Below are 72,089 nucleotides of genomic sequence, written 5' to 3'. Positions count from 1 at the left end.
TCTGCCATGATCTTTATTTCTTTTCTTCTACTAATTTTGGTTTGATTTTCTCTTGCTTTTCTAGTACTTTAAGATGCATTGTTAGATTGTTCATTTGAAGTCTTTCCATTTTTGCTGTAGGTACTTTTAGCTATAAATTTCCCTCATAGTACTGCTTTTGATGTATCACACAGGTTTTAGTATACTGTCTTTCCATTATCCATTGTTTCAAGAAAATTTTAAATTACCTTATAAATTTCTACATTGACCAGCTAGCCTTTCAGGAGCATATTGCTTAATTTCATGTTTGCATAGTTTCCAAAATTCTTCTTGTTAATTTCTAGCTTAAGCCCATTGTGGTCAGAGATGATGCTTAATATTATTCCAATTTTGTGATGTTTTAAGACTTGTTTTGTGACCTAACATATGATCTGTCCTTGAGAAAGATCTATGTGCTAAGGAAAAGAATATGTGTTCTGCAGGTCTTGGGTGAAATGTTCTGTAAGTATCTATTAAATTTACTTGATCTACAGTAGAGATGAAGTTTAATTTTTCTTTACTTTCTCTCTTGAAGATCTGTCCAATGGTGAAAGTGGGGTGTTAAAGTCTCCAGGTATTATTGTAATGGGACCTATCTTTTTTTTCAGCTCTAATAATATTTACTTTATATATCTGGGTGCTCCAGTGTTGGATGAATATATATTTAACATTTTTCTATTCTCTTGCTGATTTTACCCTTTTATAATTTTACAGTGAACTTCTTTGTCTCTTATAGTTTTTGTCTTGAAATTTATTTTGTCTGATATAAGTACAGCAACTCCTGCTCTTTTATGGTTTCCATTGGCATGGAATATCCTTTTTCATCCTTTTATTTTCAGTCTATGTGTATCTTTATAGGTGAAGTGTGTTTCTTGTAGGCAAGAGATCAATGGTTCTTGTTTTTTTATCCATTCAGTCAGTCTCTGTCTTTTGATTGCAGAGCTCAGTCCATTTACACTCAACATTATTATTGATATGTAAGGACTTACTGCTGCCATTTTATTTTATTTTTGTTGTTTTGTGGTCTTCTCTTTCTTCTTTCTTTCCTTCCTGTCTTCCTCTAGTGAAGGTGCTTTTTTCTGATGATATGGTTTTTAGCTTCTTGCTTTGTGTATGTGTGTTCACTGTATGATTTTTGGTTTGAAGTTACCATGAGGATTGCAAATACTGTCTTGTAACTCATTATTTCAACCTGATAACAACTTAACACTATTTGCATAAACAAACAAACAGACAAAAAGAAAACTAATAACACTTTGACAACTTAACATCATTTCCCTGCTTTTTAAACTATCTGTTGCTCCTTCCATGAGGGGGCATCATCTGAGATTTGTCTGGTTTTCCTTTCTTGTTTTACAGGACAGCACGGACTTCCATGCCTCACAATTTCTGTGTTCTCCCACTTCCAGCACCCAGAGATGCTCTCCACACCATTCTGCTGCTTCCTGGGTTGGTGGTGGCATGGTATATGTAATTCAGAACTATTTTTTCTATTTCTTCAGTACCTCTTTCAGTGACATGAAATTAAAACTAGGTAGTATGCTCACCTGATTTTTGGTTCTTAGGAAGGTGTTTTTTTTTTTTTTTCATGTGTAGATAGTTGTTAACTTGGTGTCCTTGTTGTGGGCATGGAATGTGAAGCTTTCTAATTCACCATCTTGCTCCACCTCTCTAAATTATTTTAAAATGTATAATTAAATCATGTTTATACTATAGCCACCCTGTTATTTTAGCAAATACTGGGTCTTATTTATTCTTTTTAACTTTTTTTGGTACCCATTAATCATCTCTTCCCCAACCCTAAGTACTCTGGCCAGCTTCTGGTAAACCGTTCTTATACTCTATATCCATGAATTCAATTGTTCTATTTTGTAGCACCCACAGATAAGTGAGAAAAGTGATGTTTGTCTTTCTGTGCCTGCCTTGTTTCACTTAACATAATCCCTTACAGTTCCATCCAAATTGTTGCAAATGACAGTATCTCATTATCTGTTGTGGCTGAATAGTACTCCATTTTGTATATGTACCTTATTGTCTTTAAGAATTTATCTTTGTGAATAATGCTGCAAAAAACATGGGACTGCAGATAAGTCTTCAGTATGCTGATTTCCTTTCTTTAGGGTATTTATCTAGGCACTGGATTGCTGGATCATATGGTAACTCTATTTTAATTTTTTATGGGACCTCCAAACTGTTATCCATACCAGTTTTACTAATGTACATGCCCACCAACAGTTTATGAGGGTTTCCTTTGCTTCACATTCTTGACAGCATATGCTATTGCTTGTCTTTTGGATAAAAGAATTTTTTTTTTTTTTTGAGACGGAGTTTTGCTCTTGTCACCCAGTCTGAGTGCAATGGTGTGTTCTCAGCTCACTGCAACCTCTGCCTCCCGGGTTCAAGCAATTCTCCTGCCTCGGTCTCCTGAGTAGCTGGGATTATAGGCGCCCACAACCATGTCCAGTTAATTTTTTGTATTTTTAGTAGAGACGGAGTTTCACCATGTTGTCCAGGCTGATCTCTAACTCCTGACCTCAGATGATCAACCCCCCTCAGCCTCCCAAAATGCTGGGATTACAGGTGTGAACCACCACATCTGGCATTTGGTGAAATGATATCTCATTTTACTTTTGATTTGAGTTTCCCTGATGATCAGTAATGTTGAGCACCTTTTCATATACCTCTTTGCCATTTGTATGTCTTTTTTGAGTAATGTCTATTCAGATCTTTTGCCCATTTTAAAATAATATTATTATATTTTTTTCTTATAGAACTGTTTAAGCTCCTTATATATTCTGGTTGTTGATCTCTTGTTAAATGGGTAGTTTGCAAATATTTTTCTCTCATTCTGTGGATTGTCTCTTCACTGTGTTGATTGTTGCCTTTGCTGTGCAGAAGCTTCTTATGTTGATATGATCTCATTTTTCTATTTTTCTTTTGTTGCCTGTGTCTGTGGGATATTGCTCAAAAGGTTTTTGTCCACTTCCATGTCCTGGAGAGTTTCCCAAAAGTTTTTTGTAGTAGGTTCATAGTTTGGGGTCTTAGCATTAAGTCTTTCATTCATTTTGATTTGTATATGTCTAGAGATAGGGGTCTAGTTTCATTCTTCTGCATATGGATATCCAGTTTTCCCAGCACCATTTGTTGAAGAGATTGTCCTTATTCTAATGTATGCTCTTAAAATCTTTCTTGAAAATGAGTTAATTGTAGGTGTATAGATTTATTTCTGGGTTTTCTATTCTGTTTCATTGGTCTATGTGTCTATTTTTATTCCAGTACCGTGCTTTTTTGGTTACTATTGCTCTGTGGTATAACTTAGTCAGTTAATTTGATTTCTCCAGCTTTTTTCTTTATGCTTGTGATAGATTTGGATATAGTGCATCTTTTATGGTTCCATATAAATTTCAGGATTATTTTCTCTATTTCTGTGAAGAATGTTCTTGATATTTTGATAGTGGTTGGGTTAAATCTGTAGATTGCCTTGGGTAGTATGGACATTTTAACAATATTGATTCTTCTAATTTATGAACATGGATATCTTTCTATTTTTTGGTCCTCTTCAATTTATTTTATCAGTGTTTTATAATTTTCATCGCTAATATATTTTACTACTTTGGTTAAGTTTTTTCCTAGGTACTTTTTATTCATAACTATTATAAATGAGATGACTTTTTAATTGCTTTTCTACAACGTTCACTGTTGGCATATAAACATGCTACTTATTTCTATACGTTGATTTTGTATCCTGTAACTTTGCTGAATTTGTTTATCAGTTCTAATAGTTTTCTTTTGGAGTCTGTACATTTTTTCCAAATATAATATCACATCATCTCCAAAAAAGGATAATTTGACTTATTACTTTTCAATTTGGATGCCGTTTATATCTTACTCTTGTTTGATAGCTCTAGCTAAGACTTCTAGTACTATGTTAAATAACAGTGGTTACAGTGGACATCCTTTTTGTGTTCTAGATCTTAGAGAAAAGGCTTTCATTTTTTTCCCATTCGGTATGATACTAGCTGTTGGTCTTTCCCATTTGTGTGTCATTATGCTTAGGTATATTACTTTGATCTCCAGTTTTTTGAGGGTTTTTATCAGGAAGTCATTTGAATTTTATCAAATGTTTTTTCACCATCAATTGGAAAGATAATGTTTTTTGCCTTTCATTCTGTTGATATAATATATTACATTGATTTGCATATGTTGAGCTATTATTGCATTCCAGGGATAAATCCTACTTGGTCATGCTGAATGAACTTTGTAATGTGCTATTGAATTCAGTTTGCTAATATTTGGTTGAGGGTTTTTCCATCAATATGCATCAGTGATAGTGGCCTGTGGTTTTCTTTTTTGATATGTCATTGTCTGTTTTTGGCATCAGGCTAATACTGGCCTCATAGAATAAATGTGGAAGCATTCTTACCTCTTCTAGTTTTCAGAATAAGTTCACTAGGTTTGGTATTATTTCCTTCCAAGAAGACTTTTTATTACATCTTCAATCTTGTTACTTATTGTTGGTCTATCCTGGTTTTGGATATCTTCATGGTTCAATCTTGATAGCTGGCATGTGTCTAAAAATTTGTCCAGATTTTCTAATTTATTGGCATACAGTTGCTCATAAAAGCCACTAATAATCCTTTGAATTTCTGTGGTGTCAGTTGTAATGTCTCCTTTTTCATCTCTAATTTTATTTAGCTGGAAATGCTCTCTCTCTTTCTTTTTATTTAGTCTGGCTAAAGTTTGTCAATTTTGTTTAATTTTTTTTTAGAAAAACCACTTCTTATTTCATTAATCTTTTTTATTGTCTTCTTGAGTCCAATTTCATTTATTAATTCTCTGATTTTTAGTACTTATTTTCTTCTACTAATTTTTGGCTTTATGTGCTTTTGCTATTTTAATTTTTTAAAGATGCATCTTTAAGTTTATTTATTTGAAGTTTTCTTTCTTTTTTAGTGCAGGCATTTATAATCATAAACTTCTATTTTATTACTCAGTTTGTTGTATTCCATAGGTATGTCATATTTCCATTATCATTTTTTTAAGAAATTATTCAAATTTCTTCTTAATTTCTTCATTGGCACATGGGTCATTCAGGAACTTGTTAATTCCCATTTATTCATATAATTTCCAAAATCTATCTTGTTACAAATCCTACATTTTTTCCATTATGGTCAGAGAATATGCTTAATATTTTTTCAATGTTTTTGTATATTTTAAGACTTGTTTTGTGGCCTAACAGATGGTCTATATTTGAGAATGATCCATGTGCTAAGGGAAAAAAAGTATATTCTGCAGGTGTTTGATAAAATGATCTGTAAATATCTCTTAGGTCCATTTGGTCAATGGTGCAGATTAAGTCCCATGTTTCTTTTTTGATATTCTGTCTGGAAGAACTGTCCAGTGCTGAAAGTGGAGTGTTGAAGTCTCAGCTTTCATTGCATTATGGTTATCTCTCTCTTTAGCTATAATAATATTTGGTTTATATATATGAGTGTTTGTCTGGCTTTGGAATGAGGTTGATGCCTACCTTGTAAAATGAGTTTGCTAGTCTCCCCTCCTATTTTATTTTTTGGAAGAATTTGAGAAGGATTGACCTTAATTCTTCTTTAAATGTTTGATGGAGTTAACCAGTGAAGCTATCAAGTTCTGAGCTTTTCATTCTTGGGAGGTTTTGGATTACTAATTCGATATTTTTATCCATTTTTGATTTGTTCAGATTTCATATTTCTCAATGGTTTAGTCTTGATAGGCTGTATGTTTGTAGGAATTTAACCATTTTTTTCAAGTTTATCCAGTTTCTTGGCATATAGTTTTTCATAGTAATCTTTTATGGCCATTTTTATGTCCATGGCGTTAGTTTTAATGTCGTGTCTTTAATTTGTAATTTTGCTTGTTTATTCTCTCTTATCTCAATCTAGCTAAAGGTTTGTCAATTTAGTTTATCTTTTTCAAAAAAGCAACTCTTAGTTACATTAATCTTTTCTATTGCTTTTCCTTGTATCTATCTTATTTATTTCTGCTGTGTTCTGTGTTATTTTCTTTATTCTGCTGAAGTTGAGCTTCATTTTTTCTTCTTTCTCTAGTTCCTTGAAGTCTCAGGTTAGGTTGATTATTTGAGATCTTTCTTATTCCCTATTGTTGGCTTACATTGCTATAAATGCCCTTCTTAAAATTACTTTTCTGCTGCATAAATGTTTTGTTATGTTTTGTTTCCATTTTCATTTTTCTTAAGACTTTTATTTTCCTTTTTTGGACCCACTAATTGTTCAGAAGTTAGTGGTTTAATTTCAACTTATTAGTGAATTTTCTCATTTTCATCTTGTTGATGTTTATTTAGTCTTATTCCATTGTGTTCAGAAAAAAAAATACTTGATGTGATTTAATCTTCTTAAATGTTTTATTAAGAATTGTTTGTGGCTGGACATATGGTCTATTCTGGAGAGTGTTCTGTGTGTGCTGAATAGAATGTGTATTCTGCTGCTGTTGGATGGAATGTTCTGTACATGTGTGTTGAGCCAGTTGTTCAAATCCACTGTTTTCTTATTGATTTTCTGTCCAGATGATCTATCCATTGTTGAACATGTGGTTTTGAAGTTCTCTACTGTATTTTGCATTTGCTACTATTTTTGCATTTGCATTTTTGCAGAAATGCAAAATAGTCTTCCTTCAGCTCTGTTAATATTTGCTTTATATATTTAGTTGCTGTCATGCTGGTTGCATATGTATTTACAATTAATTGCTATGCCTTCTTGATGAATTGTCCCCTTTATCATTATATAATGCTTTTTTGTCTTTTGTCACAGTTTGGACTTAAAATCTCTATTTTGTTTGATATTAGTAGACATATCCCTGCTCTTTGTGATTACCCATTGTATGAAGTATGTTTTTCCATACTGTCACTTTCAGCCTATCTGCATCCTTCAAGCTGAACTGTGACTCTTGTAGAAAACATAAGTTGGATCTTGTTTTTCTATTTAGTCACTTTATTCCTTTTTATTGGAAAATTGAATCTATTTTCATTTTAAGTAATTTTTGATACTAAGAACTTACCACTGCCATTGTGTTTTCTGTCTCTTTTGTAATTCTTTTGTTCATCTGTTCCTCTCTTGCTGTCTGTCTTTGTGATTTGATGACTTTTACCAGTATGTTTTGTTTTCTCTTTATCATCTGTGTATCTAATATTCGCTTTTTATGTAGTTACCATGAGACTTAGAATATACATCTTACATAAAATTGTGTACTATTTGCATATAACCTTCACATATCTATTCATGTATACTTTAAATCATCTCTAGATGTAAGCATAATATGTAATATTATGTAAATTCTATGTAAATACCTGTTATACTGTATTTTAAAATTTGTATTATTTTATTGTTATTGGGTTTTAAAACATATTTTTGATCTGTGGTTAGTTGATAATCTGGATGCTGAACTTGCATATATGGAGTGCTAACTGCATACTGGTTTCCTTGATGGTATCCCATAAGTCCCACATGCTTTCATCACCTTTTTCTTTTATTTTTGTTACTGTTGCTTTTGAGTGGGCAATTTCAAATAATCTGTCTTGTGGTCACTGCTTTATTTTTCTGTGTTATTGAGCCTGTTATTTCCAGCTTTCTCTAGAAATTTTTAGTTCAGTCATTGTGCTCCAGAATTTCTATTTGGTTCCCTTTTATGCTTTCTATCTCTTTGTCAAATGTTTCATTTTTTTGAAGTATTGTTTTCCTGTTATCATTTATCCACAGCAAAGGGCCTGGAGCCTGGGTTCACTGTAGCAGGCCTCTATCCTGGGTCTGCAGGTGGCATACTAGATTCTAAGTCTGCAGTTGGTGGCCTGGAAGCTAGGTCTATAGGGGTTGGCCTGGATGCTGGATCTGTGGGAGCAAGCCTAGTATGTGTCTGGGCCTGAAGGATGAGTCTGTGGGCTAAGCCTGGATCCTGGGGCTGTGGGGGGTAATTCTGCAGCCTAAGGCCATAGGCTGGCCTGGTGCTGGGGCCTACTGAAGCAGGTCTGGTCTCGGGGTCCACTGGAGTGTGGGGCCATGAATACTAGCATAGAGCCTTGGTGTGTGCATGCTGGCCTCATGCCTAGTGCCATGTAAGCCAAACTGGAGGTGGGGTCTGTCAGTTTTGTTCTGACACTCTAGCAGGCCTGGAGGCTGGGTCTGTGGATGCCAGCATGGAGTCTAATGCTGTGGGGACTAGCCTGGTGCTGGGGCTTCTCCAGAGTATGGGAGGGGCCTGGAACCTCAATATATAGGGACTGGCCTATAGCTGTGGTGAGCCTGGTAACTAGGCCAGATATATTAGTATGGATAATTTACCTATCATTTATGTGCCTCAATTTTCTCATGTATAAAATAGGAGCAATGTCATGGTTTTTGCCGAGACATGGGGGAGGGATAATATGGATAACATAAAACTTTCTTTCCTTCCCTCTTTGATGTGTCTTTTCTTATTTCTGTGCTATGTCCAGGTGCTATAATCTCTCGCCTGGATTCCTTTACTCTTGTGAACATATTTTTGTTCATGGATAGTTTTATTTTTTGTAATTGTCATTGTTTGTGTTGCTTGTTTGTTTTGGTTTTTAAGAGAGTTTTGCTCTGATCACCCAGGTTGGAATGCAGTGGCATCATCTATAGCTCACTGCAGCTTTAAACTCCTGGGCTCAAGCAATCCTCCCACCTCAGCCTTTCAAGTAGCTGATACCACAGGCTCATACCATGACAATAGGCTAATTACTTTTTTTTTTTTTTGTAGAGATTGGGGTCTCGCTTTGTTGCTCAGGCTATGGATTGTTTTTCAAACTGATGTTTCTACAAGAGGATGAGTGCTGAAAAGTTCTATCCAACAATGTTGCTGCTGTCACTCCCACTTAATGTTTTATATGTTTACTTGTTTCACTTTTAAAAATGGAGCTAATTATGGAGCTGCTCTGGAAGGGTTAGTGAAATAACTTACATAAATTACCTAGTATAGTGCCTGTATATAGTGCACATCCAACAGACAGCAATTCTGCCCTTTCCAATTAGTAAATTGCTACAATAAGAGTAATTCCACTTTCCTGTGATTATAAAGATTGAATGAGGTACATGTATACAGGACTTTAAAGGGTTATATCCCACATTACTTTAAAGTAATATTATTAACAAATACATGTGTAGAATAGTCATTATTGCAGAGCCTTCTGGTCAGTGTGTGCTGAGCTTCTGAGCATAGGCCTGCTAAGGTATAGAGTAGGCATAGAGGGTTTGGCTACTTGTCTGAGTCAGAACTACATTTGAAGTGATTTGAGTAAGGTGAGAGCAGACAATAAGGGGAAGTAATGATAAGGAAAGTACTCATGTAACCAAATACCACCTGTACCCCAATAACTTATGGAAAAATATTAATTTTAAAAATAAAAAAATAAATAAATGAAAAGAAAAAGAAAAATAGAAGGAAGCTAGGGGACAGGATTCTTTTTTCAACATTAGAAATAGTGTTTTCCAAGAAAAGAGTGACCACTACTGGAAAAAGCTGTGGATAAATCAAGTAAGAAGACGAGTGAAAAAAGCAAGTCGGGCAGTTCCAACATGGCCGAATAGGAACAGCTCCAGTCTACAGCTCCCGGCATGAGCGACAAAGAAGATGGATGATTTCTGCATTTCCAACTGAGATTCGAAGACACTAGTTGTTCTCCCAGAACGCAGCTTGAGATCTGAGAATGGACAGACTGCCTCCTGAAGTGGGTCCCTGACCCCCAATTAGCCTAACTGGGAGGCACCCCCCAGTAGGGGCAGACTGACACCCCACACGGACAGGTACCACTCTGAGACAAAACTTCCAGAGGAACGATCAGGCAGCAACATTTGCTGTTCACCAATATCTGCTGTTCCGCAGCCTCTGCTGCTGATTCCCAGGAAAACAGGGTCTGGAGTGGACCTCTGGCAAACTCCACAGACTTGCAGCTGAGGGTCCTGACTGTTTGTTAGAAGGAAAACTAACAAACAGAAAGGACATCCACACCAAAACCCCATCTGTGCGTTACCATCATCAAAGACCAAAGGTAGATAAAACCACAAAGATGGGGAAAAAACAGAGCAGAAAAGCTGAAAATTCTAAAAATCAGAGCCCCTCTCCTCCTACAAAGGAAAGCAGCTCCTCACCAGCAACGGAACAAAGCTGGATGGAGAATGACTTTGACAAGTTGAGAGAAGAAGGCTTCAGAGGATGAAACTTCTCCGAGCTAAAGGAGGAAGGTCAACCCCATCGCAAAGAAGTTAAAAACCTTGAAAAAAGATTAGGCAAATGGCTAACTACAATAACCAATGCAGAGAAGTCCTTAAAGGACCTGATGGAGCTTAAAACAATGGCACAAGAACTACATGATGAATGCACAAGCCTCAGTAGCCAATTCGATAAACTGGAAGAAAGGGTATCAGTGATGGAAGATCAAATGAATGAAATAAAGTGAGAAGAGAAGTTTAGAGAAAAAGGAAATGAACAAAGCCTCCAAGAAATATGGGACTATGTGAAAAGACCAAATCTACATCTGATTGGTGTACCTGAAAGTGATGGGGAGAATGGAACCAAGTTGGAAAACACTCTGCAGGATATTATCCAGGAGAACTTCCCCAATCTAGCAAGGCAGGCCAACATTCAAATTCAGGAAATACAGAGAATGCCACAAAGATACTCCTCGAGAAGAGCAACTCCAAGACACATAATTGTCAGATTCACCACAGTTGAAATGAAGGAAAAAATTTTAAGGGCAGCCAGAGAGAAAGGTTGGGTTACCCACAAGGGGAAGCCCATCAGGCTAACAGCTGATCTCTCAGCAGAAACTCTATAAGCCAGAAGAGAGTGGGGGCCAATATTCAACATTCTTAAAGAAAAAAATTTTCAATCCAGAATTTCATATCCAGCCAAACTATGCTTCATAAGTGAAGGAGAAATAAAATCCTTTACAGACAACCAAATGCTAAGAGATTTTGTCACCACCAGGCCTGCCCTAAAAGAGCTCCTGAAGGAAGCACTAAACATGGAAAGGAACAACTGGTACCAGCCACTGCAAAAACACGCCAAATTGTAAAGACCATTGAGGCAAGGAAGAAACTGCATCAACTAACGAGCAAAATAACCAGCTAACATCATAATGACAGGATCAAATTCACACATAACAATATAAACCTTAAATACAAATGGGCTAAATCCTCCAATTAAAAGACACAGACTGGCAAATTGGATAAAGAGTCAAGACCCCTCAGTGTGCTGTATTCAGGAAACCCATCTCACGTGCAGAGACACACATAGGCATAAAATAAAGGGATGGAGGAAGATCTACCAAGCAAATGGAAAACAAAAAAAAGGCAGGGGTTGTATTCCTAGTCTCTGATAAAACAGACTTTAAACCAACAAAGATCAGAAGAGACAAAGAAGGCCATTACACAATGGTAAAGGGATAAATTCAACAAGAAGAGCTAACTATCTTAAATATATATGCATCCAATACAGGAGCACCCAGATTCATAAAGCAAGCCCTTAGAGACCTACAAAGAGACTTAGACTCCTACACAATAATAATGGGAGACTTTAACACCCAAATTTAAACAAAAGACAGACCAACGAGACAGAAAGTTAACAAGGATATCCAGGAATTGAACTCAGCTCTGCACCAAGTGGACCTCATAGACATCTACAGAATTCTGCAACCCAAATCAACAGAATATACATTCTTCTCAGCACCACACCGCACTTATTCCAAAATTGACGGCATAGTTGGAAGTAAAGCACTCCTCAGCAAATGTAAAAGAACAGAAATTATAACCAACTGTCTCTCAGACCACAGTGCAATCAAACTAGAACTCAGGATTAAGAAACACACTCAAAGGCGCTCAACTACATGGAAACTGAACAACCTGCTCCTGAATGACTACTGGGTACATAACGAAATGAAGGCAGAAATAAAGATGTTCTTTGAAACCAACGAGAACAAAGACACAACGTACCAGAATCTCTGGGACACATTTAAAGCAGTTTGTAGAGGGAAATTTATACCACTAAATGCCCACAAGAGAAAGCAGAAAAGATCTAAAATTGACACCCTAACATCACAATTAAAAGAACTAGAGAAGCAAGAGGAAACACATTCAAAAGCTAGCAGAAGGCAAGAAATAACTAAGATCAGAGCAGAACTGAAGGAGATAGAGACACAAAAAAAGCTTCAAAGAAACCAATGAATCCAGGAGCTGGTTTTTTGAAAAGATCAACAAAATTAATAGACTGCTAGCAGGACTAAAAAAGAAGAAACGAGAAGAATCAAACAGATGTAATAAAAAGTGATAAAAGGGAGATCACCACCGATCCCACAGAAATACAAACTACCATCAGAGCATACTATAAATACCTGTACGCAAATAAACTATAAAATCTAGAAGAAATGCATAAATTCCTCAACACATACACCCTCCCAACACTAAACAAGGAAGAAGTTGAATCTCTGAATAGACCAATAACAGGTTCTTAATTGAGGCAATAATTGATAGCTTACCAACCAAAAAAAGTCCAGGACCAGATGGATTTACAGCCGAATTCTACCAGAGGTACAAAGAGGAGCTGGTACCATTCCTTCTGAAACTATTCCAATGAATAGAAAAAGAGGGAATCCTCCCTAACTCACTTTATGAGGCCAGCATCATCCTGATACCAAAGCCTGTCAGAGACAAAACCAAAAAAGAGAATTTTAGACCAATTTCCTTGATGAACATTGATGCAAAAATCCTCAATAAAATACTGGCAAACCAAATCCAACAACACATCAAAAAGCTTATCCACCATGGTCAAGTGGGCTTCATCCCTGGGATGCAAGGCTGGTTCAACATATGCAAATCAATAAACATAATCCAGCATATAAATAGAACCAACGACAAAAGCCACATGATTATCTCAATAGATGCAGAAAAGGCCTTTGACAAAATTCAACACCCCTTCATGCTAAAAACTCTCAATAAATTAGGTATTGATGGGATGTATCTCAAAATAATAAGAGCTATTTATGACAAACCCACAGCCAATATCATACTGAATAGGCAAAAACTGGAAGCATTCCCTTTGAAAATCAGCACAAGACAGGGATACCCTCTCTCACCACTCCTATTCAACATAGTGTTGGAAGTTCTGGCCAGGGCAATTAGGCAGGAGAAGGAAATAAAGGGTATTCAATTAGGAAAAGAGGAAGTCAAATTGTCCCTGTTTGCAGATGACATGATTGTATATCTAGAAAACCCCATTGTCTCAGCCCAAAATCTCCTTAAGCTGATAAGCAACTTCAGCAAAGTCTCAGGATACAAAATCAATGTGCAAAAATCACAAGCATTCTTATACACCAATAACAGACAAACAGAGAGCCAAATCATGAGTGAACTCCCATTCACAATTGCTTCAAAGAGAATAAAATACCTAGGAATCCAACTTACAAGGGATGTGAAGGACCTCTTCAAGGAGAACTACAAACCACTGCTCAACGAAATAAAAGAGGATACAAACACATGGAAGAACATTCCATGCTCATGGATAGAAAGAATCAATATCATGAAAATGGCCATACTGCCCAAGGTAATTCATAGATTCAATGCCATCCCCATCAAGCTACCAATGACTTTCTTCACAGAATTGGAAAAAACTACTTTAAAGTTCATATGGAACCAAAAAAGAGCCCACATTGCCAAGTCAATCCTAAGCCAAAGAAGAAAGCTGCAGGCATCATGCTACCTGACTTCAAACTGTACTACAAGGCTACAGTAACCAAAACAGCATGGTACTGGTACCAAAACAGAGATATAGACCAATGGAATAGAACAGAGCCCTCAGAAATAATACGACACATCTATAATTATCTGATCTTTGACAAACCTGATAAAAACAAGAAATGGGGAAAGGATTCCCTGTTTAATAAATGGTGCTGGGAAAACTGGCTAGCCATATGTGGAAAGCTGAAACTGGACCTCTTCCTTACACCTTATACAAAAATTAATTCAAGACGGATTAAAGACTTAAATGTTAAACCTAAAACCATAAAAACCCTAGAAGAAAACCTAGGCAATACCATTCAGGACATAGGCATGGACAAGGACTTCATGTCTAAAACACCAAAAGCAATGGCAACAAAAGCCAAATTTGACAAATGGGATATAATTAAACTAAAGAGCTTCTGCACAGCAAAAGCAACTTCCATCAGAGTGAACAGGCAACCTACAGAATGGGAGAAAATTTTTGCAATCTACTCATCTGACAAAGGCCTAATATCCAGAATCTACAATGAACTCAAACAAATTTACAAGAAAAATCAGACAACCCCATCAACAATGGGCGAAGGATATGAATAGACATTTCTGAAAAGAAGACATTTATGCAGCCAACAGAGGCATGAAAAAATGCTCATCATCACTGGCCATCAGAGAAATGCAAATCAAAACCACAATGAGATACCATCTCACACCAGTTAGAAGGGCGATCACTAAAAAGTTAGGAAACAACAGGTGCTGGAGAGGATGTGGAGAAATGGGGACACTTTTACACTGTTGGTGGGACTGTAAAGTAGTTCAACCATTGTGAAAGTCAGTGTGGCTATTCCTCCGGGATCTAGTACCAGAAATACCATTTGACCCAGCCATCCCATTACTGCATGTATACCCAAAGGTGCATAAATCATGCTGCTATAAAGACACATGCACACGTATGTTTATTGCAGCACTATTCACAGTAGCAAAGGCTTGGAACCAACCCAAATGTCCAACAATGATAGACTGGATTAAGAAAATGTGGCACATATACACCATGGAATACTATGCAGCCATAAAAAATGATGAGTTCATGTCCTTTGTAGGGACATGGATGAAGCTGGAAACCATCATTCTTAGCAAACTATCGCAAGGACAAAAAACCAAACACCACGTGTTCTCACTCATAGGTGGGAATTGAACAATGAGAACACTTGGACACGGGAAGGGGAACATCACACCCGGGGCCTGTTGTGGGGTGGGGGAAGGAGGGAGGGATAGCATTAGGAGATACACCTAATGTAAATGATGAGTTAATGGGTGCAGCACACCAACATGGCACATGTATACATATGTAACAAACCTGCATGTTGTGCACATGTACCCTGAAACTTAAAGTATAATAAAAAAAAGAAAAAAAAAGATGAGAGAAAATGTTTCCTAAAATTTGGCAGTTAAGTGGTCCCCTGTAGCTTTAGGGAGAACAAATGGGGCTAGAAGCCAGATTATAGTAGGTTGGGGAGCTAATGGAAATTAAAGTCATGGAAACAGTTATTAGAGAAAACTCTATCCAGAAATTTGGCTAAGAAAAAAAATGAGACGAGGCTGTTGTTTGAGAAAGAGGAAATGTGGTAGAAGGGTTGATTTTATTTTGTAGTGGGAGGAATTCAAATATGTTTACGAGTTAAAGGGGTAGGCACAGAAGACAGGTAAATAATGATGCCATAGAGAGTGGGGGTAATTGATGGAGAAAGATTCATAAATATCAGGGGAGGCATTCTCTCCTCTTCTTCAAGAGGAAAGGCCAAGATGAATGAAGACAGAGAGAACCTTATAGGAATTAGGGAAGAAGTTATAGGCACTAAATGCCTAATAGAATCTGTTTTATTGATGAAGAAGAAAAGAGTCAATGTTTCTGGGCTAAGAATTCAGTGCTAAAGTAGGAACTTAACCTTTACTTCTAAAGGTAGAGGTTTAGAATAGCTCTTCAGAGAGGATGGAAGGAGCCTCTGATTGGAAGGGAAAGCAAGGATTGTACATTTGAGTGTGACAGTGAATAATTAAGGCATCAGCTATTCTTGAGAATCCTGGGTCAATTGCCACTTATTGGTTGTGGCACTGATAGATGGCATAGATAAGTCACCTATCGTTTCTGTGCCTCAATTTTGTCATCTATAAAATAGGAGTGATGTCATGGTTTTTGCCTCATAGGATTATTGTGATGATTAAATGAGCTATTGCATACAGAACATTTGGCATAGGGCCTGACATATAGAGTTCATCAAGCATTGATCAAGTGTTGGCTATTATTATTATTTTGGGTGTGGGTTTCAATTCCTTTTTAGCCATCTTATTTTTATTGTGGCACACCTGAGGCCTGGGAGCTCATTATAGAAGGATACATTCAAATGTGAACATTTTTCTCCTTGGGCTTATTCAACAGATATATTGATATATATAATATGTAAAAATGTATTGAGCGCTTAAAATACTCTAGGTACAGTTTTGCATGTGGAAATTTGTGAAATGGTATATAAGGTCCCTGCCACATAGGTTCACACTCCAGTGAGAGAAGTTAGAATCAGGCCAGAGGGACAATGGAGGGTGGGAGGAACTCTGTAAAATCCCTGCACTTGAGGGGCAAGTGGAGAATGAGAATCCATAAAATGCTGTAGAGAAATAAGTGAAACTAGAAGACATTAGTTCCATGAAAGTCAAGGGAAGAGAGTCAGAAAGAAAAGAATCCAGACAATGTTGGATGTTTTAGATAATTCAAATAAGAAAACAGAAGAATCCATGGGTTTGATAGTATGAAAATCATGGGTGACCTTGAGAAGAGCAAAATGTAGTGAGTTTGGAAATGAAGAGGTGGAGGTGAGGATATGAAAAGAATTAATCTTAGTTCAGAATGGAAAGACAATTTAGGAGAAAGAGCCAGAGGAAGAAAGACCATGAAGATACAAATAAAGCAAAATGGAATAGACAGGAGTAAACACAGATGGAGACAGGAGGGACAGGAGGAAACTCTGAGGTAAGAAACAGGATGAACTTGAATGTGGAGATGTCAGAAGTTGTTTAGACTTCAAGTTTCGTGCCCTTTTACATTCTCGGTGAAACTGGAGGTGAAGTCATCTGCTAGGGGTTTGGGAGCTGTGTTGAGCACTTGACTTAAGAAGAGTGAGTTTTAAAAGCCATCTTGGGCAAGTGGAATAGAAGATTATTTAAAATGAGAGATAACACTATTGGACTGTGCTAGAATCTAGCTGAAGTTTGAAAATTCCCATGGCTAGAAGTAACTCTTATACCCCAGCTTTCTAATTCAGAAGACCTAAGCCTGTATACACCACTGCAGCAAACATTTATGGCCAAGTTTATCTACACACATCTCACAGGCTAAAGAGAACAAGAAGCTGATATTGTGTTCAGGGACATCCTTAGCAATGTTTGAGTTTACAGGGGTTGCCCCACAGGCCTCAGCATCCCCTTAGTCTTTCAGCTTCTTTTCCTGCCCCCTGGTCCCAGTCTTGAGAGGAGCTATAAGGGCCCCATTCTGCCTGGATAACCATGAAGCTCCTTCATGAAAGGTGGTCCTGCCATTGTTGGACACTAGAATTAGAGGCTACCCAGGATTCTCTGAGACACAGCCAAGGCCAGTATTCCCCTGAGTGACCCTAAGTAACCTCTGAGAGAGAGCTGAGGGGTGGCATCAGAGAGCCCTGAATCTCACTGAGCCCCAGAATCTGTCTGGTCCCAGAGATAAGCAGAGTGGAGGCTGGTCCTGCCTATCCTGCTGTCAGGTTAGGCTGGTTCCAGCAGTAGAATGTAGGTAGAGAAACTCTGTACTGATAGTTCTCAGTTTGGGTTCACAAAGTGACTCCTGTTTATCATAAAAGGAGGGGCTGTGGAAAGCCCCCAAGAAATTAGCTGATCCAAACTTAGTTCTGCTGCACAAGCACATGGAGCTAGAGTGGCTCCCCCACAGAGAGCAGAGTTGAGAGCCTTAACCCTACTCACCACCACACTGCACCGGGGGTCCTGGGGCTATGTTGAGAAAAAGCTCACCTACCCAGTGGATTTCAAAAGGCCTAGGCAATCCCATTAGCTTGTACTAGCTAGGGTATTCAAGAAAGTCCACTTTGATAAAGTGACATTTAAGCAGGGATATGGAGGAAGTGAGAAAAGGAGCCATGCTGATATCTGGGGGAAGAATTGGCTAGGCTGAAGGAGCAGCAAGTGCAAAGACCAGAGTCTTGAGCATGCTTTGAGTGTTGGAAAAAATATCAAGGCCGCCAGTTGGGGTTGGGTATGGTGGTCAAGGCGAGTGGTAAGAGGTGAGATCAGAGATAGAGGGGCAGGTTAGTGAGGATGGGATGGCGTGGGATAGATTGTAGACTATTATAGACCATAGTTAAGGATTTTGGGTTTTCTGCTGAATAAGAAGCCAACCAGTAGAATTGCTTGGACAGACTTAGACTGATGTACTTTTAAAAGGATCATTCTGGTTGCTCTGCTGAGAATTGACTGGAGTGGGGTAAGCATGAGAGCAAGGAGAGCTATTGGAGGATATGGCAATAATTCAGGTGAAAAGTAATCGTGGCTTGCACCAGAGTGGTTGCAGTGAAGGTGCTAAGAAGTTGGTGAAATTCAGAGTTTATCTCTGAGGCAGGAGGCAGAGCTGATAGGATGTGCTGATGGGTTGAATGTGAGGTGTGAGCAAAAGGAGAGGGGAGGATAATTCTAATGATTGTGGCTTCATAGATTATGAAGATAAAATGAATTAATTCATGAAAAAAATTTGAGCAGTGCCTGGCAAGTGCTTAGTGAGGGCCAGCTAACTGTTATAGTATTATTGGACAAGTTATGGTGGAGGACAGTGGTTTCATATTTGCTGCTTATAATCACTTTCCACAATAGCTTGTGGACTCTGACATATCCCTGGTACCTCTATCTCAAGTTTCCTCCTGTACTTCCAGGCAGAATCACAGAGTACAAGGAGCCTCTTCATCTACAAAATGAGGATGGTAACCTCAACCTCATAGAATGGTTGTAAGGTATAAAGGGACACATATGCATGATTTATAGGTGCTCAGTAAATGTTATTCTTGTCCACCTTCTAAACCTTTGCTACTAAAACTATGGTCTGTGGCCCAGCACCATCAATATCACCTGGAAGCAGTTAGAAAATCAGAGTCTTAGTCCCACACCACAGCTGCTAACTCAGAATCTGTGTTTTAACAAGATCCTTAGGTGATTTGTGTGCACATTAATATGAGAGAAGCACGGCTCTAGCGTTTCAAGGTCATCCAGTCCAACAGTCTCTTCAGGATACAGATGCAGAAAGGAAAACTAAGAGAGAGGAAGAGATTTACATGATGTTACACTTAGTTTTGTCAAGACATCTAAATTCCAAGCTAGGGTTCTTTACACTAAAGTTTCAAAACTGTCTGTAATTCAGCTTCTCTGGGTAGGAAAGGATGGAGAAAAAGAAGAGGTCCTGTTTTCTAGGAAAGGACAGAACAGAATTAGGAGGTACCCAGGGTAGCTATTTTCATTTGAATCTCACAGATGATTTCAGAGGTCCCTAAATTGCATTCATGTATTTATTTATATTTAATAAACACTTCTATACCACTACGTCCCAGAAATCATTCTAAGCTCCTTACGCATATGAACACTATTTTGTATATTAACTCATATAATACCTAAAACAATCCTATGAGTAAGGGATTGTTATTTTCCCCACTTTACAGAAGAGAATCCTGAGCCACAGAGTGGTTAAGTAACTTGCCTTAGGTCACAAAGCTAGTAAGGGGCAGACCTAGGATTCCAATTCTGGCAGTTTTCCCTTCTACTAGGCCTGAGCCCACAGTAGCCTATTCTGGTCTTAACTCTAGCTAGGGGACAGATATGAAGTTCATTTAGGACTTTTTCTACTTCAGCTTAGGGCCTATTCAGCCCTTTCCCACCAAAGGCTTTTCAGCTGCTTTACTGAGACTCCACCCTGAGCTGGCATATAGCCTCTGCCCAGTACAGGAGGGGTCCCTCAGAGACTGATAATGGCTCATTTCTTGGTCCTCTCCCCCATACCTTGGCTCAAGCTTTTCTTTTCCTCTACCCATTAGGCTATTTCCTCTTTGACCTCTTTTAAAAGCTCCTAATCTATTGAAAAGCATTTGCTTTCCTTGTCAGACTCTTTTTTACTCCTTCTTCCTACTGGCCCCCAAACCCTTCCAGTCTGCACCTCATAGTTTGGCCCTTAATTCTCTGTCTCTGTCCGGTCTACTTTATCTTCCCAGCTCTGCAAACTCTTCAAGGTCAGGGACTAGTAACGTTTCGGGATTTATCCACCGCTGCCTCTGAGATCATGGATTAATAAACTCCCAAAGTGTCATTGTTTGAAGTGCCCTTAGAGACTACGTAGCTCAACCCCCTCCTTGTACAGACACTCAGGGGCCCAGAGAAGATGGATGATCAAAGCTGAGTGCCGAATCCAATTTTCCTTTATTTTTAGTGGTCTTTTCCCTGCTTCATGTCTGCTCTCTTCCTCCTGTCACAATCCTATCTACCCTTCTGAATGGAGGAGTATTTTTTTGAGGCAGATGCAGAGCTGGAAAGCGGCTTCTCCATGTGTCTGAAAATTTTGGCTTTTCCAACAATAATTTTCCCTGTCAAACTCCAAGCCTGCTAAGTCATGAATAAACTTTGATGAGCTGAGCTGCATTCAGCTGTGAAAGAGACAACTTGATGCTTTCTCTGGACCCCACTCCCTGGCCCTCTACTCTCTGGCCCCCGCTTCAGTCCCAGGAGATTTGCAGCTCCTGCCATACCAGTGGCTGGGTCACTGTTCTTCAGCCTCACATTGTTCCTCTCAAAGGCAGTTTCTTTTCGTAGCCACGCCTAGGCACTCAAACAGTCCAATAGCTGCTCTAGGAACTTCACGGGGGCGGAAGAGGTAAGCTTACCGTGAAAGGAGGGTTTGGGCTGTTGTTGCTACACGTGGATGTGAAATGAGTCAAGCGGAACTTTGATTACAAGGAATTTCATATACTGTGAGTGTGTATGCAGGCTGGGGGCTGAGGGGCGGGGGCTGAGGGGCGGGGCTGATGGGCGGGTCTGAGGGGCGGGGGCTGAGGGGCGCGGGGTGAAGGGCGGGGGGTGACGGGAGGGGGCTGGGTGAGATGTGTGCTCTGCGCTGAGGTGGATTTGTACCGGAGTCCCATTTGGGAGCAAGAGCCATCTACTCGTCCGTTACCGGGTGAGTGTGGGAACACCCCCTGGTGTGGCAAGGCGGCTGGGACCTGCGGCATCTAGGTGCAGAAGTACAGAATCAGGTCAGGATGATCCTGCTAGGGTACCGCAAAATCAGAACAATTGGGAAGGCGCCCTGTGGCTGGCTGTCAGTCCATCCATTTGTGTCCGGAGAGCGCTTTCTGAGGTATCAGGGATCTGGGCTGACATCTCTAGGATCTTGGCGAGCCATTTCCTGTAGGCTCTTACTGGACCTGCATTGCCTCTGAGAACATGCCTGGACGTGTCCAACAACCTTGAGCATCTAGGGTTGGGAGATAAAGAAGAGAAGGAGGCTGGGTGTTAGTGAAGGCGGGGACAGTGGATCAGACTTGTGGAGCATCCTGAGGAAAGCAGAACTGCTAACCCGCGTGGCTTGAGGGCAAGTCAGGGCTTGTGTAAAGAGCATGCTGGCTCTGTTTGGGGGCTTTCAATCCACCCCCTCACCCGCCGAGCTTGGTTTCACTTGATCTCTCATTCCTGGAAGCTGAGCCCCGGGCAGTGTTATTTTGATCCTGCCTCACTCCAAACACTGGCCAAGACCCAGCAAGCTGCAAGAACTGGGGGACAAGAAGGGACCCGCCAGAGACCAGGCTAGGAAAACAGAGACTTCAGGGTCTGACTTAGACAGGTGTTGGCAGCGTTGGCCAATGTCATGCTGGGTGGCTGGGGCAGGAGAGTTTGGAACATCTTCCCTAGATAACTCCTCTGTTCTTTTCTTCACCCCAACATACCTTCAACTCCGCAGACTCACTGAGCTAGTCTGTGCCACCATGTGTGAGACAGTGAGATGTCTGTCTGAGACCTAGGCTGTGCCCACTGGGGCCTGACAGTCTCATCCTGGATATAAAAACACGGATAAATATTAATATAACACAAGAGAGGTTTTAAAAGTTAAATAAAAATGCTTAGAGGCTGCCAAGTAAGGATTGTATCAAGTTGAACCATACGAAATCAGAAAAAGGTTTTTTTTTATTCTTTTTTTGAAATTGTAACGCCTTTCAGGGCTCCAGAGCTAGACTATTTGAGTTCAGATCCCATGCTCACCATTTAACTTGTGTTACCATGGACAAATAAAATTACTTCTCCCTTTCTGAGTTTCTGTTAACTTCAGGCTAAAGTGGATAATAATAGCACCCACCTCATGGGGCTGTTGTGAGGATTAGATGAGATAATCCATATAAAATACTTGCACACACTTAGCACAGTGGCTGGCCCAAAATAAACACTCAATAAATATTAACTATTATTATTTAAGATAGACTGTGGCACACAGATAAGATTTCAACAGGTGGAGATAGAGAAGACAGTTTAAGCAGAGAAAATAGGAACAACTGCTTTAAGGCAGGGAAGCTCAGGGCATATGAAAAGAACACCAGCTGAGCTGGATTTTAGAGTACGATTAGCGGAAAATTGGAAGTTAAACTTGCCAAGGCAGATTGGTGGTAAACTGCAAAAGACAGTGGATGCTAGAGTTTTGATTTGATTTAGCAGACAATGGAAAGCCATTGAAAGTTTTTGAGCTTAAAAAAAACGTCAGATCCTCTGCTTTAGGAAGAGTAATCTGGTAAAAGGTTAGTCAGCTGGATTGGAATAGGAAAACACAAGAGGGGGATAAACTAGGGGCAGAGAGGGAACAAGGCCCTGGAACTGAGGTCGTGGCTGTGGGAATAGAAAGGAGGTGATGAATTTAACAAGCCATCACAAAAGTTGAATCTACAGAACTTTGTAGTTGATACATTATATGGAATTGAAAAAGGAAGAATGAGAAAATCAGAATCTTTTCGGGTTGGCTTAGACCTTACAAGGTTGTGCATTCCCATCTCACTTCTGTGGATAACGCAATAGAAAGAGTATGTACCTTCTGAGCTAGACACAGCTATTTTCAAGTCCTGGGTCTGCTATTTATCTGCTGTTTGTGATCCTAAGCATATTATGTACTTGACATTCCCAACTAGGATCGGTATTTCCACAAGACATTTAGAAGTATGTGGGGTGTGTGTGTGTGTGTGTGTGTGTGTGTTTTACACACAGTCTGAGGTACTACTGCATTTAATGCCAAACAGATGCAACAAATAATTGTTCCTCCCACCCACCATGCCAGTAGTAAGCCCAATGAGAAGTAGTCAAATTCTTTGAGCCTCAGCTTTCTAACCTGAAAAAGAGGGATAACAGTACTCACATCATGGTGTTATTGGGAGGATTAAAAGATATATTTCCTGCCAAGGGTCTAGCACAGTGCCTGACAAGTAGAATTTCATGAATTGTAATTTTCCTTTACCCTAATGGATTCCACATTAAAACATCCTTGCCAGTTTCTGCTTGAACACTTCTAGAGGGAGGTTCCTTACTGCTTCCTGAGAGAGCCCACTGTCTTCAGGGAAAGCCTTGGACTGTTAAAAGTTCTTCCTTTTGCTAAGCTGAACTTAGTTTTCCTAAAGCTTGTACCTGGATATCCTAGTCATTCTCCCTGAGGCCACCTAGAGCAGTCTGTTCTTTTTCTTCCATGACAGTTTTTCAGAGATCTGAAGACCAGAGATCAGATCCCCCTGCATCTTCTGCTCCCAGGTCAAACAGCTCAGATAATTGTATCATTTCTTATCTGGCATGGTATCAAGTCAAATATGACTCTGTGGTTTTGAAGTATATAAATTGGGGTATGAGTATGTCTTCATAGTGATGAGGAATACTGCAAAAGGAACAGGATGGGTAAATGTGACAAAATTCCTTGTAATTTATTATTTTTTAAATTATTTTTTTCTGGTCAGGAAGGGTGGCTCATTCCTGTAATCCCAGCACTTTAGGAGGCATAGGCGAGAGGAGGGCTTGAGCCCAGGAGTTCAAGATTAGCCTGGGAAACATGGAGAGACCCTGTCTATATAAATTTTTTTAAATAGCTGGGCACTGGGTGCTGGGCACTTGTAGTGCCCGCTACTTGGGAGGCTGAGGCAGGAGAATCTCCTGAGCCCAGGAGTTTGAGGCTGCAGTGAGCTATGATCATGCCACTACACTCCAGCCTGGGCAACAAAGTGAGACCCTATCTCAAAAAAAAATTAAAGAATATAAATCATTTTTTCCACTATGTGCTAAATACTTTCAAATCCATCATCCCACTGATTCCTTATCCCCAAATGAGGGAATTGCAGATTTATTTATATATATTATACAGGTGGCCAAACAGGCCTAGAGAAAATGAAACTTGCTAGAGATCATTTAGTTAGTAAGCATCTGTGCCAGAACTGCAAGACACATTTTTCTTACTCCAAGTTCAGTATGGCTTTTCATTTTCCACAGCTGTTAGGGTTTAAGGTGATAGATAGCTGGGCAATTACGCCAACTCTGGCACTAAAGAATGAGTCAAAAAAAAGAGGGATCCTCCAATTACCTTATACCAGTTATTCCCTCTTTGAGAGAATTCCTTTCTTTAGATGTCTTCTTGACCTTCTCCACTTGAATGCTTCCTGCAGAGAGTGAGTCATCTTTTGGAGCCATTCCTCAGTGCTGAAGCTTCATATTGAAGCAGAAGCTGCTTTTCACTGCTTTCTTTCTAGAAACTAGCTCCACCCGTGTATTCTCTTCTTGGGAGCTTAACAGGAAAGATATGGGTAAGTTTCACCATCAGTATGTAAAATACGACTACTATTATTTTGTGAACATAGATATGAGGATGGCTATACTTTGTCTTGGATTAGAGTTTACTGTATATATTTTCTATGTTCCCCACCAGACTGCAATCTCCTAAATTTGGAGAATATGGTTTATTCACCTCTGTTTTTTTCTCTTGCCACTAAGTTCTAATAGAATGCCTAGCATAGAAAGTACTCATCAAGTGGTTGCTGAGTGACCAGAAATTAATTCTCCCTATCTTGGGATGACAACAGTTATTATATCTTCCAAACACCACCAAAAGACATCATGCTATTCTCAAAAATAAAGGATTTTCCATGTAATATATGGTGGAATCAGACACTGAGATGTCCTACTTCCAGGAGATTGTTAGTCACCGTTGTGGTTAAGCCAAAAAGAGTGGGCATTACTTCTTCCCTTCTACGATCCACCTCTCCATGACCCAGCCCACCCTTTGGAATTGTTTCTGTTGAGGATAAAATGAGCCATTATTGGGCTGTGGGAGTTAGGAAAAAGAAGCTGGAGCCTTGGTAGTATAGTCACTGAGTAATTGGTCCTAAAGCTGGGCCAACTCCTTTCTTCGTATATGGGAAGTAGAGAAGCCACTGGGCCCTGAATATGCAGACTTGAATTCTACTTTTAGCTCTACCATTGACCACTGTGTGACTTTGGGAAAATTCTATCCCTTTTCTGAGCATTAGTTTCCTCATCTTAGATCATCAGGGAATGGGGTTAAGTTGTCCTGAATAATACTTTTAGGATCCCATGACTATATGTTTTCAATTATCTGATAGCTTGAAGTTTTAACTGGTTGCCAAAGAGGAGGAAAAAAAAAACAAATGATGGAATGTGCTGTCTTATGAGTACTGAGGTGCCTGTTACTAAAGGACTTCAAGTAGAGCTGGATGGTATTTCTTTACTGGGCAAAAGGCCACTGGGACTAAGATTAATTTTAAACCTCCCTTTGACTCTAAGATTGTCAGAGTCTAAAAATGGTCTCAAAGAATGTGCATTTACATATGAGGTCATAGGCTTCTTGTTATCAGTCTCACCTTCCCTCCACAACCTCACAAAGTACTATACCTTTCTCCCTTTTCTTGGACATCTAAAGAAAAAATGAAGAAATATTTTGGCAGCAGCATTTCATTTTGTACAGACATGCCTCATTCTATAGTTCTCATTGTATTCTTCCAGTCCTTTGTTAAGGATGTGGACCTGGGTTGGGCTTGTAAATGCCCACTGGTTTGTATCTCTGCTCCTTTAGGATATTTTATTCCCAGGCCTATGAGGATGGGATGGAGTACTTGATTGCCATGGGAAAAAAAAAGAGACTGTTCTTGTTGACATCTTCAGATACAGCTATTCCAGATTGCTTGGTAAATGGGACAGGGTGGAGGGAGTGTGGGGCAAGACCAACAAACTTAATAGAAATCAGAAATTGGAGTACTTGACTGAGTTTTATCCAGTCCCAATCCTGCAAATAAATCATACCATGAATTCAATACCCAACTGGGACAACTCAGCCAAAAGCCTTCTTGGGAAGTCAGCTTATCTCCCCTTCCAGTACTGCTGGTTGAGTAACTAATTTTTTTATTATACCGTAATTTTATGGAATCTTGTGGTGATTGGTACATGACCAGTGACTCACTTTGGCTAGGATAACAGCAGAGCAAAGCAAGAGGTTTCAGGTGTTAGCTGAGTGCCGGTCTGGCTTGGGGCTTGTCTCCAATACCCTTTGTTCCCCAGCTCTGGGTGGGATAGTAACAACAATCATAGCAACTCCTCACATACGTAGCACAATCTGGAGTTTCCACAGCACTCTCACATACATTATCTCATTTTACCCTTGAACATAATCCAGGGTAGTTTCTGTGCTTTTGCTCCCACTTGGGAAGAGTATTTTAGCAGTCAGTAGAAGAACGTTTTCCCTCAAAATCAGCCTAGAGTTTGCTGTTCTTAATTTCATCCTATTTCTTTTATAATGGTATCTTTGTATTCTTGGCTACACAGTCTCTTTTCCCCATTCGTTTAACAATTATTTTTCAGCAGTTGCCAAACACTAACCAAATATTTATATTTTTAATTTACAGTCTGCTAAGTTGTATTTGTCTTTTGAGGTTTGTGCTTTGTTTGTTGTCTTTGTGCACGTACGCATGTTTTGAAGGCAAAACAATTGACTCATATGGTTAGCATTTACTTTTGGCCAAGTGGAAGTAGCCCAGTTCAGTTGGTTATTAATTTTGTCTGTACAATGACAACAGCTTTTAGTAAGGATTTTTTTTTCTTTTTCTTCCCCAGCTGGGGCTTTACCTCTTGCTCTGTGCGCTAGAATAAAAGACAAAGGAGAATAGATGAGACTTCTTTAATTTTGCGCAGGTTCATTCTCCTCTGTTGATATACTATTCCTGACATTGCTGGGCCAGATGTTGCTATCACTAACAGTTAAAATTCTTCAGCCACTTTGGAAATGTTGAAAGTAGCCCATTAAAAACTGTAGTACCCACCTGTGGTCTCTACATTATGTCTATTCCAGGCACAGATTTTAGTATACTTAAACACAAAAAGATAATTTACTTTTATCACATGCCCATGAAATAAAATAAAAATGACACATCCTCAGTCCTGGCCTCCTCCACGTCCCAGTATCAATAGCTGACACATTACTCATCCCTTACTTCTTAAAGCTTTGTCCTATTCTACTCTATCAAGGTTCTTTTTTTTTTTTTTCTTCTCTGGCTTCCCCTTCTTCGTTGCTGTCATGTATTCCTCCTCTTCCAGCTTCAAGTATGAGTGACCCTCAATGTTTGGTTCTTCTTCCTCTTTCTTCTTCCTTCCTTCTTCCTTCTTTCTTCCTTCTTCCCTTCTCCTCCTCCTCACCCTCCTCCTCCTCCTCCTCCTGCTTCTTCTTCTTCTTCTTTGTTTGAGAATCTGTCACCCAGGCTGCAGTACAGTGGCACAATCTCGGCTCACTGCAACCTCTGCCTCCAGGGTTCAAGCGATTCTCCTGCCTCAGCCTCCCGAGTAGCTGGGACTACAGGCATGCACCACCACGCCTGGCTAATTTTTGTACTTTTAGTAGATACAGTTTTTCGCCATGTTGGCCAGACTGGTCTTGAAGTCCTGACCTCAAGTGATCCACCTGCCTCGACCTCCCAAAGTGCTGGGATTACCGGCAGGAGCCACTGCATCCAGCCATTCTTCTTTACCCATGATTTAACTTCTGCCATGATTTACTTCGGCCAGTGGTTATTCCAACCCCAGAGGTTTTTATTTAATTAATCTAGAGCGTAGGATTTTTTTTTCAGTGCTCCATATGATTCTGATGTGCAGCCATAAGCAAGAACTGTTATTCTGGTGTTTTTATGCATTTGACACATCTCCAACTTCAACTTATATTTTACATATTGTATATGCTTGTTGGGCATGACCACTGAAATGTTCCTCTGTCCCCTTCAACTTCTCTATACTGAAAATAATTGAAAAACAGTGCATTTTCTTTTCTTTTACCAAGCTGCGCTCCTTTCACGCTTCTCATGGCACTTAGATTCTTCTGGTTTCCCAGGCAGAAACTCCCAGAATCTCTAACTCTGGTCATTCTGTTTGTCTTCACTTTGTAAGGTTTGTATCTCCCACCATCATTCCTCTCTGTTCCTATTGTAACCACCTTTGACCTGGCCCTTGTCTCCTAAAGCTTGGGCAGTAACCCTATCAAACCATTATTTAAAATGCACTCAGGTTAACATTAATAAAATGCTTTTTTGCCCATCCTGAAATATCACTGAAGAAAAAATTTCAGTGAAGACTGGGAGGACCTCCATTCTCTATTTTAGAGTTCAATACTGCCTTGAAAAGTGTGCCAGACTCATAGCTTCTAAATGACCTTTGGGTTCTGCCTTGCTTTTTGCTAGCCAAATAAAGATAGTTGTATATTTTCCCTCTGAGCCTCAGTATTTTTTAATCTATTAATTAAAAAAAATTCCATAGGTTATTGGGATACAGGTGGTATTTGGTTGCATGGATATGTTATTTAGTGGTGTTTTGTGAGATTTTGGTGCATCCATCACCTGAGCAGTATACACTGCACACTATTTGTAGTATTTTATCCCTCGCCCCCCTTCACTGCCTTCCCTCCAAGTCCCCAAAGTCCATTGTGTCATTCTTATGCCTTTGCATCCTCATAGCTTAGCTCCCACATATCAGTGGGAACATACAGTGTTTGGTTTTCCATTCATGAGTTACTTCACTAAGAATAATAGTCTCGAATCTCATCAATATATATGTGTATATATACATATACACACATGTGTGTGTATATGTATATATACACACAAACGTGTGTTTTTATGTACATACACACATACGTGTATATATGTATGTATACACACATACGTGTATATATGTACGTATATACACACATGTACATGTGTGTGTATATATGTATATATGCATACACATACGTGTGTGTATATATATATACGTGTGTTTGTGTGTGTGTGTGTGTGTGTGTGTGTGTATATATATATATGATTCTTTTTAGTTCTTTAAGGAATATCCACACTGTTTTCCATAGCAGCTGTACTAGTTTACATTTCCACCAGCAGTGTAGAAGTGTTGCCTGTTCACGACATCCACACCAACATCTACTGTTTTTATTTATTTTTGGATTATGGCCATTTTTGCAAGAGTGAGGAGGTATTAAATTGTGGTTTTGATTTGCATTTCCCCAATCATTAGAGATGTTGAGCATTTTTTCATATGTTTGTTGGCCATTTGTATATCTTTTTTGAAAATTGTCTATTTATGTCCTTAGCCCACGTTTTGGTGGGATTGTTTGATTTTTCTACCTGATTTTTTTGAGTTCATTGTGGATTCTGGATATTAGTCCTTTGTCAGATGTATATATTGTGCAGATTTTCTCCCACCCTGTGGTTTGTCTGTTTACTCTGCTGACTGATTCTTTTGCCATGCAAAAGCTCTTTAGTTTAATTAGGTCCCGGCTATTTATCTTTGTTTTTATTGCATTTGCTTTTGGGTTCTTGGTCATGAAATCATTGCCTAAGCCAATGTCTCGAAGGGTTTTTTCAATGTTATCTTCTAGAACTTTTATAGATTCGGGTCTTAGATTTAAGTCCTTAATCTATCTTGAATTGATTTGTGTGTAATGTGAGAGATGACATTCCAGTTTCGTTCTCCTACATGTGGCTTGCTAATTATCCCAGCACCATTTGTTGAAAATGGTGTCCTTTTCCCACTTTATGTTTTTGTTTGCTTTGTCAAAGATCAGTTGGCTGCAAGTATTTGGGGTTATTTCTGGGTTTTTGATTTCGTTCCATTGGTCTATGTGCCTATTTATATACCAGTACCATGCTGTTTTGGTGACTATGGCCTTATAGTATAGTTTGAAATCAGGTAGTGTGATGCCTCCAGATTTGTTCTTTTTGCATAGTCTTGTTTTGGTTATGTGGGCTCTTTTTTGGTTCCACATGAATTTTAGATTTTTTTTTTGTAATTCTGTGAAGAATGATGGTGGTATTTTGATGTGAATTGTGTTGAATTTCTAGATTGCTTTTGGCAGTATGGTCATTTTCACAATATTGTTTCTACCCATCCATGAGCATGGGATGTTTCCATTTGTTTGTATCGTCTATGATTTCTTTCAGCACTGTTGTGTAGTTTTCCTTGTAGAGGTTTTTTGCGTCCATGGTTAGATATATTCCTAAGTATTTAATTATTTTTTGCAACTGTTGTAAAAGGGGTTGAGTTGTTGATTTGATTCTCCACTTTGTCACTGTTGGTGTATAGGAGAGCTACTGAATTCTGTACTTTAGTCTTGTATCTGGAAACTTCGTTGAGTTATTTTATCAGTTCTAGGAGCTTTCTGAGGGAGTCTTTAGGGTTTCCAAGGTAAATGATCATATGGTCAGCAAATAGTGACAGTTTGACTTCCTCTTTACCAGTTTGGATGCCCTTTATTTCTTTCTCTTGCCTGGTTGCTCTGGCGAGGACTTCCAGTACTATGTTGAAGAGGAGTGGTGAGAGTGGGCATGCTTGTCTTATTCCAGTCCTCAGAGGGAATGCTTTTAACTTTTCCCCATTCAGTATTATGTTGGCTATGGGTTTGTCATAGATGGCTTTCATTACATTGAGGTATGTCTGTTGTATGCTGGTTTTGTTGAGAGTTTTAATCATAAAGGGATGCTAGACTTTGTTGAATGCTTTTTCTTCATCTAATGAGATGATCATGTGATTTTTGTTTTAAATTCTGTTTATGGGGTATATCACATTTATTGCCTTGTGTATGTTAAACCATCCCTGCGTCCCTGGTATGAAACCCACTTGATCATGGTGGATTATCTTTTTGATATGTTGTTGAATTCAGTTAGCTAGTATTGTGTTAGGATTTTAGTATCTATGTTCATCAGGGATATTAGTCTGTAGTTTTCTGTTTTGGTTATGTCCTTTCCTGGTTTAGGTATTAGGGTGATGCTGGCTTCATAGAATGAATTAGGGTGGCTTCCCTCTTTCTCTATCTTGTGGAATAGTGCCAAAAGGATTGGTACCAATTGTTCTTTGAATGTCTTCTAGAAATCAGTTGTGAATCCATCTGATCCTGGATTTTTTTTTTTTTTTGGTAATGTTTTAATTACCATTTCAGTATCTCTGCCTGTTATTGGTCTGTTCAGGATATATAATTCTTCCTGATTTAAGCTGGGGGGGTGTATTTTTCCAGGAATTTATCCATCTCTTCTAGGTTTTCTACTTTATGTGTGTAATGATGTTCATAGTAGCCTGAAATGACCTTTTGTATTTCAGTGGTGTCAGTCCTAATGTCTCCCATTTTGTTTCTTAATGAGGTTATTTGGATTTTCTGACTTCTTTTCTTGGTTAATCTTGCTAATGGTCTATCAATTTTATTTGTCTTTTCAAAGAACCAGCTTTTTGTTTTATTTATCTTTCGTGTGTTTTTTTTTGTTGTTGTTTCAATTTCATTTAGTTCTGCTCTGATCTTGGTTATTTCCTTTCTTCTGCTGGGTTTGGGTTTGGTTTGTTCTTGTTTCTCTAGTTCCTTGAGGCACAACCTTAGAATGTCAGTTTGTGCTCTTTTAGTCATTTCCATATAGGTGTTTAAGGCTATGAACTTTCCTCTTAGCACCACCTTTGCTGTGTCCTTTTGATAGGTTGTGTTGTTATTGTCATTCAGTTCTAAGAATTTTTTTAATTTCCATCTTGATTTTGTATTTGACCCAGTGATCATTCAGGAGCAGGTTATATAATTTCCATGTATCTGCATGGTTTTGAAGGTTCCTTTTTGAGTTGATTTCCAGTTTTATTCCATTTTGGTCTGACAGAGTGCTTGATATAATTTCAGTTTTCTTAAATTTATGGAGGCTCATTTTGAGCCCTATCATACGGCCTATCTTGGAGAAAGTTCCATGCACTGTTGAATAGGATGTGTATTCTGCGGTTGTTGGTTGAAATGTTCTGTATATATCTGTTAATTCCATTTATTCCACGGTATAGGTTAGATCTATTGTTTCTTTGTTGACTTTGTCTCTTGATGACCTGTCTAGTGCTGTCAGTAGAGTATTGAACTCCACCACTATTATTGTGTTGCTGTCTATCTCTGCTGTCAGTAGAATATTGAAGTTCGCCACTATTATTGTGTTGCTGTCTGTCTCACTTCTTAGGTCTGTTAGTAATTGTTTTATAAATTTGGGAGCTCTGGTATTATTTGCATATATGTTTAGGATTGTGATATTTTCCTGTTGGACAAGGACTTGTATGATGATATAATGTCCCTCTTTGTCTCTTTTAAGTGTTGTTGCTTTAAAGTTTGTTTTGTCTGATATAAGAATAGTTACCTCTGCTCACTTTTGGTGTCCATTTGCATGAAATGCCTTTTTCCATCCCTTTTCTTTAAGGTTATGTGAGTCCTTATGTGTTGGGTGATTGTCCTGAAGGCAGCAGATAATTTGTTGGTGAGTTTTTATCCTTTCTGCAGTTCTGTATTTCTTAAGTGGAGCATTTAGGCCATTTACATTCAATGTTAGTATTGAGATGTGAGGTACCATTGCATTCATTGTGCTATTTGTTGCCTGTGTATCTTGCTTTTTTGTTATTTTTAAATTTTGTTTTTGTTTGATAGGTCCTGTGTGATTTATGCTTTAAAGAGGTTCTATTTTTATGTGTTTCCAGAATTTGTTTCAAGATTTAGAGCTCCTTTTAGCAGTTCTTGTAGTGGTGGTTTGGTAGTGGTGAATTCTCTCAGCATTTGTTTGTCTGAAGAAGACTGTATCTTTCCTTCATATATGATGCTTACTTTCAGTGGATACAAAATTCCTGGCTGATAGTTGTATATTTTTAGGAGGCTGAATATAGGGCCCAAATTTCTACCAGCTTGTAGGGTTTCTGCTGAGAAATTTGCTGTTAATCTGATGGGTTTTCCTTGGTGGGTTACCTGGTGCTTTTACACTTTCCCTCCCCTCCCCTCCCCTCTCCTCTCCTCCTGTCCCCTGTCCTCCTCTCCCCTCCCCTCCCCTCCCCTTCCCTCCTCTTCCTTTCCTTTCCAGTCTCACAGATCTTAAGATTCTTTCCTTTGTGTTAACTTTAGATAACCTGAAGACAATGTGCCTAGGCAATGATTTTTTTTGAGATGAATTTCCCAGGTGTTCTTTGTGCTTCTTGTATTTGGATGTCTAGATCTCTACCAAGGCCAGGGAAGTTTTTCTGTTATTGCCACAAATATGTTTTCCAAAATTTTAGATTTCTCTTCTTCCTCAGAAACACTGATTATTCTTAGGTTTCATTGTTTAATATAATCCCAGACTTCTTGGAGTCTTTGTTCATATTTTCTTATTCTGTTTTTTCTTTGTCTTTGTTGGATTGGGTTAATTTGAAGACCTTGTCTTTGAGTCGTGAATTTCTTTCTTCTATTTGTTCAATTCTATTGCTGAACTTTCCAGAGCATTTTGCATTTCTAAAAGTTTGTCCATTGTTTCCTGAAGTTTTTATTGTTTTTTCTTTATGGTATCTATTTCCTTGAATATTTCTCCCTTCACTTCTTGTATCATTTTTTAGATTTCCTTGCATTGGGCTTCACCTTTCTCTGTTGCCTCCCTGATTCGCTTAATAACTAATCTCCTGAATTCTTTTTCAGGTAAATCAGAGATTTTATCTTGGTTTGGATCCATTGCTGGTGAGCTAGTGTGATTTTTGGGGGGTGTTAAAGAGCCTTGTTTTTTCATATTACCAGAGTTGTTTTTTTGGTTCTTTCTCATTTGCGTAGGCTCTGTCAGTGGGAAGGTCTAGGGCTGAAGGCTGTTGTTCAGATTCTTTTGTCCCATGGGGTGTTCCCTTGATGTAGTACTCTCCCCCTTTACCTATGGATGTGGCTTCCTGTGAGCCAAGCAGCAGTGATTTTTATATCTCTTCTGAGTCTAGCCACCCACCAAGTCTATCCGGCTTTGGGCTGGTACTGGGGGTTGTCTGCACAGAGTCCTGTGATGTGAACCATCTATTGGTCTATCAGCTGTAGATACCAGCACCTGTTCCGGTGGAGGTGTCAAGGGATGAAATGTTCTCTGTGACAGTTCTTAGCTTTGGTGGTTTAATGTTCTATTTTTGTGGTGGTTGGCCTCCTGCCAGGAGGTGGTGCTTTTCAGAGAGCATCAGCTTTGGTAGTATGGAGAGGAACCAGTAGTACACGGGGCCCTAGAACTCCCAAGAGTATATGCCCTTTGTCTTCAGCTACCATGGTGGGTAGGGAAGGCCCATCAGGTGGGGGTAGAGCTAAGCATGTCTGAGCTCAGACTCTCCTTGGATAGGTCTTGCTGTGGCTGCTGTGTGGGTGGGGGTGAGGTTCCCAGATCCATGGAGTTGTGTACCTAGGAGGATTATGGCTGCTTCTGCTGAGTCATGCAGGTGGTCAGGGAAGTGGGTCAAAGCTGGCAGTCACAGGCCTCACCCAGCTCCCATGCAATCCAAAGGGCCAGTCTCACTCCCACTGTGCTCCCATAACAGTCCCAAGTCTGTTTCCAGGCAATGGGTGAGTAGGGCTTGAGAACCTGCCCCAGGTTACCCACCTCCCAGCTGTGAAATAAAAGGGCTTTGGTTCTTCCCACTCCTTTAGAGTCTCCACACCAGATTCATGCCCTACCCCAAGTTCTGGCCAGGATGCTTCTCTTCTGGTTCAAATTGTTACAAAGTTCAGCTGGAGACTTCCTTTTCCCCGTGGCATTTTCCCCTGTGCCTCTGGCGACCCTTCTGAAGGTTCCCTGTGGTTCCAGGCCTGCTTGGGGACCCAGCAAACTCCCGGGGCTTTTCCCGCTGCTTCCTCTACCCCTGTATTTTGCTCAGCTCTCTAAATTGACTCAGCTCCAGGTAAAGTCAGAAACTTCTCCTGCAAATTAGACTTTCCCCAGTGTGTTTCCCCAGTGTGTTAAGTGTTTCCCCAGTGTGGGTGTGTGTTAAGGAATGGAGGATCTCCCTTTCCCACTTCTGCTGTTGGAGTGCTCAAAGTATTTGGAGTGTCTCCTGGGTCCTGCAGGAGCAGTCCACTTCCTAAGAGTGTCTGTAGGTCCTCTCGAGATCCCTGGTTTGTTCTTGCAGTCGTCCTGGAGCTAAAATGCACGATGCAAACCTCCTCACACTGCTCTGTCCATCTGAGTTGGAATTGCAATCTAGTCCTGCCTCCCGTCTGCCATGATGATCCCCCAGCTCTACTTCTTTACTGAGATCTTGAGCAAGATCTCAGATCTGTCTGTTCCTTCCTCATCATGTGATCTTCTTCTTTAATGTATTTATTCATTTATTTATTTGAGACAGAGTCTTGCTCTGTTGCCCAGGCTGGAGTGCAGTGGCACAATCTTGGTTTACAGCAAACTCAGCCTCCTGGGTTCAAGCAATTCTTGTACCTCAGTCTCCCAAGTAGATGGAATTACAGGTGCATGCAACCACACCTAGCTCAATTTTGTATTTTTAGTAGAATTGAGGTTTCATCTTGTTGGCTAGGCTGGTCTTGAACTCCTGACCTCATGTGATCTACCCATCTAGGCCTCTGAAAGGGCCGGTATTCCAGGCGGGAGCCACTGCACCTGCCCAAATTTATTAATTTTTGATAACAATCCCTAGCTTCCTCCTAGGGATGTGATGGTGATCTGTTGAGCTAATCGATGTAAAATCCTTTATAAACTATGAAACCTTTTACTCAGACAGGAGAGTATTCCCAGTATTCTGTAGATTTTCACCATTTTATCATTCAACAAATATTTGTTTAATGCCTACTGTGTGCCAGGCACTATTGTAAGCACTGATGATGAAGTAGCAAACACAATACGTACCATGGCCTCATAGCATTTACATTCTAACTGGGGAAGAAAAAGCAATAAAGTACATAAGATTTATGATATGTCATAAGGTCATATGTGCTATGGAAAAGAATAAAACTGGAAACGGGGATAGGAATTCTGGAAAGAAGGTGAAAATTTGAGAGAGTGGTCAGGGAAGCCTGACTAAGAAGACTGTATATGAACAAAGAACTGAAGAAGATGAGGGAAGTAGCCATGCAGGTATCTGGGGAAGAACATTCCTGCTTGAGGGAACAGCAGATGTGAAGGCCTTAAGATGAAGGCATTTCTGGTTAGTTTGAAGTTCAACAAGGAGGCCAGCATGGGTGGAGTGAAGACAATAAGGAAAAGAGTAGTAGAACTTAAGGTCAATAAATAATGGGGGAAATTGAGGTAGGCGTATCATCTAAGGTCTCTATTGGCCATTATAAGAACTTAATTTTTTAAAATATGAGCTCTTTATTATATGCCATACATCACTGTGTATATTTTATGTTTTTACATACCCATTCATTTTTTAAGTTATATCCAAAACTGTGTAGGACTTATGTGATATTATGAGTGAAAGAGGGAGCCATCAATGGCTTTTGAGGCTGGAAATGACATGATCTAACATGTTTTATCCCCTTTATCTTTATTTTCTATTCTCCCTAGAAAAAAATGGATAGACCTTGGGTTTCTCCCTCAACAGATTCTCTCTGAATATGGGGGAGAGATACAGAAAAACCTTTTTTTCTGACTGCATTTTATTTTCAGGTGAAACAGACAAGGTCAGAACTAAAAGAAAAGAGCCCTTAAAACTGTGATTTTCAACATTGACTGCACATGAGAATCACTTGGTGAACTGTAAAATGTAGCGTGCTCATGCCACATTTTTGACTAACTACAACAGAATCTTAGGGGAGGGACCCAGGTGTCACTATTTTTTGGCACTCCCAAGGTGCAACCAAGACTGAGAACCACTGGTCTAAGAGATTAGCCAAACCAACTCCCTCGTGGTATGAATGGAGAACTTGATTCCAGCATTGGGAAGGGATATTCTCCTGATGGCAGAGCTGGGACTAGGACCATTCACTATGCTGAGCTAAAACAGGAAATGCAAACTTTACAAATAGTGGGGCAGAAGGAAGATATGATGTTTGATAGTTTGGAAGGAGGTTATAAACAAGATAAACCTTGGATAGAAGTGGCCTTGGGTCAGTTCAGAAAAGGGAAAGGCTGAGTGCCAACACCAAAAGGTAAAGCAACATTTGAATTACAGGCCAGGCATCTGGAAATGATGGCACTGTACAGTTTAGAAGCTTGATTTTCAAGAAAGCAGTGTTCTCAAGGCTACGTTGAGCAACTTCTTTGATTCTGTCTTGTGCATGTGGGTGGATAGATGGGCTCGCAGTAGAGGAATGGGCAAGGCATGGAGACCATCTGCTGTCTTCTTCATCGTTTTTAATCCCACACCTCCTGCACTGTCCAGGCAAAGCAAATATCCTGAAGTACTGAGTTCTTAATTTAGACTTGTCCTTCTTTCCTGCCTACCCATACTACATAGAGAGAGCATGTTTCACCCCACAGGCATGTGTGCAAGTTGAGAAGAGCAGCAGCCACAAGCTGCAGCAAGGAGCAGCTGCACCCCCAGCAGCCTGGGTACCTCACATCCAGCAGAAACTTGGCCAACATCAATTATTCAGGGCATGATGAGCTAATTTGGGGATTACTATTGATGTCAGCTGTATTGTTTCTCCTCTTCCCTGTCTGCTTGCATTCTTAATCGTCTACATTATTTTTTGAGGAATCAGGACAGGGAGATGGGTGGGAAGAGCAGCCACATGACAGACAGGCAAAATAAGGGAATAATTCTAGTCATATTGCCACTTGTTGGCCCTTGTAAACACAATCAAGGTATATACAACACATACTTGGATAAGTTTGGGTGAGAAGTTGGATGAATCAAATTATATTTGGAGGCCTGTGTAAAAATATTCATAGCAGCTTTAACATTTTTTGGGGGGCTAACTTAAGCAATATCCTATTGGAATAATAAATTCAAAGTATTAAATAAAGCTAAAGAACCATCTTTTAAAATGAGATATAATTCACATACTATAAGATTTACCTTTTTAAAGTGTATAATTCACTAGTTTTAGCATATTCACAAAGTCACACGACCGTCACCACTGTCTAATTCCAGGGCATTTTCATGACCCTAGAAAGAAACATACCTATTCAGCAGTCACTTCCCATTTCCCTTTCTCCCCAGGCCCTGATATCCACTAAAGCTAGTTTATGATTGATTGCCTATTCTGGACATTTCATGTAAATAGAATCATACAACATTTGTCCTTTTGTGTCTAGCTTCTTTTATTTAGCATAATGTTTTCAACGTTCATTCATGTTATTGCACATGTTAAGCACATCATTCTTTTCTCTGACTGAATAATTTTCATTGTATGGATAAACCACATTTTGTTTACCATTTATCAGTTGATGAACATGTGGATTTTCCCCACTTTTTGGCTATTATAAATAATGCTGCTAGGAACATTTGTTTACAGGTTTTTGTATGAACACATGTTTTCAATTCTTTTGGGTATTTACACTTAGGAGTGAAATTGCTGGGTCATGTTGTAACATGATGTTTAACATTTTGAGGAACTGCAAAATTAATTTCCAAAGGGGCTGCATCATTTTGTATTCTCGCCAGCAATACACAAGGGTTCCAGTTTCTCCACATCCTTCTCCCCCAGGCTGGAGTGCAATGGCACGATCTCGGCTCACTGCAACCTCTGCCTCCCGGGTTCAAGCAATTCTCCTGCCTCAGCCTCCCAAGTAGCTGGGATTACAGGTGCCTGCCACCATCCCCGGCTAATTTTTGTATTTTTAGTAGATTCAGGGTTTCACCATATTGGCCAGGCTAGTCTTGAACTCTTGACCTCAGGTGATCCACCTGCCTCGGCCTCCCAAAGTGCTGGGATTACAGGCGTGAGCCACCGTGCCTGGCCGGCTATTTTTTTTTTTTTTTTTTTTTTTTGGTAGTGGATATAAAGTGCTGTTTTATTGTGGTTTTCATTTTCATTCCCTTTGTTGCTGATAACACCGACCATCTTTTCATGTGTTTATGGGCCATTTGTAAGTCTTAGAGTGATATCTATTCAAATTCTCTACTCATTTTTAAATTATCTATCTTTTTTTGAGTTGCAAGAGTTTTCTATATATTTAGATACAAGTCTCTTATCAGATATGTGATATGAAAATTTTTGTGTCCTATTATGTGGATTGTCTTTTCACTTTCTTGATGGTGTCCTTTGAAGCACAAACATTTTTAATTTTTAAATTTTGTTGACATGTCATTGTTCTGTTTTTCTCTCTTGTTGCTTGTGCTTTTGTTGTTATATCTAAGCAACTACTTCCTAATCCAGTGTCACAAAAATTTACACCTATATTTTCTTATAAGAAAAACATTAATTACAGAATTATTATGTTTTCTTGTAAGAAAACTTTTATAAGAGTTTTATAGTTTTAACTCTTACATTTGGGGATTTAGTCTATTGTGAGTTAATTTTGTATATGATATGAGGTAGGGGTCCGATTTGATTCTTTTGCATGTGGATATCCAGTTTCCCCAACACCCTTCTTTGAAAAGATTTTTTTTCTCATTGAATTTTCTTGGCATTCTTTAAAAAATCCATTGACCATAGTATAGCAACTCAATTTATAATGGCCTCAAATTAAAAGCAGTCCAATGTTTGCCAAGAAAAATATATAAATTGTGGTATATCCATACAATAGGATACTACACAACAATAGTAATTAACAAATGTTGCTACACAAAACATAATGGATAACTATCACAGACATTATAGTTATCAAGAGAAACCAGAAACAGAAGAGCGCATCTTGTATGATTCAAATTTATGTGAATTTCAAGGACAGGTATAACTAATTGTAGTGATAGAAGCCAGTGCTGTAATTATCTGGGGAGGAGTCGATATTGACTGGGAAGGGGCGTGAGGGAGCCTGCTGGGGTAATAGAAAAGTTCTGTGTATTTATTTGGGTGGTGTTTACATGGGCATGTACACAGTAAAAATTTATTAATTTATTTAATCTTTATGCTCCTTACTATGTATATGTTGTACTGCAATCAGAAACAGACAAAAAATCCCAGCATGTTACCCACATGAATTTTTAGAGCACTTCCACATTACCTCATCTGTGTAACTTCTGAGTTACACAGATCAGATATTCTCTGGGCAAGTTGGGAAGTTGGAGGAAGTATTTCAGGGTGTAGCTGACAAACAGTACAACTGAGTGGGTGATGCGCTTTAGCAGAATCAGAACCTCATCATGTGTTATACTCCATGGGATTGAGACAAGAGGCATCTGCCACTTCCCTTCCTCTCCCCAACCCTCAGTAATGTAAAGAGAACACAACCCCATGTCAGAGTTGGGGTGAAAAAAATGTTCTTGAGCAGCCATAACCTTAGGTTGTGGAGGTGAGAGGGACTGTTCTGTGGAAAATCATGTGCTATTTCATAAAGTCCATAATAACATCCTCACTTATTTGCAAATCTGATTTTATTTCTTTTTCACTTCCATTTCAAAGGCAATTGTCTCGGAAAAGTTTCCAAACGTTTGTTGACCAAGTTAATCCTATACAGAAATGCCTTGATGAAAAAAATCCAGCAAACACTTAGAACAATGTTTCTTTTAGCCAAGGTGGCTTAGGCACTGAGGGTATCTTGGAGAATCTTTTCCTTAAGCATCAGGTCACTGGTGGTTGCGATTAATGAGGAGGAAACTGCTATAGTGGCATCCATCTTAAACATGGCCTTCATGCTCCAGCTGAAATGGTCAATGAAGAAGCTTGGGTGCCTTTCCTTTTTCTTCCCCACACATCCCAAAAATGACAAATGTGCACTCCTTTTACTATAAACCTCACTCTTCTGAAGAGGAAAGAAGAAAGGGAACCTGCTAATTACCAAACGTCTCATATGTATCAAGCCCTATACTTGGTCCCTTAATATGTATTATTGCATTTAATTTTCTAAATTACTGTGCAGTATATTATTTAAACATCCATTTTGCAGATGAAAAAACTGATGCTGACAAAGGTAAAACTATTTGTTTGAGGATGCAGAATTAAAATTAAAACTCAAGTCTACATGTCCCTAACTAAGAGCTTTGCTCTTTTTTTGATGGATGTGAGGTTACTACTATTGTTTGGAAAGTCATTATCTTAAAGAGAAATGATCTATGTTGCTAGATTCATATGCATAGTTAACCATAGTCCAGGGAATGTAGCATGTTGATAAGCTAACAAATAGTAAGCACTGTTGAGGTACACACTCTGTGCCAGGTGCAGGGCTAGGCACTGGGCATGCAGTGGTCTCTACTCTTGGGAACTTTATAGGTCTGTATATATTGCCAACTTAGCCAGAAGTTTAGAGGATTCAGCCACATCCTTTGTGATACTTTGGAAGAGTGTCTAGCTGCAGTATGGAATACCTCAGAGTAACTATAATTTTCTGAAAACATAATTATTCTTTCTTATTTTTTCTTTTAAAAGGCGGTTACATATGCTACAGGAAACTGTTGATTACAGGGAAAAATTCATATAAGGTCTGACTTTCTCCCTAGGTAATGACATTTAACCCTTATTAGGTAGTTTTACACATACGCCCTGACCTCTTCAAAAGAGTCCAGAATCTATAATTTTGTTCTCTTTAATAAAGTCAATTTGTTAAGCGTCGAATGAAAGATAATTTAATTTGTATGCTTTGAATAAATAGTATGAGAAAAAAAGAGGGAAGGCTGGGCAAGGTGCCTCACGCCTTTAATCCCAGCACTTTGGGAGGCCGAGGCGGGTGGATCACCTGAGGTCAGGAGTTCGAGACCAGCCTGACCAATATGATGAAACCCTGTCTATACTAAAAATACAAAAATTTGCTGGGCATGGTGGCATGCTCCTGTAATCCCAGCTACTCGGGAGGCTGAGGCAGGAAAATCACTTGAACCCAGGAGGCAGAGGTTGCAGTGAGCCAAGACTGTACCATTGCACTGCAACAAGAGCAAAACTCCATCAAGGAAGGAAGGAAGGAGAGAGAGAGAGAAAGAAAGGAGGAAAGGAAGGAAGGAAAGAAGGAAGGAAGGAAGGGAGGGAGGGAGGGAAAAAAGAGGGGAGAGAAAGTCCCTCTGCTCAATTTGGCACCAAGCCTGCCTTGCCTAGACAGAGGTTTCAAAGCCATGGTTAGAGAGACATGTTGGGGTTTAGGACACATGATGTTTATTAGGGGGGTGGAGCTCTAGAAACCAAATGAAATAGGATGTCTCAGACCCTCAAATGCCAGCAGCAGTTGTCATGGAGATTTTAAACGCCTATGTTGGGAACTTAGCTCAAAAAGAGGGCTACTTCTTGGTTCCTGCCAATGTTTTTCTGTTTTGTGGGCAAAAAGGGATATGAGAAAGTTGTCCAGAGCAGTTTCCTGGCCCTGTTACTGTGGTGCTTAACTTCCTGGTCATGAAGGCTATGAGAATACTGAAGTTTTCTGTTCTCAAGGAGAAGAGTGCATGGCAAGGGGAGGGAAGCATGCCTACTGAGGCCAACACCATGGGCCAGCAATCAAATCAGCACAGAAGACAGTATGTTTATCTTATGCAAGCATGGATCTTGTAGCCCACTTTCCTTTGAATGAAGGAATGGGAAAGAATGGCCCAGTTGATGATGAAAAAAAGGTGCACTTATGGAATGCCATTTAGAATGACTTAACCTGTCGCTTTTGGGGAACTTTGAGTGGAGGAGTGGTGGCCTCTCAAGGTACACATGTACACTCTCGTCTCTTCTGACTAAGAGTACACATTTAGGACTTTGGCACTTTTAGAAACCACTTGAAATTCACCCTAGTATGAAGTCATGAGTAAGTAAAGAACCTCATGCTACCTTTCTCTTTGAGTAGGATAAGCCCCATTTATGAATTACTTTAGCCCCTTCATTAAAATTCCTCTTTGTAGAAGACAACCTTTCTGCATACTTAACTCTGTCTTATTTTGTATAGCTCTTTAGAATGGTTTGATGGACCTTAGCTCCTTTAACCCTCCCAAGAGCTATATACAATAGGTGAAGAACATTCTATCCCTTTTTCTTAGATTAAGTAACCGAGGCCAGAAAAGATAAAGTGATCCATCCCAGATTGTAGATTGAAAGGGTAAGAGCCAGGCTTGGTGAACAGCCATCCCACTTCAATGCTAGCTCTACTGCTATATGCATCTGTATTCCAAGAACTATTATCTGAGTAATGTTTCCCTATCTGTGCACCTTTGTGCACCAAAATATGTCTACATTCTGGGTTATTCTCCCCTCCCATTCTGCCTAAGACAGAAGCTATGGCAGGTATTGGTCCTCAGAGGTACTGAGGCCACTGTTGGCAAAGAGAAACAATGTTTCAGCTTTTTCAGTTATAAAATAAAGATGACAATCTCTATAATGCTTACCTCACATGGATGTTGTGTAGATCAAATAATAATAGATGTGAAAGTACTTTCTAAATTGTTATGATCTGTTCACACATGAGGGATTGTGATTATTCTTTACCCCCTGGGCAGAAGCCAACTCCTTGTCTTATTACTCTCTTTACAAATTCAGCTCCTGGTATAGCCACTGACTGTGAATTTGAGCAAATTGCTTGGTCTCTTTGCCTCAGTTTCTTCATCTGTAAAATGTTGCTAACAATAATTCTTAATATGATTGTCTTGAGAATGGAATGAGTTACTACATGCAAAGCATTTACAAGAACTCATGGCACATGGTCAGAGCTACATAAGCATTAACTCTTTTGTGTTGGCTTCCTCGTCCCTACTATCTCAGATCTAGAGAATAGATTAAGGGGACCCAGAAGCCAAGTGGCATGGAAGCCACTACTTATAGTCCCTTCCCACTAGCTTGCTAGTTCTTGTGTTCTCTACCCACAGCCTTCCCACCATGGATTGCCAAGAAAATGAGTACTGGGACCAATGGGGACGGTGTGTCACCTGCCAACGGTGTGGTCCTGGACAGGAGCTATCCAAGGTAAGTTATCCTATTCAGTACACTTATTTCTGTTGCATCTTAGGAACCAGCCCGGCAACTGAAAGAGGCCAAGATTAGGGGAGTCAGCCCTACTTATGACTGATCCAGTTCAGCGGGTAAAACCTGGGATCCACAGAGTATGCAATAGCAGTCATGATTCCAGCATGAAGTCAGCCTAGCAGGATCAAGGTCAAGGGAAGTTTCCATGAGATAACAGAGTATTTCAAGAATAGATGTGTAATGCAGAGACCCATGAGGACTGTTCAGCATTAGGGTAATCTGTCATCTAAAGCAAGGCCCAACCACATGGTGTTCAAGAGCCAGATATCAGGTCTTAGGAATGAGAAAGAGAGAAGAGCCAAGAAGACCTCTGTTCTAGAGGGTCTGCGCTACTGAGGAAGCTGTGCAATGGAGAATATAGGGATAGGGAACCACGGAGGGTCTAAAATCCCAATTAAAGATAAGGATCAGAATAAAATGACCAGCAAGGCAGAGACTTTATGTAACTTACTTGTTTCAAGCCTGGATCTGCTTAATTGTTCTTTCCTCAGGTCCCTTGTAGGTCCCTGAACTTGGGGGTGGTATTAAATTTTGGCTGCAGCTGGGGCTACAGAGGCCAGAAGCAAGCAGCTAGCAGATGGTTTCTGCATATTCACACTCTATTTTATGCAATTTTTGTTTATTCAGCAGTTGCTTATTGAACACTTGCAGAGTGGCAGGCATGGTTGTAGACACCATGGATATGGCAGAACAAACAAAAATATTTGCCTTCATGGACCTTACCTTCTATTATTAGTGAAAAAATAATAATTGAGACACATACAGAGATAAATGAAGAATCTGGATATGAAGATATGAGAAGAATCAAATTAGGGTGACTGGGTGGCTACTTCAGATTATGAAACAAGGAAAGGTCTCCCTAAGGAGACAGCCTCTGGGGAGAGGATACTAGTGCAGAGTCCCAAGGTGAAAATGAACTAGGCATTTTGAAGGAAAAGGAGGAAGGTAGTGCAATGGGTGTATGGTGAATGAGAGGGAGGGTAGTACACAAAGAGGTCAGAGAGAGAAGTATAGACCAGACCAGATAGCAGCTTGAGGTCTATGAGAAATTTTCATCTTTCTCTAAGTGCATTAGGAGCTCTTTGGAGGGTTTTGGGTTGGAAAGTTATAGGAATCTGTGGCTGGAAAACAACATAATAATTATCTAGCCCACTTTATTCCTACCTTTGTATTTTAAAAAATGAAGAGAATAAGGCGCAGGGATATCAAGAGATACAAGCACTAATTCTAAGTTTTTACACATGGCATTATGTCCCACAGTGGGGTACCCACATGGTTGATAAAGGATCCCAGTACCAAGGAAAGATCGCCAGAGGTAAGGTCATGCTGGACATTAAAATAGATATTAAAGCTTATATATGTGTAATACATATAAGCTTTAGAGCCAGATACACATGGGCATGAGTCCCATCTTTGCTCTGGGCAAATTATTTCACCTCAGAATCAATTAGGATGTAGTAAGTTGAAAGTAACATAAAATTTAACCATGACATGAACCATAAGTATATTTATTTATGTAATGAAGTCTGGAGACAGGCAACCTTTTTGCTTGTTGGGCAGATCAGCAATGTTATCAAGGACTCAGCCTCTTTTCATCCTTCATATTGGACATCTTGCTGTTTTGTTCTCATTGTGGCCTCATGATTGCAAAACTCAAAGCATCATATCTCCATACAATAGTCAAAGTCAGGAATCAGGGGCAAGGTCAAAATAGCTTGCCTTTTGTAGGGAAGAAGTCTTTTCCCAGAAGCTGTCCAACAGATTTTTCCTTATATCTTATGGTCCAGAACTGGGTGATGTAGCTATCTTTAGCTGGAATAGAGACTGGGAAATAAGTATCTGGCCAATGAGAATGGGATTGTGTGATTAAGACCAATCAAGAATCCGTTCTGGAGGCTAGTCTTCATGCCACCTAGAATGAAATCAGTGTTTTTATAGTAAGGAAGAAGAGGGGCAATTGTTTGAATAAGCAGCTAGAAGCATCTGATAGCCTTTTTTAAAGTAACTTTTATTTACTTTTAAATTTTACTCATGAATTATAAACATCACTGTAAATAAATCATTGCAGAAAATTAACACCATTTCCTCAGGACATTTTTCTTGATGTATAATTGCCAAGCTAAATAATGCGTACGATTTTAAGACTCTTGAAATATATCAGCAGATAACACTTCTGAATTTTGTTTATACTAATTTCTATTACCATTACATTTATTTTCAACAGTGCATAGAATTCCTGTTGTGGCCCTCTGTTCGGGGTCCCTGACTTCCCACAACAAATTCCCATGTCCCAGAAGCCTAAACGCAAATGAATAATAGATATTTTCATGATCTATTAATTTTATGCCTTCCTTTTAACAGTAATTACTAATTTATGAGGACTTTATGAGAATTTTGGTTTTACTTTTTATCTATTTGATAGGGGAAATGTACCAACTTTACTGTGTTTATTTGCCCATTTGCCTTTCCAATTTTGTGATCTATTTCTGATTGTTTCTCTTTCTATTCTTTCTATTCATTATGTATTGTTCTTTGTCTACTCACATAAGGAACCTAAGTAGACAGACATATAGTAGATAACAGAGTATTTTAAAAATCGTTTAAAATGTAAGTATATTTGTATTTAAAAACCAGAAATGCTTTTAAATTTTGTTTCATTTTAGTATCATCTGTTGATTTGTAAATATATTTTCCCTTTGATGTATTAATTTGATGACATGTATTAATAAATTCCTAAAATTTAAATATCCTGCATTCCCAGTATAAACCATTCTTGATTATAGTTTTAAGGTAAATACCCTTTTATGTTGTATAAGTTAGTATTTTAACTAAAACAAATAATTATTATTGTAACACTATCAGCATCAAAATTTTGGATCAGCATTGTGCTACCATGGCAAAATCAAGAATATCAATGTTTTCTGGCTATAAAAGTGGTTAATAGCAAAAGAAATTTTGCACCTTAATGATTTGAAAGAACTTCCTTTGCCTCCTAATTATGAAGGAGAATTCTCAATAAATTTTTAATGATAATTTGCTCCTTAATTTATTAAAAATTATTCATTTATTTAATTTTTATTGAGTACAATTTGATAGTCTTTGGTTTTATTTCACTATGCCAATCCCTGTCTTTTAATTGGCTTACTTAGAACATTTATGTTTAAATAATCTTTGATATTTTAAGATTTAAACCTAACATTTTATTCTTTTTGTGTTTGTTTTCTCTGTTTCTTTTGTCCCTCTATTTGTCTTTTCTTGCCTTCCTGTGGGTTCCATGAACATTTTATTTAGGATTCCATCATGATTTATTTGTAGTGTTTTTGAGTGTGTCTCTTTGTATCATTTTTTTAGAGGTGGTTCTGAGTATTACATGAAAAACTAACACGTTACTTTTTCAATGTCAGCTGGTATCAACATTTTGCCATTTCAAGTGAAGTATTGAAATATCTGTTCCATTTAGATTCCTTTACTTTCCCCACTTTTAAATATCATTGTCACGAATATCAGATATAATTTTTGTTAAATTTGTTTTAGTCATCTACTATGATTTATAAAATGTATGAAGAGAAAGATAGTACATTTTATACAACCATATTTTTTCTTTCCCAGTGTTCCTTCCTTCCTGATGCTCCAAGATTTCTTCTTTTATCACTTCCACTCTTTCTTAAATCATTTCATTTGTGTTTTATGAACTCTCTTTAGAATTATTTAAGGGTAGGCCTACTAGCAACTCATTCTGTTAGTTTTCCTTTGCCTGAGAATGTTTTTATGTCCCTTCATTTCTGGGGATACTTTCACTGGATATAAATTTGCAGTTGACAGTTTTTTTATTTCAGTACTTGAAAAATGTAATACTTCCTTCTTGGCTTCCATGGCTTCTGACAGAAACCCACTGTCGTATCATTTGAATGGGTGTTTTTCTATAGGTAATGCCATTTATTCTTGGCTATTTTCAATATATTTTTTTTAGTTTTCAGAAGTTTTATTATGATGTGTATTGGTGTGCATTACTTTGGATTTTTTTCTGTTTGGGATCTGTTCATCCTCTTTAACTTGTAGGTCTTTTACCAAATTTGTGAAGTTTTCTTCCAATTTGTTTGAAAATATTTTTAGATAAACATTTAAAAAATTTTCTTTTCATAAGATTCTGACAATATGATTTTTCTATATTTTGTTATAGTCTCATAGGTTCTTGAGGCTTTGTTCATTTTATTTTGTCATTTTCTCCCTGTTGTTCATATTGCATAAATTCTGTTGTTCTGTCCTCAAGTTCACTGATTCTATCATCTGTCTCTTCTCTACTACTAAGCCCATCCAGTGAATTTTTAAAATTTCTGTCATTTTATTTTTAATAATTACCATCTGTTTATTTAAAAAAAACTTCTGTTTCTTTGATGAGATTTTCTATTTTTAAGAGAATTTTAAATTGTTTTTTAAAACATTTTTATTATGGGTGCTTTAGAATCCTTGTTCAATCATTCCAACATCTGCTTTATCTAAGAGTTGCTGTCAGTTAATTGACTTTTCTCATTCATGTTGTGATTTTCCTTATTCTTATTATCATGGGTGGTTTTTCGTTGTGTTCTGGACATTTTGTCAATTATGTCAGGAGACTCAGGGTCCTATTTAAACTTTTACTTTAGCAGGCAGTCATCTGTTTATGTTTAGCATACAGGTTTTGGCCTACGTTTGTGAGCTGCAGTTCTAAAGGCTATTTAATTTCCAGAACCTTTGTAGTGTGATTTTTGGTCTGCGGGGTTTATCTTGTGCTGCCTCAGGTATAGACGATTTCCTGGGCCAGGTCACTTGGTCCATTTAGGTCGGCATAAAGAAGTGTCTGAGTTGTAGAGTCAAAGAACATTTCCCATGCTCGACCACTTGTTATTAGTAGGATACCACTTGCCAGTATACCCCAGCCACCTGTTCCTATGTGGGGGAAAATAATCTCAGACCCACAGGACAAAGAAGCATTTGAGCTGGTTACTTATGGTGGAATCTCAAGTGCCCCCTGCAGCCTATTGTCTCTAGTTGTGTGTGGGGAATCGCAGGCCCATGGGGAAGAGGCTTCTCAGGCCAACAATTTGTGCCTCAATTTTGCTTATTTGTGAAACATGGATTATATTGCACCCTTATAAGGTTTTATGATGAATAAACAAGTATATAAATTCATGAGTGTGTGGATTTTTGTCTGATTGATTCAATTATTTAGTCACAATATTCAGAATAGCATCCTCATGCATTGTAGTTGCTTCAAAAATGTTTTCTGAGTTAACCAATAAAATGAAAGGGAGTGCTAACCAATTAATCAATCAATCAATCACTCAACTTATTGGTTAACTTTCAATAAATGCTAGCTTGCTTTTGTCATTCCCTTCTCTAGCAAGTGAGTAAGTGAGGAGTCAGGCACATATCTTCTGATTCCAGTGCTATAGATAGAATAAAAACTTGCTTTCCAGAAGAACAATACCTAATGTTCATCTGTTCATTGAAGGATTACTATGTTCTAGGCATGGTGACAAGCACTACACACAACCCACACACAGAGCTATATATGTATCTGTGTGTGTGTGTGTGTGTGTGTGTGTGTGTGTGTGTGTGTGTTTGTGTATCTGGTTAAGAGACATCCTTTATCTAAATAAGAGCTGTTTGTGTTTCTTTTTCTGTGAATATATGTTTAGTTTCTCATAAGGTGGTTGTCGTTAATTTATACTAGTTCTGTGTTATCGGAATATAAATCTTTAGTCTGTGATATGGTGTACATCTTTTTACTAGTTCATTATTTGTCTTCTAATTTTGCTTATGAATCTTTTACCCTGAAACTTTTTAAAATTTTTATGTAATTATATCTATCTTTCCTTTACTGCTTCTGGACTTCGTGTTGCAGTTAGAGAAAATTTCTCCACTCCCAGATTAAAGAGGAATTTATTTATATTTTGTTTTGGTACTTTTTGGTTTTAATTTTTATCTATAAATTTCTGATCTATTTTGGTGTATAGTGTGAGGAATGTATCAAATTTTATCATTTTTCACATTGTCATTCGGTTATCCAACATAACCTATTTAAAAAGCCAGCTATTCTCCATTGCTTTGGGATATTCCTTTTGTTCATTTGGTCAGCTCATGTAATCTTAACAAATCTATAAGTTGGATAGCATTATTTCCAATTGGATTGACAAGAAAATTCAGGCCCAATGACTTGCCCAAGGTCACATCGCTGGTCAGTAGTAAAAGTGGGAGTTAAAGATAGGTCTTCATTACCTTGGATCAGGGATTTTCATCACTACATTATATTTCCTAATAATTTGACCCCCAGCTCACTGTTTTAAGCAGATATGGAAGCTATCACCATTCCAGTGGTGCACATAAGGTAGCAGAGATTCCAAGAAACCCTTTAACTTTTCAAGAAACTTAGAGCATGAGTAAAATGACTACTGCCCATGTCAGATCCCATTGGTAGATGGGATCATTGTGAGTGAGGCTGCAAGGCATTGAGTAAAGCCTGAGTGGGCAAACATGGGGCAGAATGGAAGGAGTATTTCGAGCCTGCCTGATGCTCACTTTTTCCAACTCCTGGGAAAGTATAACTTAAATGTTAGTTCAGGTAATATTAACTGCTGTAACAAATACTAAAGTTTGGTGACATAAGAGGTTAAGGGTTTATTCCTGAATGTGACTCCAATCCATGTTGGGGAGTAGGAAGATTCTTCTCAGCCATTCAGGAAGCCAGGCTTATGGGAGCTCTGTGTTTTTTAAGCAGCCTTATTAAAATACAGTTCACATACCAGTCAATTCACCCATTTAGGTTTACAATTCATGGTTTTTGGTATACTGCATTATGATTTTTAAGATTGTGGTAAAATATGTAATCTCAAATTTGCTGTATTAGACATTGTAAGTGTATAATTCAGCAGCATTAATCACATTCACAATGTTATGCAACCGTCACCCCTTTATTTCTAAGACTTTTTATTACCCCAAATACAGTCTCTGTATGCCTTAAGCAATAACTCCCAATTTCCCCCTCCCCAAAGTGCCTGATAGCCTCTACTCTCTGTCTCTACAAATTTTGCTATTCTAGATATTTCATGTAAGTGGAATCATATTTTTTCATGCAGTCACCTTTACCAGAGATATTTACTCTTTGCATGGCTTTGGGTTACTCTCCATTGTCTGTTCATTTCAGCCTGAAGGACTCTCTTCTTGTAGTCAGGTCAAATGATATCAATCAGCTGTTGTTTGTCTAGGGATGTTTTAATTATTCCTTTATTTTTGAAGAACTTTTTTCTGTATATAGAGTTCTTGGTTAACAGTTTATTTGTTTAGGCACTTATATGTCATCTCACTGACTTTAAGTCTCTGCACTTTGTGATGAGAAATATGCTTTGAATCTTATCGAGAATACCTTTACTTGACAAGTAATTTCACTCTTGATTTTCAATATTTTCTCTTTGTTTTCAGCTATAAACATTTTTTGATAGTGTATCTCAGCATAGGTCTCTTTATGTTTACTCTGCTTGGAGTTTCTTGAGCATCTTGGATGGGTTAATTTATGTCTTTCATCAGATTTGAGAAGTTTTAAGCCATTATTTCTTCAAATATTCATTCTCGTCCCCCATCTCCCTGTTTTTTCTGTGAATCCCATAATGCATATATTGGTCACCTGCATGATGTTCCACAAGTTCCTTATGTTCTGTTTACTTTCTTCTCCTCAGACTTGATAATTTAAATTGTCCTACATTCAGGTTTGCTCATTCTTTCTTTTACCTACTCAAATTCTCTAGTGAAGTTTTCATTTCATTTATCTTACTTTTTAGCTCCAGTATTCATGTTTGGTTCCATTTTACAATTTTTCTTAACCAATATTCTCACTTTGTTTATACATTTGTTTCCTGATTTCTTTTAGTTCTTTGTCCATGTGTGTCTTTGAGCAAATTTAAGACAGTTCTTTTAGTCTTTGTCTACTAAGTGCAATGTCTGGGCTTCCTCAAGAATAGTCTCAATTCTTTCTTTTTCTTGTTCCTTTGAATGGGCCACACTTGCCTGTTTCTTTTTACACTGTGTGATTTATTTTTTTGTTGTTAAAAACTGGGCAGTTTTGTATTGTAATGAAGTAACTCTGGTAGTCAGATTTCCCCTCTTCCTGTTTTACTTTTGGTTTTGGTTTTGTTTGTTTGTTTTCTAGATTTGTGTTGTTGAAGGCTATAGTAGTCCATCTGTTGTTGTTATTATTATCATTATTGTTATTATTATTATTTTGTTTGGGACTGGGTATTGCTCTGTCACCCCAACTGGAGTGTAGTGTCATGGTTATTGCTGACTTCAGCCTCCACTTCCCGGGCTCTAGCGATCCTCCCATCTCAGCCACCTGAGTAGCTGGGACCACAGGTGCATGCCACCATTCCCAACTAATTTTTGTATTTTTGGCAACAAGGCTTTGCCGTGTTGCCTAGGCTAGCACTCCATTTGTTTAGGTGTTTTTCCAAACTATTTTTGTAGAGACTATTTTTTGTCATGTATCGCCATTGAAACCTATGTTAATTTAGCTCATGTTCAGCTAATGTTTGGACAGCAATTTCATTGAATGCTAAAAGTTAAAAAATGACAACAACAACCAAAAGAAAAAATAGTCACACATTACTCTCACATTTTTAGATTGGCTCTGTGCTGGGGAACTACTTAAACAGTTAGCCAGATGTGCACTTAGCTTAGGGATCAGCCTGACATGTAAGCTTTAGGTCTCCACTAGTATTTTCTGAGCATGTGTCTTGTATGCACACACCTTTCTAAATTCCTCCATGTGGATACTTTTGAATGTACTTATTTCTAAAGGAACCTCCCCCAGCTTTTGCTCCCAGATTCAGACAGTCTGTTTTATGTCTTAATCCATAATCATTGCCCTAGGTATTGTGGTTTGTTAGTTTGCCTTGCAACATTTTGAAACAGTGCCCATCACTTTTCCAATCTGCATTCTCAATCGAGTGGAACATACATAAATACCTTGTATCAGTCCTTCAAATAGCCCTCAAATAGGTTAGGACAGACATACACAGTAATTTGTCAATAAGTTTTGCTTAGCTCACTCTGGAATCAGGTACTGAGGTCTCACACTAGGAATACAGGCTGAGGCTACTTTAAGACTTCCACTACTTTAGGACTGCCACTGCTCTGGGGTGAGGGATGTAACAAGTACAAGTAAAAATAGCAGAAAACTTTCCTATTATTTTCAAGTGACCTTTTTCTTGATTTAACATTTACATGGTTGATGTAAGCCTTTGAATGTTTTCCAGAGTTCTGACAACATTGATTATGACAGTTCCTGCTTGTTTTTCTATGTTTCTGTAGGGGCATAAGAGCTTGAAGCTGCCTACTCCTCCATTTTATCTGGCTTCCGCTATCATTCTTAATATATTTATTCCAAGGTTTCCAGGGGTGTCAGCATGCACTGGAAAATGAATGTATGAAGAAAATTTAAGTATCACACAGGACATGTTTTTGAGTCAAGCCTGGGAATGGCAAACAATATTAGTATCCATATTTCATTGGCTAGAAATGATGCACATGCCCCCACTTCATTGCAGTGGGGTTAAAGAATTTTGGCTAATGGTGTTCCCAGGAGAAATAAAGAATAGGTTAAGTGAACAACCAGCCAGCTTCTGCTACAACTAGCATACAATTAATATGCTTTCACAACTAGAATTGTTTCTTTGAGAAAGAGCTGTGACTGGTATCAGGCAGGAGCCTTGTTCCTGTTGAAGTTAGGCTGTCAGATCTAAGAATCTCTAGAGAGCATTTATTTCAATTTCCTCAGTGTTGGGACTTCTGATGCCCAGAAACTGGGGGTCGGGGGGAAGGAATATGGCCAAAGTTAGTACCAGAGCTGAGACAAGAGCCAGCTAGAGTGTTTGCCTCTCATCTATACCATTGGCATTCAAACATTTTTTACCATGACCTAGAGTAAGAAATAACTTTTTATCACAACCCAATATATACTTTCATGCATTTTATCTGTAAAACTTTTATAAAACAGTACTTATGTGGGTAGTGCTTATGACTATTTGTCAAATATTTCAGCTCCCCACATTCTGTCACATTGTAGAATTGCATTTTCTTGTACCTGTTGTAGTTATTAATGATCATGTGATGTGTATGGCCAAGGACATGTGAGTAAAGCAATATGGGTCATTTCTTGGGGAAAACTTTAAGAGCTTGTACGCAGTTCACAATGTTTCAATCATAAAAGCAGAAAAATAAAGCTTCTGTAACCCCGGGTACCCCATTGAGGATGATGTACAGCAGAGTCCTCAGGAACCCCCTGGTAGGCAAATATGATGAGTGAGAAATAAACTTTTATTCTTTTAAGACACTGAGATTTAGGGTTTGACTTTTGCCATACTGCAGCATAGCCTATGCTGACTGATACAAATACTTAGCTTTACTTCATTCCATGTACTCTTATATTTGATACTATTATTCTATTTCATTCTATTTTATCTTTCAATGCTGGCTGGAAGCTAGTGAATTGGTTTTATGACTTAGTAATGGGGTTGCAAGTTGCAAAATACTACCCTGTACAGTCCACTTGTCCCACAGGTGATCCCATCTCCAAGCTCCTATAAAGCAATATTAACAACCCCCATCTGTCTACAGGATTGTGGTTATGGAGAGGGTGGAGATGCCTACTGCACAGCCTGCCCTCCTCGCAGGTACAAAAGCAGCTGGGGCCACCACAGATGTCAGAGTTGCATCACCTGTGCTGTCATCAATCGTGTTCAGAAGGTCAACTGCACAGCTACCTCTAATGCTGTCTGTGGGGACTGTTTGCCCAGGTGAGCTTGCTTTATGAGACCAAGCTTGTCTGGGCTTTTCTAGCTGTTGGAGGTTTCTCCCATCCTCACCTCTCAGAACTTAGTCGAAATATTCTTCTTATAAACATAATATTCAGTTTAAGCTCCCAGAAGAGAGAAGTGGTGTCTTCCCAAGATACCTCTATAAAGTGCTTAGCACATTGTCAGTCACAGATGAGTACTTGACCGCTTTTCCATCATCACTCTCAGCTGAAGACCAAAGTTCAAGGTAAATCTCACTGTAGACTTAAAAGAAGTTATGATGTACTTGGTATCAAAGCAGTGCACCCCTCTCTTGTGGAATTAGGTCTCCTTTTGGCTACATGGTGTCATGAATGGGGGAAGAAGTAGAGTGTCTGGGTCTCTGAGTCAGAAAAAGACACAGAGGCAGATAACTCAGAAAGAGGGGTGGGCACTTACTTTCAGGTTGGCAAGATTCTTAGGAGCTGCTTTCCCAGGAAGAACTGGTCCAAGTGCATTGCTTGTTTGATCACCCTGCCATTCCTAATTGCTCTGAACACAGGTTCTACCGAAAGACACGCATTGGAGGCCTGCAGGACCAAGAGTGCATCCCGTGCACGAAGCAGACCCCCACCTCTGAGGTTCAATGTGTGTACCCAGTTCTCTTCTTCCCTTTCTCCTCATCCCATTGGGTGGCAGCAAGATAGGGTAGTAAAGACTACCCATATCCCCTCATACCTTTTCATGTAGAGTAGAGTGGCAAGGGAATCAGATTAGAAGTCTGGTTTTACAACATATTATCTTTGCAACTCTATGCAAATCATTCAATCTCATTGAACCTCATTTCCTACTTCTGAAAAAAGGGTGAGTCATGATAATCATTTTTCTTCATACCTTGTGTGATGGGTATCTAGGTCTAATGAGAAAATGGATGTTAGGAAGCACTTCACAAATTATAATATTTGTAAACCTATGAGATATTATTATTATATGAAGTATATAGGAGCCCCTAGGGCTGAGGACTTGTAAGAGGCTGAATGAAGAACTAGGGTCCAATCTATGCCTATACCACTATCCATTTATCTAATCGTCTATCTTTTTTGTCTACCATCTATTTACTTACTTCCTATTTTAAAATTATTGACATATTTTTTAAATCATGAAAGTTTTCAAACATGTAGAAATATTTTTAAGTGCAGAAAAATATAAAATTAAAATGCAATCACCCAGCATCTATCCAAAGTTAATAAATCATAGCATTTTGCATATTTGCTTCAGATGTTTTAAAAGAATAAAGATTCCACAGATATAATGGAATTCTCTTCTAGATTCTCTCAGAGTCCTATTACCTCCCTACCTCCTCAGATACAACCACTATCCTGAAATTGTATGTATTCTGTTGGTAGGCTATGCTAAAGTAACAAACAAACTGCAAAATCTCAGTGACTTTATACAATAAAAGTTTATTTTTTTTTTACTATGCAAAGGCCTTCCTACATCATTTGACTGTGCATTCTAGACCATATGTCTTCCAGGTCAATGACACAGGGGAAGAGATGGAGGAGACATACTGGTTCTTAACTGCCTCAGTCTGGAAGTGACACATGTTATTTCAACTCACAGTTCATTGGCCAGAAGTACTCTGATGGCCTTACTGCAAGGGTGTAAGGGAAATACATGGGAGTATGTGGATAACTGGTGAGCACTATACCTCTGCCATACTCTCCACTAATGTTTTAATACTTGGGTTCTTTTGTGATATGTGTGCATATTCATAACCAATATATGCTATTGTTATGTATTGTATAATGTTTTATAGAAATGATATCAAGCTATATGTTCTGTTTCTCCAACTTCCTTTTTCCCCCTCTAGATTATTTATATTGATCCATAAAGGCCTTTAAGTGCTGTATAATAATGTAAGATTTTAGGATTATATCATGATTTGTTTATCTTGTGCTCTACTGATGAATTTTTTAGCTTGTTTCCATTGATCTGGATTATATAATTAGATGTGGCACAGAAAGATCACAGGATATGTGCATCTTCGATTAATTGTACTAATTTCTACATACCAGCACTATATACAAATTATTTTGCCTTGTTCTTTATAATTTTGCCTGCTCTAGAAAGAAGTAAAACCAGCATAGCCACCCTAATTGGGGAAGGCCCTAGGGAGAAGGGTGACAGCCTGAGGAAGTCCAGGTCCAGGGTCAGGGTGACTGTTTACTGCCCATGCTAACTGACCTCCCCCATTTTTTTGTCTCACAGGTGCCTTCCAGTTGAGCTTAGTGGAGGCAGATACACCCACAGTGCCCCCTCAGGAGGCCACACTTGTTGCACTGGTGAGCAGCCTGCTAGTGGTGTTTACCCTGGCCTTCCTGGGGCTCTTCTTCCTCTACTGCAAGCAGTTCTTCAACAGACATTGCCAGCGTGGTAAGGGTGGCTGTTTCATGTTTCACATGAATCAGGAACAAGGCTCTTATTGGCAGAAGAGAGGGATGTTCTGGGGTTGAGAGACAATGGGCCTTTTCTACCATGCTTGAAAACCCCATGAATAGTCTTCTGTTGGCCTGGGGAACTATCTGGGGCTGCAATGGAAAGCATGGGACTTAAGAGATTACTGAAGCCAACCCTGAGAGTTTAGAAGACCTGGTTCATTATGTTTCAGGGGATTTTAAAGGAATGTGGCACGGTGGGAAACCCCTCAGGAAAGGAATCGGGAGACCTAGGTTCTATGTCTACCTCTAAATCACCGTGTAACCTTAGACAAGTCATCTAGCCTCTTCAGACCTCTTTCTTCCTAATCTTTAAGATAAGAGATAGGATTGGATTTGTTGATTTCTGGGTTCTTTTCCAATTCTTTATATCTATACTAGTAGGTATAAATTCTAGAGCATGTCATGAATTGAGGAAGGCTTGGCTATATCTGAGATACGACTGTAATAAAAGTGGTTGAGGTCTAAGGCCACTGCTATCAGTATAATAACTTCACAAATGGGGATAACTGAAAGCCCTATGTCCAGAGTAGTTGGCAAACCTGGACTTTCTCCCTCAGATAATACTGATGTCAAGAGGTCTAGCCCAGTCCATATCAGACAGCCATGCAAAATTCCAGATGGAAAATCATATTTAAAGTCACAGTAACATTGTGATCTCTATTAAGCACAACTTCAGCTACTAGACAAGAATGTGGGACAGAAAAGCCAGCTCACTGAGGACAAAGATGGGGGAGGTGGGAATGTGGCTGATCAGGACCAGGCAAAGAGTTAGAACTCCAGCCAAGAGTACCAAGGTTCAGTGCAGCTTCATTGCCATTAAGGGAACTGAGAGTTAGGCAGGGACACTGAAACAGGAACTCAGATCAGAGAATGAAGTTGATTTATAAGGGGGAAGATAAAGTTTACTAGATAAAAGAGTGCTCAGGACTCCTTTTCAGCCCACTGGATACTGTGTGCAAAGCTGCAGTATTTGTGTGGGAAGATCCTGCTAATGTAAATTTGCCTTGGGTCAGTTTGGCTCTGGGGCCTAGCAGATGATCTTGAAAAGCCCAAGAGGTATGTTTGGTTGTGCCCTGGCTTAATTGGAGATGAATATAGCATTTCATGGGCTGCAGGATACACGGGGAACACTGTTGTTCCTTTATGATTTTTCTCAAAGTCTACTTCTTGCTAGCTCCTGGGACACTGTGACTCAAGGTAGACCTTCCTGTCTCTGACTTTGGAGGCCAGTGTCCCAGATAAGAGTTGTTGCTTAGGCCCTGGGTGCATGGACATGAAACATGAGCAATGAAGCATTTGGACTCCAGGGTCCAGAAGATGAAAATGAGAAAATATCAGAGAGCTGCCTCAGAAGAAGAGAGATGGGTAACCCTTTTCTGCTCTCCTTCTATCCTGAAGATAATAATGTGGTAACCTGCTTGGAATATGAGGGCAGGCAGTTTCCTCACTGTTTTTATAAGGGCTAGGAAGGCTAGACATTTTCTTACTTTGGAAAACTGTTTTTCAGGAGTCACTGACTTACACACATACTGGGGTGAGATGTATGTGCGAATTAAATCCAGTGTAAGGTTGCAAGAGAGAAAAGTGCAACTGTGGCAAACTACAGAGCACATCCCTTATCTAAAGGGGAATCCCACTACTTGGATCCAGCTGTTTGTAACCATATGGAAATATTTAATGTTGCAAGATCTTCTACATTTTCAAGAGAATTCAGAAATCTGGATTTTTTTTAATGAAGTTGTGTTAACCATAGTCAATGAATTTGAATAAAGAGCAAAATCACAACCAAAGCAAAGAGGACAAACACAAATCCCATAGGTTCTCAGTTTGTGACCTGATGTTGAACCAGATCCATGCATGAAGGGGGTATTACTTTTCTATCATGGCCATAACAAATTGCCACACATTTAGTAGCTTATTATCACAGTTTCCATAGCTCAGAAGTTCAGTAGGCTCAATTTTGTCTCTGCTTAGAGTCTCACAATGCCAAAATTAAGATATTGGCAGGGCTGTGTTTCTTTCTGGAGTCTCTGGGAGAGAATCTGCTTGATCATGCACAAAAGTGGCAGAATTCAGGTCTATGCAGTTAAAGGACTTAGGTCCCATTTCCTTGCTGGCTGTAAGCTGAAGGTCATTCCTAGCCTCTAGGACCACTTACATTCTTTGGCTCATGGCCCCCTTCTATTTTCAAAACTAGCAATGATGAGTTGAGTTCTTCTCATGCCACATCTCTCTGATACTCTCTGTCTCCTCTGCCTTCCTCTTCTGCTTTTAGGGACACAGGATTACATTGGACCCATAGAGTAATCCAGGATTCTCTCCTTATTTTGAAATCCATAACTTTAATTCCATCTGCAGAGTCTAGTTTGCCATGTAACTTAATGTACATAGACATAAGACCAGGCCATGAAGATTATGGCAAGGGAGATGGTATCAAAATCCTGTTTCCCACAAAGGTTTCTTTTTCTCTAGAGAAATTGATTATTTTCTCTGATCCAGTACCAGCTAGCCTCAATCTGATACCTGAATGTAAGTATGTTTCTCAACTGTGTCACCTCAGCCTGGTGCTAGGTGCTCTAGACCCCAGGGAGAGGAAGGAAAGAATCAGCTCCCAGACCTTTACCTGTCTTGTACTCAGTACCCAGTGCCCAGCTGAGAAGAGCCCCTGCTTTTGGGTAACCCAGTGGCTTTCTGCTTCGAGTTGCAGGAGGTTTGCTGCAGTTTGAGGCTGATAAAACAGCAAAGGAGGAATCTCTCTTCCCCGTGCCACCCAGCAAGGAGACCAGTGCTGAGTCCCAAGTGAGTGAGAACATCTTTCAGACCCAGCCACTTAACCCTATCCTCGAGGACGACTGCAGCTCGACTAGTGGCTTCCCCACACAGGAGTCCTTTACCATGGCCTCCTGCACCTCAGAGAGCCACTCCCACTGGGTCCACAGCCCCATCGAATGCACAGAGCTGGACCTGCAAAAGTTTTCCAGCTCTGCCTCCTATACTGGAGCTGAGACCTTGGGGGGAAACACAGTCGAAAGCACTGGAGACAGGCTGGAGCTCAATGTGCCCTTTGAAGTTCCCAGCCCTTAACTCTAATGAGGTGAGCTGGAAAGGTGGATCAGAAAAAAACAAAAAAAGCAAAACAGAAATTAAGGACTAACCTCAAGGAATTCTCTTTTGGAATAGTATTATTCACTAGGAGTGGAGGAACAGCAGCAAGCTAGGAACACTTTGGGTGGAGGGGCAACAGTGGTGATGCTAAACTTTTAAGCCAGACAGATATCACACTTCTGGGTCTACAATTGTCAGGGAACTGGCAAGGTTGTCATGATACCAGTCTCTCCATTCTGGTCTTTCGTAAGCTCTCTCAGGGCCCCACTATCTAATGGTCATATTCAGGTATCTCCCTTTATGTGTGCAAGCAGCATAGCACAGTAGAAAAAGATATACAAGCCTTGTCATCTGGAAACCCTACATTTCAAATCAACCTTCATTCCCTAATAACTATACAAACCTTGTGTGTATGTCACTTCATTTTACATTTTACAGAGGCAGGAACTGAGACACAGAGAGGGAAAGTTAGTTTCTCAAAGTCACAGGGCAAATTAGTGGGCTAGAACTGTGCAAGAACCCAGGTTTGGGGGCTACATTTTAGAGTTGGTTCAACTCCACCATTGCAACCATTTGATAGCCAATGTTACTTTCTCAAAGCTTATGTAGCATGAGGTAGGAGAGTAGGTAGATTCCCAGTTTTCAACTAACCAAATATCTTGCAGTGCCCACTTCCGTATTTCTTCAGTTAATACATTTTCAGTTCTCCCAATGACTTCCCTGCTCCCTGCATCCAACCTAAGAAAACGTGAACAAATGTATATTTGAAAGTCATAACTGATATCAAATTTGAAAGTTATAACTGATGTCAAATCAATCAACTTAGGTACCTTCAAGGTTATCTAGTCCAGTTCTTCTTCCAAGGTTTGGGTCCATTTTATAATATCCCCACTAAGAGTTTGTGTAGTCCTTGCTCACATACTTTAGGTGGCAGAGGGCTGACTACTTCTCAATGTATATTACAGTATACACAATTGTGACTGGTGGGTTTGAGCTCAATGTAAGAAAGAGCTTTCCCTGTAGTACCCGCCTATCCATCCTGGCTCTGTTCCTCGTGCCAGACAGACCTCATCAGTTTCCTCTGCTTTAAGATAGCCCTGCAGAGGCTTGAAGACAACACCACCTCTCTGGAGAATACCACTTTAGGTTCTTCTAAAGTATGTGGAGCTTAGAACTAAACCTATCTTCAGGATAAATGGTTTCAACAATGTAGAATAGGGTAGAATTGTCATATCCCTATCTAGGTAATGTCTTTCTGCTATTACATCCTCAACCATTGGCTTAACCTATGATATTTGGAGGGGTAGAGAAAGAAGGGTGCTAGTGAGATTTCCCCACATGTTTCTAACTTGGTTTGCTCTCTCCTTAGGTCTCTTGGGCCCCTGGCAGCCTTGCCCAGTTGTTCTCTCTGGACTCTGTTCCTATACCACAACAGCAGCAGGGGCCTGAAATGTGATGTCCACAAGAGCTAATACCCTACAGATGGGGCATATCCTATCCCATCCCACCAGAGGATTGATTCTCCATTTCACAAGGACTGATCTGGAGCATTTCTTGCTTCCCTTTTGTAGTCTGGGGAGCCAGATTCCACATTCATGGGACTACCAGACATGTTCCTAGCTCAACTTGATTATAGAGAAGAGGAGAGAGGACAGTGAATGGGGTAGGGTTTTCATGTCTGCATTTTTGGTCAGGTAAGCCTCTCAAAATTGTGTTGGCACATCTACCTAGCACTTTAGGGACAAAATCAAACCCTTCTCCCCTTTTAGCTCCTCCACACTGTCTCCCTCCTCAACACACACACACACACATACACACACATATACATAGACACACAAACACACACACACACATTAATATCTATCTTGGGGGAGGCCTCGTGCCATAATTCCCAAGTTCATGTCTCAGACTGCTGCATTGCAGCATGAGGCAGGGCAAACACTTTCCCTCTAGATCCCTGGGGCCTCACCCTGTATTTGAGGTTCTCACCACCCTCAGCAGGGAGAAGGGCTGAAGTTCGCCATTTTGGAACCTTACAGAACATTTCTGAGCCAAAGTAATCTTCCTTCTGGGGCCTGAGTTCCCCAAACTACCCCACAGCAGTCCCTCAAAGACAGCCCTCAATCCATGTAGGGACATCTGAGTATGCCTCTTTCTATTGAAATGTCAATTCAATCCCAGCTTTCTCACCACCGTTCCCCTTTGATTCTTTCTCAATTGTCTTTTTGCCTTTAGCTCCCACCTATACATCTCATGCTCAGAGAAAAACAAGTTCCTTAGAGGTTGTATTCTTTATTCTCCAAGAATCTGTCTGAAACTTGTACAGCTAGTTCCTGTCCCACAACTATTAAGTGGTTTATTAAGTACATTAGGCAGAATGTGCACTTCATCACCAGGTTCTAGCTCTGGCAAAGGAGTGCTGTCTACAGCAAGATTTTTGCTTTTAGAATTTTATTAACTACATCTTTTGGGTTCATCCATCTACAAACACTGATTAAGGGCCCCTGGGGCAACCAATTGATCAGATTACTAAAAGGACTTGGGAAAAAGCAAAAAGGTCCCATTGTACTGGACTGAGGATTAGAAGCAATTGAAATACAAGCCTGTACCAAGCAAGCAGCCTGGCCCCACACAGGTATTAGCAAATATGTGGTAACCAAGGTTTTAGGCCTTGGCCTTTAGGTTTCCTGTTTTTTTTTTGTTTTTGTTTTTGTTTTTGTTTTTCTGCAACAGGTTATTCTTATCTCACTGGCTTTCACTGATCATGTTTAGACCTTCTGGTAGAAGAAATAATATCCAGACAGGGGATGATTTGGCTTCAGCAGGCTGCAGGTGTTCAAAGGTTGCCATGTGGCTGGCAGTGGTTCAAGCCCACATTTGACACTGCTGCTCTAGAGGAAAGATAATGATGGTAACACAGTAATAATAATAATAATAACAAAAATATGATAAAGTGAAAGAGTAAGACTTCTTCAGTGTGCTTGCTCATGGCATGAATGCTATGTGGACAGCCCAAGCCATACCCAGAATCACCTTAATTCCAACTTTTTGAGGTTCAGCAATTGGAGGTGGCAATTGGCTTTGCATTTTAAAGTATTTCGGGTAAAGGTGAAGTGAAGGATTTTCGTCTTTATAATTTCTGTTTGGCCATGGCAAATACCATAGTTGAGTATTTGCTTCAGGAGAGTTCTTTTTACAGTTTTACTTTTCAATGCTGAGGCATATTTCTTTGAGCACTGTGCTTTTATGTGTCTTTCTACAAAGGGGTTATTGGTCAGTGGAAGAACAAAGTACACTTGATAAAAACATTTTCAACATACATTGAGCCTAAACAGCAGTTAAGTTGTCTCTAAATGAACTAGCAAAAAAAAAAAATGTAGTTTTTGTTTGTAAGGAAGGGGAGGTATTTCCTGAGAATGAATTTTTTTTTTTTTGGATTACTGTTTTTCTCTCCATATACCTTGACTTGGATTTTGACAGGAGGGAGCCTGGGAAAATAATTTTTTCCTCCAAGATTCTCAGATCCAGGTTAGGAAAGGATTCAGCACTACAGCATACCCCTCTACAACATACAGCCCTGTCACATTGAGATCATAATCCCTCCTGTCCCACTCCTCTCTACCAACCCCACCCTACTAGCTAGGTCTTCAGTGTTTTACATTGAATATTGGTACATTTTAATTATTTTTTCTCATAAATGGGTTATTTATAGAAATTTTGTTAACTCTTGAGCCATATGCATGTGTAGATACTGGCAGGGCTATGTTTGTTTATGATGCTCTGCAAACATTTCATATTGGCCAATAAACAGAAATATATCCAAAAACCTTGTTTATTCCTCTACTTTCAGAGAACCTGGTGAATCATTTTGCTCATGTGTCTTTTCTTAGTGAGCACAGCAAAAAAATGTGTTTCTGATCATTGGACATGGCATCAGTAGTGATGGGATTCACTGACTTGTCACACAGGAGATCTGGGTTATAGTTCAAGCTCTCTTTCTTTTTCTAAAATTGTTTATGCCATTTATATTCTCCTCTGAGATAAGGATCTACTAGAAATTGTTGTGTTCTAAACTAATACTTATCAAACAGGGTTCCATGGTCCTAAGGGAACCGTGCACTGCACATCTTCTGAGGTCTGCAAAATCTTTAGGAATTTCAGTGTGTGTGTGTGTTTTCATTTTGATCATAATGTCTTAAAATACAAGCATATTCTAGCTAGACCTGTTAAGAGTACTGCCTTGCCATTTCAAGGTCTGTATTTGTGTTGATAATCTTACCAGGTTAAAGAGACCACCTAAAGAGAAACTATTTAATTTTGAATGCTATACTTTACTATAATTTAATTTAAGAGATAGGAAAATCAAGTTTCCTTCCATCTTTAATATTCTGTAATCTTTACAACAATACATGTTGGCAAGGATGTGGAGAAATGAGAAGCCTCATGTATTGCTGGTAGAATTATAAAATGGTATAGCCTCTTTTCAAAACAGTCTGACAGTTTCTCTAAAAGCTAAACTTGAGTATGATCCAGTAATATCACTCCTAGATATATACTCAATATAATTAAAAACATATGTACACACAATACTTGTATACAAATATAGAAACATTATTTATAATATCCGAAAAGTGGAAACAACCCAAATGTCCATCAACTGATGAACAGATAAAAAGTTGTGGTATATACATATAATAGAATACTATTCAGTAATAAACAATATTGAACTTCTGACACATAATACATTGTAGATGAACCTTAAATCATGTCAAGTAAAATAAGTCAGATACAAGAGACCACATATTGTATGATTCCATCTATATAAAATATCCATAAAAAGCATGCTAATCAAGACAGAATGTAGATTAATGGTTGCCTTGGAATGGGCATGAGAAAAACAATTAAATGTTAATAGGCATGATGGATCTTATTTAAAGGATAAAGATGTTCTAAGATTTAGTTATGCTGATGTCTTCCCCACTCAATAAAGTTAATAAAAATCATTGACTTGTATACATGAAATTATGAATGAATTTTATAATATTTAGAATATTCCTCAATAAAGCTGTTTTAAAAATATTCTATGATTACTGATCTCTGATCTCTGAGTAGACTGCTATTGGTTTACTAATTTACTTTCTTAAAAATGTTCATTACTAGGGCTGATTCCATAACCAATCTCTCTCTCTCTCTCACACACACACACACACACACACACACACACACTCACAACTTAATTGCTCAGTTCAGAGCAAAAGAAAGAGACAGAACTTGAGTCCTTTTCCGTTCTCTTCTTTTTAGTCTCTCTAGACCCTATGTAGCCTAGAGAAAAGAGGGAGAGAAAACATCTAGGCAGAACTTAGAGGAGGACGATTTAGGAGGTATCACTCATACCAAAGGAGAAAGGACGGAGGAAACCACTAAGGCTTAGGGGTGTGCATAGGAAAAGATATATTGGGAAATAACTATCACAGGCTGTAGAAGGGCTTATTGAGGGAACCACTACAGAATGGGGGAGAAGTGACTGGAATTACCAGGAGGTAAGAGGCCAGAACTTGTGTATTTATCATGCCTCTATTTGAGAAAAGGCATTTTTTAAATCCTAACTGGGCCTTGCATTCTCACTTGATAAAATTATGAATGGTGGTACAGTGGGGGAAACAGAATCCTCTGATTTATGGATGATGATAAAGGCATAGGAAGGGTTAGCATTTAGGCAACACTTCTCTGTTTTGGAGTTGATTTGTGTGTGCCTGTGTCAGTCAAAGGGCAGTGAGCCCCCACTGTATACCCCAGAAGGACATGGGGAACCAGATCTCTGGGAATAGATGGATCAAAGCAGCAAACAAGTCATCAAACTGTCAGACAAGATTCTTAGGTGATTGTTAATAACCTTTTCATTAGGGACTAAAATCACTTGCATATTTCTGGGCTGGTATGATGCTACTGCATTTTATGCTCACAGTGTGATTGGCAAGTTTCTATGTACCCAGCAGTTAGGCTTTTAAGTCCTCAGAAATTGTGTACACATGAGTGTTAGGGGTTCACCTGCTGCCTGTCCAGATAAAATGGATCCCCACTGAGGGCAGCTGTGCAGTCACATGGTTATCTTCTACAAAGCCTTTCTTCCTTGTGGTTTCTAGTGAGAGCAAATTACCTTCCTTAAGACCTCCTTTCTAAGGAGTAGTGCAGTGAAAGAGAAGGTGGATGAAAAACTAATATTTAGTGATTATTGCTGGTGTGCTTTTTTACTTCCATACTTTGTCTTATTTAATACTCATGATATTCCTAGGTGGTAGGCATTTTTTACAATCTTTATTTAACAAAAGAAGAAACTAAAGTTCACAAAGGTTTAATAATTTTTCTGTGAATATACAGCAGCAAGTGATATGCTGAATTTCAGCCCAAGACTGTGACTCTGAGGCCCAGCACTGTCCACTACACCACAGATGCCTCCTTAAGACAGGCCTCAAAAAAGAGGATGTTTATCCCCTTGAGTCCCTCATAGTGTTCAGCTTGGAAAACTACATCAGACAGTCTCCCTAGGAGTTTCCAAAATCACATACTAGTGTCAAAATATCATCAGTTATTATAAAATCAGTTATTATAAAATCAGTTATATAAAATCAGTTATTGCACTTATAAAAATGCAAAATGCTCAAGAAAGTCTCAGCAATAGAATCAAACAAGTAGAAAAAAGAAATTCAGAGCTCCAAGACAAGGTCTTTGAATTAACCCAATCCAACAAAGACAAAAAATATATAAGAAAATATGAACAAAGCCTCTAAGAAGTCTGGGATTATGTGAAATGACTAAATCTAAGAATAATTGGCATTTCTGAGGAAGAAGAGAAATCTAAAAGTTTGAAAAGCTTATTTGGAGGAATAATTGAGGAAAACTTCACCAGCCTTGCTAGAGACCTAGACATCCAAATACAAGAAGCACAAATAACACCTGGGAAATTCATCACCAAAAGATCATCAACTAGACACACTGTCATCAGGTAATCTAAAGTTAAGAAGAAGGTAAGAATCTTAAGAGCTGTGAGACAAAAACACCAGGTAACCTATAAAGGAAAAGCTATCGGATTAACAGTATATTTCTCAGCAGAAACCCTACTAGCTAAAAAGGATTAAGGCCCTATCTTCAGTCTCCTAAAGCAAAACAATTATCTGCCAATAATTTTGTATCCTGTGAAAATAAGATTCATAAATGAAGGACAGATACAGACTTTTTCAGACAAACAAATGCTGAGAGAATTTGCCACTACCAAGCCAGCACTACAAGAACTGCTAAAAACAGCTGTAAATATTGAAGCAAATCCTGGAAACACATCAAAGCATAACTTTTTTAAAGCATGAATTTAACAGGACCTATGAAACAAAAATACAATTTAAAAAACCAAAACAAACAAAAAACCAAGGTATAGAGGCAACAAATAGCCTGATGAATAGAATGGTACCTCATATCTCAGTACTAACATTAAATGTAAATAGCTTAAATGCTCTACTTAAAAGGTACAGAATTGCAGAGTGGATAAGAATTCACTAACCAACTATCTGCTGCCAAAAGCAAGCAGGAGTAGCTATTCTTATATCATACGAAACAAACTTTAAAGCAAAAGCAGTTAAAAAGACAAAGAGGAACATTATAAAATGATAAAAGCCCTCATCAAATAGGAAAATATCACAATTCTAAACATATATGCAAATAACACTGGAGATCCCAAATTTATAAAACAATTACTAATAGACGTAAGAAATGAGATAGACAACAACACAGTAAGAGTGGGGGACTTTAGTACTCCACTGACAGCACTAGACAGGTCATCAAGAGAGTAAGTCAACAAAGAAACAATGGATTTAAACTACATCTTAGAACAAATGGAATTAACAAATATATACAGAACATTTCATCCAACAACCACAGAATACATATTCTATTAAACAACGCATGGAACTTTCTCCAAGATAAACCATATAATAGGCCACAAAGTGAGCCTCAATAAATTTAAGAAAATTGAAATTATATCAAGCATTCTCTAAGACCACAGTAAAATAAATCTGGAAATCAACTCCAAAATGAACCTTCAAAACCATGCAAATACGTGGAAATTAAATAACCTGTTCCTGCGTGAGCATTGGGTCAAGAATAAAATTAAGATGGAAATTAGAAAATTCTTCTAAATTAACTACAATAGTGACACAACCTATCAAAACCTCCGGGATATGGCAAAGGTGGTGCTAAGAAGAAAGTTTATAGTCCTACAGGCTTACATCAAAAAGTCTGAGAGAGCACAAACAGAAAATCTAAGGCCAGACCTCAAAGAACTACAGAACAAGAACAAACCAAATCCAAACCCAACAGAAGAAAAAAGTAACCAAGATAAGATCAGAACTAAATAAAATTAAATAAACAAGCAAAAAACACAATATACAAGAAAATTGAAACAAAAAGCTGGTTTTTTTGAGAAGATAAAATTGATAGACCATTAGCAAGGATATCCAAGAAATGAAGAAAGAAAATCCAAATAAGCTCAATAAGATATAAAATGGGAGATAATACAACTGACATCCCAGAAATACAAAATATCATTCAAGGCTACTATGAACACCTTTATGCATATATAAATAGAAAACCTAGAAGAGATAGATAAATACCTGGAAAGATACAACTCTCCTAGCTTAAATCAGGAAGAATTAGATACCCTGAACAGACCGCTAACTAGATGCAAGATTGAAATGGCAATTTAAAAATTATCAACAAAAAAAGTCCAGGACCAGACAGATCCACAGTAGAATTCTACCAGACATTTAAAGAATAATTGGTACCAATCCTACTGACAGTATTCCACAATATAGAGAAAGAGGGAACCCTCATGATATCATTCTATGAAACTAGCATCTCCCTAATACCAAAACCAAGAAAGGACATAATCAAAAAAGAAAACTACAGACCAATATCCCTGATAAACATAGATTCTAAAATCCTTAACAAAATACTAGCTAACTAAATCCAACAACAAATAAAAAAGATAATCAACCATGATCAAGTGGGTTTCATACCAAGGATGCAGGGATGGTTTAACGTACGCTAGTCAATAAATGTGATACAACACATAAACAGAATTAAAAACAAAAATCACATGAACATCTCAACAGATGCAGAAAAAGGATTTGACAAAGTCCAGCTTCCCTTTATGATTAAAAGTCTCATCAAAATTGGCTTACAAGGAACATACCTCAAGGTAATAATAGCCATCTATGACAAACCCACAGCCAACATAATACTGAATGGGGAAAAGTTGAAAGCCTTCCCTCTGAGAACTGGAACAAAACAAGGATGCCTACTCTCACCACTCCTCTTCAACATAGCACTGGAACTCCTGGCCAGAAAAATCAGAAAACCAAAAGAAATAAAGGGCATCCATGCCAGTAAAAAGAAACTAACACTGTCAATGTTTGCTGAAAATATGATTCTTTACTTTTAAAACTCTAAAGATTCCTCCAGAATGCTCCTAGAACTGATAAAAGAATACAGCAAAGTTTCCCAATATAAAACAAAGGTAGACAAATCAGTAGCTCTTCTATACACCAACAGCGACCAGGCTGAGACTCAAATCAAGAATTCAACCCTTTTTACAATAGCTGCAAAAAAAATTTAAATACTTAGGATATACACAACCATGGAGACAAAATACCTCTGCAAGGAAAACTACACAACACTGCTGAAATAAATCATAGACGACACAAACAAATAGAAACATCCCATTCTCATGGATGGGTATACTCGATATTGTGAAAATGACCATACTGCCAAAAGGAAGCTACAAATTCAATGTAACTCTCATCAAAATACAACCATCGTTCTTCACAGAATTCAAAAAAATTTCTAAAATTCATATGGAACCAATAGAGAGATAGCATAGCCAAAGAAAGACTAAGCAAAAAGAACAAATCTGGAGGCATTACATGCCCTGATTTTAAACTATACAATAAGGCTATAGTCAAAAAAACAGCATGGTACTGGTATAAAAACAGGCACATAGACCAATGGAACAGAATAGAGAACTCAGAAATAAACCCAAATACAGCCAACTGAACTTTGACAAGCAAACAAAAACATAATCTGGGGAAAGGACACCCTTTTCAACAAATGTGCTGGGATAATTGGCAAGCCACATGTAGGAGAATGAAACTGGGTCATCACCTCTCACGTTATATAAAAATCAACTCAAGATGAATTAAGGACTTAAATTTAATACTTGAAACTGTAAAAAGTTTAGAAGATAACACTGGAAAAACCCCTCTAAACATTGGCTTGGGCAAGGATTTTATGACCAAAACCCCCCTCCCCCCAAAAAAGAAAAACAACAACAACAACAAAAAAAAGATAAATGGCTGGAATTTAATTAAACTTTAGTTTAGTTTAAACTGCCATGCCAGTTGTGCATGGCAAAAGAAACAGCGAGCAGAGTGGCAGAAAATCTTCACAATCTATACATCTAACAAAGGACTGATATCCAGAATCCACAAGGAATTCAAACAAATCATCCAGAAACAAACAAACAATCCCATCAAAAAGCGTGTTAAGGACATGAGCAGACAATTCTTAAAAGAAGATATATAATTGTCCAAAAAGCATAAAAAAGCTAAACATGACTAATGATCAGGAAAATGCAAATCAAAACCACAATGTGATAACAACTTATTCATGCAAGTCCACAATCAAAAAATCAAAAATTAGATGTTGGCGTGCATGCAGTGAATAGGGAACACTTCTACAGGTCAGAAAACACACACAAAAAAAGGCATTGCACAATGGTAAAGGGATTAATGCAACAAGAAGAGCTAACTATCCTAAATATATATGTACCCAATACAGGAGCAACCAGATTTATAAAGCAAGTCCTTAGAGACCTTTAAAGAGACTTAGACACCCACCAATAATAGTGGAAGACCTTAACAACACATGTCAATATTAGACAAATCAATAAGACAGAAAATTAACAAGTATATTCAGGACTTGAACTCAGCTCTGGACCAACTGGACCTAATAGAGTTCTCCAGAACTCTCCATCCCAAATCAACAGAATATACATTCTTCTCAGCACCAGACTGCACTTATTTTAAAATTGACCACATAGTTGGAAGTAAAACACTAAGATCAGAGCAGAAATGAAGGAGACAGGAACATGAAAAAACTCTTCAAAAAATCAATGAATCCAGGAGCTGTTTTTTTTTTTAAAAAGATTAGCAAAATAGATAGACCTCTAGCCAGATTAATAAAGAAGAAAAGAGAGAAGAATCAAATAGACACAATAAAAAATGATAAAGGTGATATCACCACTTATCTCACAGAAATACAAACTACCATCAGAGAATACTGTAAACACCTCTGTGCAAATAAACTAGAAAATATAGAATAAATGGATAAACACATAAACACATACACTCTCCGAAGTCTAAACCAGGAAGAAGTCGAATCCCTAAATAGACCAATAACAAGCTCTGAAATTGAG

At 38.7% G+C, this 72,089-nt stretch overlaps 1 protein-coding gene across 53 annotated transcripts, besides 5 other annotated features; it reads left to right on the top strand.

The window, feature by feature from the left end:
- On the top strand, nt 20,762-64,394 carry EDA2R (ectodysplasin A2 receptor). 53 transcript variants are annotated; one of them, XM_047442300.1, is made up of 9 exons: nt 20,762-20,830; nt 44,001-44,097; nt 45,418-45,472; nt 54,805-54,983; nt 55,525-55,610; nt 57,234-57,398; nt 59,936-59,992; nt 60,165-60,262; nt 61,938-64,394. In XM_047442300.1, the coding sequence occupies exons 2-9, from the start codon at nt 44,027-44,029 to the stop codon at nt 62,022-62,024; spliced, it is 798 nt and encodes a 265-aa protein (XP_047298256.1). In that variant the 5' UTR covers nt 20,762-20,830; nt 44,001-44,026; the 3' UTR covers nt 62,025-64,394.
- Nucleotides 21,133-21,502: an enhancer, noted in NCBI's record as "active region_29724". NCBI's record gives its function as "activates an Ori minimal core promoter by ATAC-STARR-seq in GM12878 lymphoblastoid cells {active_cell/tissue: GM12878}" and the evidence as "EXISTENCE:reporter gene assay evidence [ECO:0000049][PMID:35858748]".
- Nucleotides 21,753-21,892: an enhancer, noted in NCBI's record as "active region_29723". NCBI's record gives its function as "activates an Ori minimal core promoter by ATAC-STARR-seq in GM12878 lymphoblastoid cells {active_cell/tissue: GM12878}" and the evidence as "EXISTENCE:reporter gene assay evidence [ECO:0000049][PMID:35858748]".
- Nucleotides 23,509-24,708: an enhancer, noted in NCBI's record as "CDK7 strongly-dependent group 2 enhancer chrX:65855165-65856364 (GRCh37/hg19 assembly coordinates)". NCBI's record gives its function as "activates an origin of replication core promoter dependent on BRD2, BRD4, P300/CBP, MED14 and CDK7 cofactors, with strong dependence on CDK7, by STARR-seq in HCT116 cells {active_cell/tissue: HCT116}" and the evidence as "EXISTENCE:reporter gene assay evidence [ECO:0000049][PMID:35650434]".
- Nucleotides 34,480-34,529: an enhancer, noted in NCBI's record as "active region_29722". NCBI's record gives its function as "activates an Ori minimal core promoter by ATAC-STARR-seq in GM12878 lymphoblastoid cells {active_cell/tissue: GM12878}" and the evidence as "EXISTENCE:reporter gene assay evidence [ECO:0000049][PMID:35858748]".
- Nucleotides 58,264-58,363: a silencer, noted in NCBI's record as "silent region_20884". NCBI's record gives its function as "represses an Ori minimal core promoter by ATAC-STARR-seq in GM12878 lymphoblastoid cells {active_cell/tissue: GM12878}" and the evidence as "EXISTENCE:reporter gene assay evidence [ECO:0000049][PMID:35858748]".

Source organism: Homo sapiens, chromosome X (assembly GCF_000001405.40).
Source record: "Homo sapiens chromosome X, GRCh38.p14 Primary Assembly".
Classification (NCBI taxonomy): domain Eukaryota; kingdom Metazoa; phylum Chordata; class Mammalia; order Primates; family Hominidae; genus Homo; species Homo sapiens.
This window is presented reverse-complemented; position numbering and strand designations above follow the sequence as displayed.

What these genes read in the sequence shown, in the direction of transcription:
- EDA2R (XM_047442294.1), top strand. Translation starts at nt 44,027, where the DNA reads ATGAGTACTGGGACCAATGGGGACGGTGTGTCACCTGCCAACGGTGTG. An exon ending in CCAAGGAAAGATCGCCAGAG is followed by an intron (nt 45,473 to 54,804) that starts GTAAGGTCATGC and finishes ATCTGTCTACAG; the next exon opens with GATTGTGGTTATGGAGAGGG. An exon ending in CCTCAATCTGATACCTGAAT is followed by an intron (nt 59,993 to 60,164) that starts GTAAGTATGTTT and finishes TTCTGCTTCGAG; the next exon opens with TTGCAGGAGGTTTGCTGCAG.